Raw genomic sequence first — 72,089 nt, forward strand, 5'->3', positions numbered from 1 at the left:
GACTTTATAAGCATGGCATGGTTTGTAAAATAGCGTGTTATTTTATTGGTGCATAAGGTGGTAATTAATTATAATACTTCAATAATGAGGTGAATAACTTTTCTTCATATAGGAGAGACTGACAATTGAGCAGTGTCTAATTTAGTTGCTACCACTAAAGCTTTATATATTAATAAAACTAGATATATTATAAAATGTGATGAATAAAGATATTATTAATGCCTTCATAATTATAATATATATTACATAGTCCAAAGATTTGCTAAAAGTCATTTACTTTATATTGTGAAAGCTTTATTACCTTCCTATATTTCTTTAATTTAAAATGTCTCAAAAGACCAATCTAGAGATTTTTCAAAATGCTAGCTTGTATTTATTGAATGAGGATCAAAATGCGACTATAAAAAAAGTAACATTAAATGAGATATTATATTACTCTTGTTAGATACCAGAATTATTCCCATATCCCTTGCCATGTCTCAATTATTTACAGAAATGTGAATTTTGTTCTCAACTCTGTGGTTATTTTGTGGTCGGTATGTATCTTATTCTCAGTATTTTTAACAACTGAAAATTAAAAAAAAAAAAAAAAAAAGTTCCAGAGTTTAGAAGAAAATCTCTGGATTCGAAAGTTGACTGTCAATGGTAAATAACTGACACCAAACAATACTCACATGTCATAAGTATACATCCATAAGAAAGTTACAAGGAAAGCAGTCATTGTTTGGGTTCTGAGACTGTTTTCTAATCAGGTACATAAAAACTGAGGTGAGCATTGGAAAACATAAATTTTGCATAGACAGTAATGATTCCTAAGAATCTAGCAGAACTTGAATGAGAAGAAAGGACCCAGGACTACAGGATATCAGATCAAACAATTTTGGTAAAAAATTTTTATCGGTTGTACTTTCCTGACTTCTGTTCCTTGGAACACCATTGTAGGGAAATAATTATGCAGGAAACTAAGTTTGAGAAAACATGTGTATGTTTTTCAGGTATTCATAGTTAGCATTACCAGCAACCAAAATTTTCAGACATTCTGCAATAAAGGCAACTGAATATGCTTGTTTAAACCAATGTCGTCCAAACAACAATGGTTTATTGCTAGAGAACATGCACTGCAAACTTTTGGCGTAAAGCTCTAGTTTAACTGAATCCTGTAACATGTAACATGCCCTAATCTCCTTTTGGTCTGAATCCAGTACATAACCACCGTGTATATTTTCGTCTGGAATATATGGTTCCTTAGTTTGGATTGTGATTGTTTGCTTTCACCATCTCTTAGCAAGACCCCTAATACAAAATAGATGCTTAATAAATATCTGTTACATAATTTTTCCAAATTTCAATATTCACCGGGTTCCTCTTTTCCTATGTTCTCCATATAATTATTTAAGATAAATAATTGAAAACAACAGCAAAAGCACCCACTTCTTTTTTGACTAGATTGTTTTTTAAAAAAATACACTTGAAAGTTTCAAAGCCACTGGACTTTACAAATAATATGAAAGGATTATCACAATTATTGTTTCCATTATTGTTTCTATATAAATCCAAGTATTATGTACAACTTGTACTAGAAAGGAGGTTTATTCCAGGGAATACACCACTAGACTACAATTATGGCTTTCTCACCTAGTTGTATAAACTGAGGGAGTCCTTGGGTAAAGTTATTCAAATGAGTTTTAATTTGCCTTGCTTGAAATCAGTACATAATTCTATGTCAACATTTCAGAGGCAGTTTTTGTAAGGAAGCCTGAATTTTAAATGTTTTAAAAATATTAAATGTCACATGAAAATGTGCTAAGAACAGAGTGACATCAGCATTATGGCAAAAGTCATTCCTTTTTTTTGTCTCTTTTGATTTAAACTAACTGACATCCGTGAATGAAGAAGTGTATCAGGGCAGCTGAGAGATCCATCCATCTTTGCTCCCCAAGGTGGGTGCCTTGGACTCTGAAGGAGGTGGTGAAGGGGGGAGGGATGGTGGTGAACCAGCACAACCTTTATGGCAGAGGCAGTGGCAGGTCACAGTCTGAGTGGGGGTGTGCCTGGCTATGCCTGCTGAGGCTGGGGAGACCAGTTGTTTTCACTGAAATAAAGCCCTCAGTGAGTGGGGTTGAAGGAAAGGAAATGGGAAGTAAGGGGAGATACCACACATCTCCGGGACACCCCCTCCACCCAACTTGTAGATCCCCCTGTGGGCTGTGGGTGCATCCAAAGTTCTAAATACACTCCTCCTTCTGCCCTGTGGCCATCCTTTGCTGTTTTTTTTTTTTTCCAACGTTTATTTATTTTGGGGACAGAGAGAGACAGAGCATGAACGGGGGAGGGGCAGAGAGAGAGGGAGACACAGAATCGGAAGCAGGCTCCAGGCTCTGAGCCATCAGGCCAGAGCCCGACGCGGGGCTCGAACTCACGGACCGCGAGATCGTGACCTGGCTGAAGTCGGCCGCTTAACCGACTGCGCCACCCAGGCGCCCCTGCTGTTTTTTTTTTTTTTAATGCCCAATCCCAACCCTTGTAGTGAATTAGCTTTCCTAAGCGAAACTAGAGGCACTTCTCATCAAACACCATGAAAAATCATGGTAATACAAAGAAAATACCACAAAAAGAAAATGACAATTTTCTAGCAATTGAACCCAAAGACATGGAATATTGCAATCTAACTGAAAAAAAGAAAAGAACTTAAAATAGCTGTTATAAAGAAGTTCAAGGAGCTATAAAAACAAACACTCAGAAGTGCAATACAATAATCTCAGAAATAAAATTAATGAATAGAAGGAGTACTTTACAAAACACAAATTCCAAAACAACAACAACAACAACAACAACAACAACAACAACAACAACGAAACAAAAACCCCCAAGAAACAGACAGAAATTCTGGAGCTAAAGAACTCAATATCATATGGAAGATAAAGAAATAGATCACATGGAAGAGAGAATTAGGAAGCTCAAGGTTAGAAATACAAAAATGACTCAGGTGGAAGAGGAAAGAAAACAGATATAAGAAAAAGTAAAGAAGCCCTTTGAGAAATAATAGATTGCATTAGAAAAGCCAACATAAGAATAATGGATATCCTGGGGAACCTGGGTGACCCAGTCGGTTAAGCCTCAACTCTTGGTTTCAGCTCAAGTCATGATCTCATGATTTGTGGGGTCAAGCCCCACACTATCAGTGTAGAACTTGCTTAGGATTCTCTCTCTCTCCTTGTCTCTTTGCCCCTCCCCTGCTTTTGCACTCTCTCTCTCCTTCTCTCTCAAAAGAAATAAACAAACTTAAAAAAAAAAAAAAAAAGGAGAGAGAGAAGGGAACAGAGAGGAACAGAGAGCATATTTAAAGAAACCATAGCTGAGAACTTCCCAAACCTGGGGAAGAAACTGGATTTATAAATCCACAAAACTAACAGAATATGTTATTATCTCAATGCAGAAAGACCTTCTCCAAGACCTATTATATTAAAACTATCAAAAGTAATGCTAAAGAAAGAATTTTAAAATCAGGGGGAAAAAAAGACAGTGACCTATACAGTAACCCCATTAGGCTATCAGCAGGTACTGAACAAACCAGGAGAGAGTAGAATGACATATTCAAAGTACTGAAACAATCCTAAAATTGTGTAGAGGCAGAAAAGGCCCCAAATAGCCAAAGCAATTATGAGAAAACAAAACTAAAAGAAAAACCAGAGGTATTTGCTTCCAGATTTCATACTAAACTATGAAACCATAATGATAAAAACAGTCTGGTACTAGAATAAAATTAGACACATTAGCTAATGGAACAGAATGGAAAGCCTAGAATTAAACCCTGGTAAATACAGTCAAATACAGCCAACTAATATTTGACAAGGGAACCAAGAATACCTAATGGTGAAAGGATAGTGTCTTCAGCAAATAGGGGTGGAAAACTGGAGAAACACAGCAGAACATGTGAGCACTATCTCACACCATCACAAAAACTAATTCAAAAATGGACCACACTTAAACATAAGACCTGATGCCATAAAACTCCTAGAAGAAAACAGAAAAGAAACTCACTGATATTGGTTGTGGCAATAATTTGGGGGGTATAAAGCCAAACACAAACAAAAGAAAAAGGAAGTCAATCAACGGGATTACATCAAGCTCAAAAGCTTCTGCACAGTAGAAAAACAATTAACAAAATGGAAAGGCAACAACCTACAGAATGGGACAAAGTTTTTGTAAACCAAATATCAAATAAGGGGTTAATATCCAAAATATGTAAAGATTTCAGTCAATTCAATAACAAAAAGACAATCAACCCAATCTAAAAATGGGCAGAAGAACTAAATAGACATTTCGCCAAGAGGGTATCTAAGTGGCCAATAGACAACAGAAAAGATGTTCAACATCACTAATCATCAGAAAAATGCAAAGCAAAACCACAATGAGATTATCACCTCACATCTGTTGGGATGGCTATCATCAAGAAGACAAGAGACAACAGGTGCTGGTGAGAATGGGGTGAAAAGGGAACCCTTATACACTGTCAGCAGAAATGTAAATTGACCAAACCACTATAGAAAACAATATGGAGATTTTTCAAAAAATAAAAATGTATCTACCATAGGATCCAGAAATTCCACCTCTGTGTATGTACCTAAAGTAACTGAAACAGGATTTCAATAAGATATAGGCACTGTCACGTTTATTGTAGCATTATTTACAATAGCTAAGAGGTGGAAATTACCCACATGTCCCTCAATGGATGAACCGATAAAGAAGATGTGGTAGGTATACACAATGGAATATTGTTCAGTAATGAGAAAGGAAGGTATCCTCCCCTTCGTGACAACACAGATGGACTCTCTGAGCACATGCCAAGTGAGGTAAGTCAGACAGAGAAAGACAGACACTATGTATCATTGATATGTGGTATCTAAAATAGTTAAATCTGTAATAATAAAAAAAAGAGCAAATGATTACCAGGAGATGGGTGGGGGATAAGAGTGATGGTATTTGAGGATATAAACTTGCTGTGAGTAGTAAAACAGCTGTAGAGATTTAATGAATAGTGTGGTGAATACAGAAAATAATACTGTACTATAATTATGTAATATAACTAATATAACTATTGCTTTATTGGCAATCAGATCACGGTATATAAATGTATCAAAGTAACACTGGGCACACTTTAAACTTGCACAATGCTGTGGATCTAATTATTCAAATGTCTGATCACCTTGAACGCTATTAACTGGCAGGCTCTAGTGAATTCAGGAAAACCATAATGACTATCTAGTTCTAAAATCAGGATACTAGCCTAAATAACCTGGGTGATTATCAAAATTGTTTCCTGAATTCTTGACTGTTTTGCCTACATGGAAGTGGTAAGAAGAACACAACAATTAATAGCAATTATATCTCTAAAACCATCATTTATTAACAGCACGAGCTTTGAAAATCAGGTTCATTTGGATGGCTCAACTGGAATAGAGTTGATTTTAATTTGTTTGTGTTACCATTAAGACCCACTAGGACAACTGGATTTATTTGCGCTCACTGCTACTCCAAATTCACATAATTCCAACTCCGCCGAGAGCACTAATGAATACTGAAGCTGCTGTTTCTTACCTTCAGAAGTCAGAGAAAACATGGAGAGATAGCTTGGAAAAATGAATTTAAGTTGACTCCAAGTTTTTGATACCTAATAAACTAATGTGTACTATATATATTATTGAAAACAGTAATAACCATCCTACATTTAGAGGGCATGGACCATCAAGGTTTCCTAATCCCGTTAAAAATAAGAGTGGGATACTGCCCCACTGCACTCTTCAAATTCAACTCTTGTATATGTTTTTGTTCCTGCCTCTGATCACCTCTAATGGGAATACAATTTAAATTGTTCTATAAATTTTAAATTTCTTTTTTTCTAAATTGTTATTTATTTTGAGAGAGAAAGAGAGAGAGCAGGGGAAGGAGGGGTGGAGAGGGAGAATCCCAAGCAGGCTCTGTGCTGTCAGTGTGGAGCCTGCTACAGGGTTCAGTCTCATGAACCATGAGATCATGACCTGAGACAAAATCCGGAGTCAAATGCTTAATTGACTGACTCACCCAGGCACCCCTAAATTATAAATTTCTATGACTCTAAAAAAAAATAATAGACTTAGCGATTAACAAAGGCAGAAATTTGAACACTCTTTTTTCAGATATTTGCTACTTATTAGGCATAGGAGATTTTCAAATTTCAATTTTTTTTTAACGTTTACTTAATATTGAGAGACAGAGAGAGACAGAGTATAAGCATGGGAGGGGCAAAGAGAGAGGGAGACGCAGAATCCGAAGCTGGCTCCAGGTTCTGAGCTGTCGGCACAGAGCCCAATGCAGGGCTTGAACTCACAAACCGCGAGATTGTGACCTGAGCCGAAGTCGGATGCTTAACCGACTGAGCCACCCAGGTGCCTCGAGATTTTTTTTTTTTTTTAATTTTTTTTAACATTTATTATTTTTGGGACAGAGAGAGACAGAGCATGAACGGGGGAGGGGCAGAGAGAGAGGGAGACACAGAATCGGAAACAGGGTCCAGGCTCTGAGCCATCAGCCCAGAGCCCGACGCGGGGCTCGAACTCACGGACCGCGAGATCGTGACCTGGCTGAAGTCGGACGCTTAACCGACTGCGCCACCCAGGCGCCCCAAGATTTTTAAATTTTAAATCATTATCACACCGATAGTTGAAATATTTAAGATTGTTTTTGTGTTTATTTATTGAAAAAAGTAATCAGCTGCCATAAATATGGAAGTTATATGAGGAACATATGTCAAAAAATGAATCAAAGAGATTTCAATTATAGAAAAAACTTAAAAAAAAAAACAATTGCACAGAGGCTTTGCCTGTAGAGGACAAAATAACTGAATAGTTGCACATTAGAAGAATAAATCGAGATCATTAAGAACCTCTGCTAAGATATTGGGGAAGGCAGAGCTGAAGTTGTTCTCCCTGAGGTGGGACAGTCTAGAGCCGAAGCCTTTGACTTTTTCAGAGAAGCTAGGGCTAAATAGATATGCCTGTCTGTTCATATTAGGATGGCAGAGGTTGGACAGCAAATCGTCTTCTCGGCACCCGTGAAGTCACGTGTACACTTGCAAGTGCACGAAGTATAAAAATATCTGTTCTTGGGGCACCTGGGTGGCTCAGTTGGTTGAGCATCCAACTTTGGCTCAGGTCAAGATCTCACAGTTCATGAGTTCAAGCCCCACATCGGGCTTGCTGCTCGTAGTGCAGAGCCTGCTTCAAATCCTCTGTACCCCTCTGCCCCTCACCCGCTTGTGCTCTCTCAAAAATAAATACCCGTTAAAAAAAAGTCTCTGTTCTCAAATTCTGAAGCCATTGGTTACACCGGCACTTAGGAATGGTGGTAGGTCTTTGCAGTGATAACACTGTATCCTTTCTAATTTTCTTCTTCATTAGGGAAGTCATGATAATTGAGAAAATAAGCAGGGTGTGTTTGTTGGTTTCTTTTCAATTTACTCCAATGTAGTAGTCATACAGCTTCCCTCCTTTCAAATACATGGTAGGATTGTATTGCCCCATGGGATCCTTGAAGGTAGGTGAAGCTACAACTACCTTGGCCAATGAACTATGAGCAGACATGGCTGATAAATATTTAGATGGAGGAAATTAAGAGCCAACACTAATTCATCACATACTCTCCCTGAACCCTCATAAACATAAAAGCATATGTCAAGAAAGAACTTCTTTAGCTCAGTTCTCTGAAAATAAAAATAACAAACAATATATTTTTGTGTTACCCTAATGGGATTTTGTTACTATTTGTTTTCACAGCATAACCTAGCCTTGTCCTGATTAATACAGTAATATAATAAATAAATAAGGACACCAAAGCAACAATGAGAGAAATGTTAACATTTGGCTTTGCATTTTCTTTTTTTTTTTTTTTACATTTTCTCTTTGATCGTAACAAAACTGACATCATTTTGAAATTGCTATATGTTTCCGTTTATATAGACATATGCATATATGAATTCATATATATTTATAAATTTATGTATGTATATAAATTATAAATTAAAAGTCCATTCAACTGATCCCCTTATAAACTTGTAAATTCTAACTGGTGGCATAAGACAAGTCATAGGCACATTTTTCACCCTGCAATATGTGTTTTTGTATCCGAGGGCCTTCTCAGGGTAATACAGAAGAATAAGTGAGTTTGGCATTTTGATTTGATGTATTATACCCTACGCATCTGATATTTCTTTATAGTTTATTTGTGTGATGCTTTCTAGACACTTAAATCTGTGCATTTAAACATATTTGAAAAGTTTCATTCTAAAAGCCATCTAGGATTGAATCTCATGTGTGATACAGTTATCCATCATTCACAATCTACAATTCTGCAATTACCTCTAATTACTTTTCAGCCTCCAAATATTAGCTGAAAATTGTGTCTCAGTGTTCAAAATAGGTATGAATATTTGTTTTTAACCTATCTACTTCCCAAGGAAAGTGAGTAGATGGAAGTTCCATTACCACTCTTTCAACAAGGCATCTGTCATGATACATTGTTGTATAGTCCAAACTCAGAAACCATGGGAGGATTTTTAAGCAGCACAAATCTATCAACGAGTCCATTACCTACTCAATGAAGCATAAAATGAACAGATAGTCTTGAGTCTGCTCTCCATATCATTGTTGCTAATATAGTCGGCATAATAATGAAAAGTACACGGCTGAACTCCACCTACACTACACAATGTGAAAGAAACAAAAAACAAACCTAAGGAAACACTGCTGCCAAGGATTTACTCATTTAGACAAATGCAAAACTCTTGAGAGGATAAGTAGGAGTTTTAAATATTCTCCAAGAACACATAAAGACATAAAACAGGGCCACTAATGATCATTTTTAACTTGAAAAAGGAGAAAGAAAAGGGGCAAAAAAAGAAAACCTACTCATCAACCAGCAGGTGGCACCACTATGGGTGCGGAATTTCCATACTGATGGTTGACTTTTCCATTATGGAAGAGGCAGCATGTACACATTTACAGCAGAGACGGTGTATACACATATGGGCTCATCCACAATGAGAAGGACCACAGACCTGGGAAGGACCAGAAATCAGGCGAGACCTGGGAAAACTCAGCCACACTTAGTTATGGCACTGATGAAATTAGGCATGTGACAAATGTAGGCACCTTTAATTAATGAATTTGGAGAATGGCTTCTAGGGATCCCATCCAGTCTTGGGCAGCCTTCACACTTTCATGGGTTTTCCTTTCATGACGCCCCCAACCCTCACGCAGATTCTTATGATGAAGAACCAAGAATAATTCTCACGTGCCTCTAGCAGGGAAGGGGAATGTAAATTAAGTTTCTACCTTCGCAAACTAGAGAAAGAACAGTAATTCAAGCCTAAAGCGAGCATATGAAAGAAAATAAACATTAGAGCCAAAATCAGTGTGATTAAAAAAGTAATAGAGAAACAGCATCCAAATCAAAGGCAGGTTCCTAAAAAGATCAATGAAATTGATAAAGCTATATCCAGGCTCATCAAGAAAAAAAAAGAGAAAAGTAGAGATTACTAATATCAGAAATGAAAGAGGGGCCATTGCTATGATCTCATGGATGTTAACAGGACAATAAATAAATAAATAAATAACCCCACTCCCCCAAAAAACCCAGACCACCCCTAAAAAAATCTATGAACATAATGCTCACAATGCTCACAAATTCAAAAGTTCATGTTTAGTTTAACACAGATATAAATGCTTACATGTAAAATTATTTACAAATATATGTGTAAATAGGTTAAGTATACACACTTACTTCTTTACCTTGTCAGCTCAGGGCCTATAAGCGACAACACATGGTAGCAGTGAGCACAATAGAGCCTGTATCTTCATTTCTCATGCCATTACAAGGACCCAGGGCCTTTGGAGAAAGTGCGGATTCTAGCACTTGGGCAGGGAATATGCAAGATGATCCTGAAGCACTTTTTAGTGCCAGAGAGTGAGGAACTTCTAACGCAGACACACACACACACACACACACACACACACACACACACACACACACAGGCAGAAGTATGTCAAGGGTACAGGAGCTAATTGAAAGTGCTTCCAACAGCCATATCTGGAATAATCATTCCAGAATAAAGCAGTATTGGGTTATGTACCCAAAGCATAAGATTAATATTCGTTTCTCCATATTGATATAAATAAATAATGGAATCAATAAATGGAATAGAGAAAAGTGTCCCATGCAGAAAAATCCCAAATCACATTATTACTACTAATAATTAATAGTACATAGCATATATTCTGAATTGATACAAACATGTTTAAAAACAAAAGGATAAGAAGGTAACTCGTATACATGTAGAGGAGGAAGATGATTGGAAGAATAAGGGTATGATCAACAACTCCAATCCATTCCTCAGCTACTAAGGGCCCACATTTTTGTGGTAATAATAACATTTTCCATTAAAATTCAAAAGGAAATTTCTTGTGTCATGCTATCCTACGAATATGACTTAGAAGTCATATGTTTACCTCTAAATATATTTTTTTAATCCTTGAGTAATTCTAGAAGCAGTGAAGAAGTATGGGCTGAGGGACTGCCAAAGGCAGGTGTTCCCAAGGCAATTCCTACTGAAATCAAGGCTGGGTTAAATAACAATAATAAGAAGTAAATACTATTGTTTGGGGCATCTGGGTGGCTCAGTCAGTTAAGCGTCTGACCCTTGATCTTGGCTCAGGTCATGATCTCACGGTTTGTGAGTTCAAGCCCCACATTGGGCTCTATACTGTCAGCACAGAGCCAGCTTTGGATCCTGTGTCTCTCTCTCTCTCTGCCCTGCCCCCTCTCATGCTTTCTCTCTCTCTCTCTCTCTCTCTCTCTCTCTCTCAAATAAACATTTTTTAAAAAGAAGTAAATATTAATGTTTCAGTTCTGCATCCTTTTGACTAAAATGTGTGTGTGTGTGTGTGTGTGTGTGTGTGTGTGTGTGTATATATATATATATATATATATATAGAGAGAGAGAGAGAGAGAGAGAGAGAGATAACATACAGAAGTATAATTTTTAATACAGGTAATTTTCTCCTGTCCTATGTTTTTGGCATTGCCAGTTAAAATATCATAAATCTTGGACTATGTGCTTGCAGCAATTTTTTTTAAGTGAAAAACATCACAAAATAATGAGTTTGGGGTTATACAGAATCAGGAATCTAAATTCCATTTCAAACAGATTTTAACCAAATAGATTATACATTAATTTCAGATAAAATTTACTAAGAGATCTGTGCATTCATGAGAGATTCACATGTGTGTATTATTTAGTGACTATATTTCTAAAGCTTTTTGAGCATAAAAATAGGACACATTTATTGGCGTATTGCGAGTCAACATTTTGCCAGGAAAATATAGTGTACCAACTTGATTCTGAGTCAACAGAGCAAAGATGAATTATGTTGAAAAGTGTTGCTTCATTGCACAGAACAATTTATTTGTGGTACAAAGAACTATTTAAATGAATGCGTTTTAAAATGATATTTGAATAACTGTAATATTAATAGTTTTTAAATGACAGGAAAATCGTCCGGGGACTTTTATATCTCATAATCCTTGGTAAAACTCCCCAAGTAATACATGGGAATTGAGAACACTGAATGCACTGCACATTTTCCTGAGCTGTCACATATATTAGACTCAAAGAAGCATTTTGCTTAATTCACAAGCAGTAGACATAAATTCCGCAATAGAATATATATTAGTAATGGTCTATCCCCAAGGCACTGGCTTTTAAAAGCCTATCAAGATATTAAGAAACTTTTTGAATAAAATGTCCTTAAAATAAAATTTATTTACATGCACATTTTTTAAAGCCTGCAAATCATTTTTCAAAAGCCATATTACTATTTTCCACTGAAGAATGAGTTTGTATATAGTGATAACCTTTAGATGGAAAGACTCTGGAAGAATATGCAGTTTTATAAGCTATAAATTATCTTCGAATTCATAACATTTTAATCATTCTATTCAGTGTTTCATAACCTCCATATATACCTAAAAGGAGACCCCATTGTGAAGTAATATTTTCAGAAAGATTTCCCAATGCCGTTGGACTCATGCGGGATGTTCACAAAAGGACCCAGATGAACATAGAGTTAGACCACAGAGATTTTTATGTGTGTGTTAAAGTGTAAGTCATGTACCTGATTAAAGAGGAAAAAAATCGCAAGCAGCAATCATGTCCAAAGAAGCTCGGGAAGCAAACATGTGGTCCCTTCCCCACCATGAAGAGGATGTACTCCCAGGAGTCAACAGCACAATCAGTCAATATCACAGCCAGAAATCCTACCATCTATTCGCGAAACTAGTCATTCTTGTGCAGCCTTTCCGAGCCCCAGTAACAGAAATGTACCCATATCCACATCTGATACCAGCTGCCATATGTTATTATCATTTCTCCTGAAAGGCAACATGGATTTCTTTTCAATGTGAGGCGGTTTTTAGAAGACAAGAAATTCAGATAGGTAAAAACAAATCTTAATATTTGACTTTTTACCTACGACAGTAAGTCTGCTGTACACAAAACCAAGTTTCTCTATATTTACATGAGTCTGTGCCCTTCTATCTCAGAATCCCATGGTAAGAGACCTAACACGGCAACAGGGGAGGGGGATTGCATGCTTATCAGTTCACACTAAAATCATTCAGATGGGGTAAAAAATAGAAAACAAAAATCAAAGTCTAGGATATCTCTAACGATACACTTTAAATGACATATTAGACTATTTGAGCTAGGGAAGACATCAAGCGCACATTCAGATAATTGTATTTGAGACGAAATACAGTTTTGGCTTAATTAATAGGAACATATAAAACATCTTACCTGAAAACACGCCTGCTGGGGAACTTCACATGCAGAAGGAGTGGTAAGGTCTTTCACTTCCTCATGATCTTGCAATGACTTCAACCTTTCTCTCAAAACCATTGCCTAGATAAGGACTAAGTTCTTCTCATCGACTTTGAACTTGGTGTGACTTCCAGGGACCCCTTTGCTTTCATTTCTGCTGTGGAAATAAAGAGACCAAACCCAAATAAGAGCGGACAGAAACTATTTATTCAGAGCTTGCCATGACCAGAGAGTCGGTACGGTCACGTGCACTTGGAAGACAGCCGTAGAAACCTGTAGAGGGACAAGAGGGAAAGCCTTCCCGCGTGCCCTGGCAAAGTCAGCGTCAGTGAGGTGTGGGTATGTTCCTTGGAAGCAGACGCTGGTGTGGTTCGTCTGCTGGTGACTTTTAGGGGTTCTTGCAGAGGTGGAGTGAAAAATGATGGTGCCAAGGAGAGAAAGCTGAGCCAGGAATATGGTCCCAGTGAAGAAAAACTGTCACTTGATTCCACTGAGAAGGTCTGTAGATCAAGTGCACCCCACAGCTCGTTCCAGCTTGAAGCAAGGCTGGAGCCTTGAGGTTCTGCACCTCCTTGTCAGTCAGTCACTCGAGGAGCATTCCCCCCTGAGGGGGTGTAGTCTGTGCAGTGAAGCTGCCCCCCTTCTGCCAAGGATGTCTGGAGAAGAGAGGAGCTATGATCTGTTATCAGTCCGGGACAATCACCGCAGCTGGCGCTGGGTGCCCGAGCATGCGAAGGGACCGGGAGGGACACCAGCCCCGTCTTCCACAAGTGCCCCTTGCAGTCATCTGAACTGTAACTGATTTCTTACAGCCTCTTAGTTTGTCATTTGGATAGCCGTTATTCTCTTTGGCTCAGCTCTAGCCCGCATCTCTGTTTGGGTTTGTTTTTGATCATTTAGATGCATTTCCATTTTTTCTCCTCCGTCTTCCATTACAACAGCTGGCACCTATACATGACACAACTATCCAACACATTCTACCAAATGAATTTACTAATACAGAGAATGCAGTGTTCAAGGTGCAATTTACCTACACCGAAATCTCTAATAATAACAAGAGTAATAGAGAGATCGACGCTTACGGTTTTGAAGGTCATTAGTAGTTAAAGCATTCCTAGCAGCTACTATATTCACTCACCTTGCCTGTAATCTATGCCAAAAAACCAGAGTACTTACCATTTGTCAAATGTAGACAATGTGTTTTCTAACAATTTGTTGTTGACCTATATCTCATGGTCTTTGCATATTCTGTATGTATTAAATTAATGTGAGCATGTACTTAGTAAACTTAAACAAGATTAATTATAAGAATATCAAGTTTTGTTTGGGGTTGCAGATCAAGATAAGTTCTCTAGTATCTACCCTATCAATTTGTATGAACTTTTTTTTTTTTTTTTTTTAGCATTCATTACACATGCTGCAGGTATCTGTCCTATATTTTAACTATATTGCAATTGTTGAAGAATAAGGAAGTATCTAGGCTACATGTTTAGTCTCCAAATGCAAAAACAGCACTAACTAATCAGTTATCAGTAAACATTTCTTAACTGAGTTAAATTAAACTTTCATTAAAAGTAGTATTTTCACTGAGTTAATACAGTGAACAAATTATAGAAAGGTAGGAGACAAGGATGGTAAATTAATACATCCTATAGCTACGAAAAATACTAATAGTGGGTATAGCAAAGACAACAGTTAGGGCAATGACAAATATAACAATGTGAAATATTTTAGAGGTAGGATATGCTGGGTTAAATACTACTTGTCCCTAATTGTTTAATGTACCTATTTGAATAATTTTACCTTGATTTACCAAATGCAAAGGGTTAAAAAAAAAAGTGTCACATCATTTTATGCAAGAGTGGACTCCTACTGAGATCAGCAAAAATGGGGAAAGATTATTAGGGAGAGACCCCATTAATGGGAACAAAGTCATATTGGCACAATCCATCTACAACTCTGCCATTCTTTGCATTGAAACTTCTTTTTGCCCACCTTAGTGTTTAACTTTGTTTTACTTTTAATATATAAATGTGCATGATTCCAAACTAACTCTTTTTGTGAGCAATTCAAAGAAAACAGATCTGATGTTGACAGCCAGCCATATGCTCATCTTTGTGGAATGTAGACAACATTGCTAGCCGTGCATGAGAAAAGGAACAAAAAGATACTCCTAATATAATATTCTCAAAAACCTGCTATGGAAAATTGTTAGTAGAACAATTGATTTTGTGATGAAAAGCTGATCATAAAATAACATGATTCTCTGTTTCTCTCAGCATCCCAATAAAAATTGCATTTTCATGCATTCCCTTTGACCAAGACTAGCTTGAAACTGTATTGTTTAAGGAATCCTATAAGACTATTCGATAGTATGCTAGTTTTTACCATGGTTAACCTGAGATTTCGTGTTATTTTACCGTGAAACTGTTTAAGAGCATTCAGCATAATGAAACTAACAAAAATCAAGCCCCTGGAAATCTTCTTGTACAAAACTACTACAGAATCTATTCAGAAGGTTCACTTCATGTCAGTTGTAGAAGGAGCCTGCAGATGAAGGGATTTCATTGCATGGATGTGTGTGTGTGCGTGTGGGTGTGCGTGTGGTTTCTTTTTTACTAAAACTTCTCTCTTCAACTCTATTTCATCTATTATATCCCTAGAGTAGAACAAAAATATGATGGATGCTGTGTGAAGAAAAAAGCTTTACTAAAATACAATCTTACTATTTAAATGTCAAGGAATATCAAATTTGTTTTGAAATACTGCAGAGGAAATAAGAGGGGGATATGGTTTGGAGGCGTGGATGGAGCCAACTGATGGTTTTTCTTTTGTTTTTCTTCAGAGGCAGTACTCCCCACACGGACTGCTCAGGGCTGAGCTGCTCGCCCATCACACTTCAGCAAAGAAGAGAGGAAGCTTCACTTTCAACAGTGAAGCTACCGTGGCAAGTAAATGATACTTTCTGTCTACTCTGAGCAAAGTATTTAAAGACTGCTGACCTGAATATATTCAAGGTACACAAGGTCAAATTAACTATTTGTAGTGGAGGAGATTGGCGCTGGAAGTCAATCCTTCGAACAAATTTCGATCAGTTAGCCAAATCCCCACGCAGTGTCTGAGGCTTTCATCTGGGAAGTGGGAATTCTAGTCCTGATTTGGCCAAATTTTATATTAACAGACTTTTGTAAAAAAACAAAAAACAAAAAAAGAAAAGAAAAGAAAAGAGAAAAGAAAAGAAAAGAAAAGAAAAGAAAAGAAAAGAAAAGAAAAGAAAAAAGAAAAGAAAAGAAAAGATACTGGGGCATCTGTGTGGCTCAGTTGGTTAAGCGTCTGACTCTTGGTTTTGGCTCAGGTCATGATCTCATGGTTTGTGAGTTCGAGCCCTACGTCAGGCTCCTTGGTGACTCTGCGTTCTCTCTCTCTCTCTCTCTCTCTCTCCCTCTCTCCCTGCCCCTCCCCCATCCCCTCTCTCTCAAAATAAAATAAACTTGAAAAAAGAAACAACATACTTTTTGCACACTGACTATTAGGTAAAAATATAATCGATACCAATCAAAGTGATCCATAATGGAACTGCGGGAGCCTCGCTAGATGGTTTTCCAACTAATTTTCCAATAACATAGAACAACGTATGCCCATCTCTTTGCTAAAGCACAAACATAATAGAGATACAGTATATCAATTTTTGAAGATTTGCTAAATACCTAGTGCCCTTCTCTGCTTCTCACATCTCAGCATCATTCACCACAGGCATCTGACTAGTGTATTCCCACTTTTACTTAATTGCACAGACAAGCACAAAGTCAAAAATATGGGCAGATTCAAAAAAAAGGAAAAAAATGATAAAAGAGAGAAAATACGTGCAGATTCAATAAAAAACATGTAGAGTGCAGGTCCAGAAGATTGGTTATACACTATTTTCAAATATTTTCTGCCTGTCTTCCTGTCAGCTCTCTCTTGTTTCCCCCTTTATGACGTTCTTCTCATGCACCCTCAACTGAGTAGGAAACCCACTTCACAGGAAAGGGATGAGCTATGTGGAATAGGAAACAAGACCTCGCTCAGGTTCTGTCTTCTATACCAATTTACTCCAGAGCAAAACATATGAAAATATTATCAAGTTTTGCTCTCCGATTTCCTTAACAATTAAGGGAATGAATCATCAATTGATAGAACACAATTTACCTGTAGTATCTTGAAGAAATTACCTTCTAAAAATACCTTTTTTCATTTTCTTCATTGCCTAATTGCTCCTAGGAAAATGTATCTCATTCACATATTTGCTTGGTTGGGATTCTGTCTTCTGATCTTATTCAGGTTTTAATTGAAATTTAATTGATGTTGTTTTGTTATTGTTATGATGATGTGATGTGTGTATGGTATTTTTCTGTGCATTTTTTTTCTCCTGGAGGATCACAAAGAGGAAAATTAGAGACGAATTGTGATTTTTTTTCACCTTTTGCCAGGATAGTGATCTGTGAATGCTCAGAATATCCTGCGATATTCGTTTACAATCCTCTAGGGAGAAACATTCCACTAAGAGGCTTTTATTACAGTATTTACCATACCTGGTGGAAACAACGATCAAGACAGACATTTTGTAGTATCTTACGTAGTCCAGTCTTCTTAAAAACTTATATTTTCCCTGGCAACTGCTCTTTTATGGTGTTTATTCTTTTTCTTCGTGACCAATCTGCATATTAAAGATCGCTTGTATTCATGTCTCCCTCGAATTCCTGATTTCATGTGCCATGCAAGTTGAATGAATTCTCATTGTTAGAAAACAGCATCTACTCTCTCTGGATATTAGGACCTGATCTTGAATCAATCTTGAGTGCTTGATACTAGCTTTGCATCTCTCCAACCTCACAAAGAACTGAGGCTTATTTAATATTTCAACATAACGAGTCCGTCTTCTTTGCAGGAATTCTGCGAGTCCGTGCCCTCCTTCCTCCAGGGCAGAAAGGTCCCTTGGAGTGACAAGGCTAGACAAGACTTGTCCTAGTTGGGGACTTACATTCGGGTATCTCTGACTGGGGGATGTTGCTGAAACTTCCAAAATCTGTGTCCTCAGGAGCCTCCACGCCTAGATTTTTTTTTTTTTTTGCTCCTTCTCCTCTAAAACTTTGTTTTCCTCTACTTTTTGAATTTCCTAGGACTGTAATTGCAAAAGAAATTCCTCTCTACCATCTGTATTCCAGCAGCAGTGAGCCCCGATGCTGCTTCCTCTGATGTTCCTTTTCCATTCTGCTCTTGTTCAATGTAGACACTGCTGAATGTTGAAAACCTTGAACTGCTCACTGAATGGTTTCCTTTTCTTCTCTACCACATGGAGGGATAAAACTGTTAGCTCTGCTTTCATTTGTTTTCCTACATGCCCTTCCAAATTGAGCTCAGTGAAACTCCTTATGAATCTATGAAATTAACATTTCTGATTCTGATAAAATTAACTTTTTTTTTTTCCCCAAATGAACATTGCCATAGTTAACAGCCTTATCTCTCTAAGGTAATGTCTCCTATTGGTCTATCACTGCATCCCCATTTCTCCATGGTTTTCCAAACAAAAATCCTCCAATTCTCTGACATCCCCAAGATGCCCTAGAATTCAATTATATACTGACTCTAACTACACATAGTTGATGCAGACCCAATAAAGGCTCGATATCACTTCTCTCACTTCAGATGACTACCTAGGAGACTATACTTCTGTCTGGACAGCTCTAAATTCAGGGGCTCCCATGACTTCCCCTCAGGTTCAATCATTTGCTAGACTAATTTATAGAATATAGGAAAGTGCTAGCCATACTCTTAAAGTTTATTATAAAGAATAAAAATGAACAGGCAGGTCCAGAAGAGTCCCAAGTGCAGTGGCCTCTGTTCCCTGGGAAGTGGGATGTGCCACCTCCTGGCACATGGATGTGTTCACCAGCCCAGAAGCTCCCTTCCCCTCACTGTTTCAGAGATTTTAATCTAATTTTCATTATATAGTCATGATTAATTAGAGCTCTGGCCATTTGTGATTGAACTCAGTTTCTGGGCCCTCTCCCCTCCCCAAGGCTGGGGATAGGGCTGAAATTTCTAACCATCTAATCTCTTGGTTATCTCTGGTGACCAGCTCCCATACTGAAGCTATCTAGGGACCCACCAAGAGTCATCATATTAGCATAAACTCTGGGATGGTCAAAAAGGGTTCATTATGCACAACAAAGGAGTCGCCTATCAATGAGACATTCAAAGGCTTTAGCAGCTCTGTATCAAGACCAGGTAACAAAGACCAAAATCTACATTTTTTTTTTTTTTTTACTGTATTACAGTTCCTCAGAGAATTATTCCATGTTTCCTGGAATATATGAGTTTTATAAATTTGGAGAGATATGCATAGATTTGAACATATCTGGAGGAAACAGAGAGAAATAGGCCTTGAGCTCTCCTCATGGAAGGATTAAATAAAAATGTACTGCACGTCTAAAATGCATCTATAAAGGCAACTATCCTTTCAAGTTGGTAAATTTTTTCATGGGAAAAAAATAAAAAGATGAAATAGGGGTGCCTGGGTGGCTCAGTTGGTTAAGCATCTGACTTTGGCTCAGGTCATGATCTCACAGCTTGTGAGTTTGAGCCCCGCATCAGGCTCTGTGCTGATAGCTCAGAGCCTGGAGCCTGCTTTGGATTCTGTGTCCCTCTGGCTCAACCCCTCACCCGCTCATGCTCTGACTCTCTCTCCCTCTCTTAAGAATACTTAAAACATTAACAAAATTTTTTGAATGTAAAAAAAAAATCAAATGATACACATTTTTATCTACTTCAGTTTGAATGAAATGGCAGTCAATAATCTGGTACCCAGACATAATGTGTGTATTGTAAGAAATACTTGTTAAAAAACAATAGTATAAGAAGGCATTTCTTTATGGATTCCAAATATTAACATTTGTCTATTCTGTCTCAGTTCTCAGGTTCGAACTGGTTTACCCCTATAAGCAGGTTAGCTTGAAAAGGGAAGCTGTGAACAGCAGCATTTTTATTTCAAGTAAGTAAGGGTACTTATCCCTCAGCTTTTGAGTTTGATGTCCATATACCAGCTCTTTCTTAGGTATTGGCTTCTTGCTAGTCTACTGTACTATTCAGACCCATTTCTGGTGACCATTAAGCCTCTGTTTTTCTTGTTGGGCTGTTAGAGTTTTGTCTGTGTACATGCATTGTAATGGGACATGGTATTTTTGTCTTCGAAAACAGCTCTAGGTTTCACCTACAGCTTGAGTTTTGACAATTTCCAATAGCTCATCTGGGAAATTCCACAGTGAAAACAAAAACAAAAACAAAAACAAAACAAAAAACCCCAATAACCTAGCCAGGGCATGACTCCTTCTTCAATACTAGATCCTAGGCGTAAATCATACAAAAATGACATTTACATTATATTATGCTTATTTCTTGGTATGACTTTTCATCATCAGCTAGGAACTCCTTGGGCTTAAGGTTATATGCTGTTCATTTTAGTCCACCAATCTTAGCACAGAGCTTGGTGCATAGCCGAATAAACCAATAGGTGAGTAAATGTGCAGATTTCAAGTGTGAGACAGGACTAGTGCGATGCATTCACCATTCAGTGGAGGAATGAACTGCAAGCTTACCGGATTGGAAATAAACTACTGCTTCAAACTTATTGTGGACAAGAAGATGACGGTTAGGTAGGTCAAGAGAAATAAAATACATAAAATATATTAGCCTGTATAATATTCATATTATTTGGGTGGAGGGAAACAGTCTTGCTAATTGTATTTGAGGTTTTTGTTACCTGGGAGAATATTCTTTTAACCAATGAAAGTGTACCTCATGAATGAATAATGCATTTTTCATGACCCAAATTAAAATGTTAAAGAAGGAAGTAATAAATTCCCTCCATTCCTTCATAAATATATAAAAAATAAAATCCAATTAGCACTTGAGTGAGTGGATCACTAAAAATTATAGCACATCACAAATTACTTGGAATTGTGAAGCATGCTAATTCATATTTTGGAATAAATTCTAGGCTTGTCAGTATGAACTTAAATCAATCTTCATTTTTCCCTCTTTATATTGACTTTCAAATCATGGGGTATTATCAGAATAATTTTCATCAAAGATAAAATTCATCTTGATTTTTCAGTTTAAAGTATTGCTGGTAGATAAGTCGTATCCCTTTAGATTAACAACTAATTATTTCACAAATAAAATTCAAGTTGTTACTGTCTGTGGACATACTATATAAATTAAATTACTCATTGCTTTTGAAAAACCTAAGTTATTAATGTGCTCATCTTAGCATACTTGTTTATTTCCCTTCATTATAAGTGATTTATGCAATTCATTAGATTGTGGTAATTATCACTTAAGACTTATAAGGCTTTTATTTATGCAAGCTTTACTGGTGTTGATGAAATGTACACCGATTTAGAAGGCAGGTTTGATAAGTTGTATATATAGGATAATGAAACCACTCAAATTATCTTTAGGAGATGATCAGATGCATTGTATTTCTGGTAAAATCATAACTGGAAATGATCTCTAAAACAATTATTGTGTACTGGATATACTGGAGAGCTTGAGAAAGAGAAAAAGCCTGTGTCGATTTTGGTTTATTGCCTCCAGATTAAACATAATGCTGCAATAGGTAGTCAGGGTTTCCAAACACAAAACCCAAGTTAACTGAAATTATCTCTGAGTGCTATATATTTTCAAGTGCTACAGTTATCATAATAAAGCCTATTTCATCCGTAAGTTGAAAAAAATCAGGAAGTTACAATAGATTTTAAATTATACCCCAAATTAGTGATTTATTTCCCTTTCGACTCAACATTTGAAGTGTTGTTTCCTTTGCTTTCAAATGTACCCCTTGGATGTTTTCAGCTGTCACAAAGATGGCAAAGTAGGAGACCCCAGCCTCTCTCCCCTCCCACCAAAATCAGGCAGCTATCCATGAGCGCAAACTGCTCTGAGATAGCTCAGGGGCACACTTAAGAAACTGCAACAGAGTGGAACAGAAAAAAAAAAAACTGTGAATAACAGCACAAAAAGGGAAAGTTGAACAGCTTCATTTAGGCCGCATCAGAAATGTTGAGTGATATGTATGTATTTATTTATATCTTTTAGTTCGCATCATCACCTAATGCTGCTTGTAATTTCTCTTCTGACCCAATTTAACTTAGTTGTGTGTTCCTTGTTGTAAACGTTTGGAGATTTCTCAGGCATCCCTTTGTTACCGGTCGACAGTTTCATTTGTTTATGGAGAAAGAATACACCACATATGATTTTAAGTATGCTCTTAGTTTGTTGAGATTCATTTCATGGCCTGGCATGTGATCTATCGTGGTGATCGTTCTCTGTTCTTTGCGAAGAATGCATGTAATGCTATTAATTAGTATGTGTAGTGGTTCATAAGGTCATTTAAGTTAAATCTTTTAGTACTGGCATGCCTTCTGCAACATTGACATCTGTTTATGTCTATTTTGTGTACACATTCTTCCCACTACTGACATTCGGATGTTAAAGTCTCCAAAATGAATGGTAGCTTTGTCTACTTATCTTTAATTTTTGTCAGTTTCTGCTCTTTTATTTTAAGTCACTGTTATTAGGTGTATAGATGTTTAAGATGACTCTCTCTTCTCAATGAGTCAATCCTTTGATCAATGTGAAAAACTGTGGTAACATTATTATCACAAATCTACTTTGCCTGATATTAATCTACATATAATATATATCATATTAATATATCCACTTCAGCTTCTTTTTAAATTTTTTTTTTACATTTGTTTATTTTTGAGAGAGTGAGACAGTGCATGAGTGGGGGAGGGGCATAGAGCAAAGGAGACACAGAATCCAAAGCAAGTTCCAGGCTCTGAGCAAGCTGTCAGCACACAGCCTGATGCGGGGCTCGAACCTACAAACCACGAGATCATGACCTGAGCTGAAGTCAGACACTCAACCAACTGAGCCACCCAGGTGCCCCGACTTCAGCTTTCTTATGATTGTTATTTGATAGTGTATTTTTTTTTATCCTTTACAAAGTGTATTATTTATCTATTGCTGCTGTAACACATTATCACATATTTTTGTCTTAAAGCCACACGAATTTATTTACTCACAGTTTATGTGGATTGGGAGTTTGGGCGCAAGGTAGCTCAGCCTTCTCTACTCCAGGTTTTATGTGCATGAACAAATCACGACAGCAGGGCTGCTTCCTTTGCTGGAGGCTTGGTGGATAAATCTGATTCCAAGTGAGTCCATTTTTTGGCAAAACTTGGTGCCACAAGCCTGTGAGTCTGAGGTCCTCATTTTCTTGCTAGGTTTTGGTGTGGGGTCATTCTCAGCTTCTTCGAGTTCAGCCATACCACTCAGCCCATGGCCCCCTTCTTCCAACTTTACAGCTGGTGGTGCAGACCAAGTCTTTCTCACATTTTTATCTCTCTGCTGCCTCCCTGCCTGCCATATCTCTGTGACTCCAGCTGGATAAAATTCTCTGCATTTCAGGGCCCAGGTGATTAGATAGGGCCCACCTGAAAAACACAGAATACTCTCCTTATTATAAGGTGTAAAAATTTAATTACATCTACAAACTTCCTTCAGCAGATTATTGATTAATTTAATAACCAAGAGGTGGGAATCTTGAAGGAAGCATCCTCAGAATTCTGCCCATCATATCTGTGTGTGTCTTTTGTGGATTCTGTCTTGTGGAAATCATATAGTTGGGAATTATTTTATAACACCTATTATCTCTGTTTATCAACTAGATTCTTAGGACAATTTACTCTTTCATATAATTAACCATATACTTTCATTAAATTCTCAACATTGCATTTATTACTTCTATATTTCTTTCTTATGATTTCTTATTAGGAGAATATTTTATTTCAATTATTTCCCATGATGTATAATCAATTATTGTTTCTTTTTGTGTTTTTAGTGGGGTCTCTAGGGTTTATAAAGTATACTGTTTACCTGAATGTGGTTCACCTTTGTGAGAAGTAGGTGAGATGTTTCATTTTCAGAAATACCAAATAAAAGCAGTACCGTCTAGTTAACAGTAGGTTTAGACCTATTGGAAATATGTGCGAACCACCCCTCCCCCCCCAAACGGAGTCCCAAACCCTTAGACACTTCACTTCCGGTTCTTCTTCCCTTCTCCATCATGGGCTTATTTTCGCGGGCTTTCTAATGAGCACGCGCCAAAGAACTGAAGTCTCAGGGTCACCTCAAGGAACGTACTTTTTGTGTTAGGTGGCCATAGGCGACTTCCGGGTAAGGCTGTAACCTCCGTAGTACTCAGCCAATGGGGAAATCAGAGGAGGGGGATGCATGCCAGGAATAAATTGTCTGCTGTAGCTGCCCCAAGCATGGCTGTCTGTTGTCAGACACCTGTTCTTGCAAGAATGTTGATTAAAGCCTCGCTTCATTGTGCTCCCAGTTAATTATTTGTGGGATAAATTTAAAAAAGGAAAAATGTCTTTTATATACACTCCATATGAGTATTTTCCATGTTTCCCTGTGTTTTGTTTAGTTATAAATGCTCTCATAGAATTATTCTTTTGCCCAATGACTTCCTTCAACAATTATTGTCATTCGAACCAGCTGTTGAAAATTCTGTTTAATAATAGAGTAAATTCGTCCTAGCGAAGAAAATCAAAAGTGAATGATTCAATACCATGAAACCAGGAAAAAAAAAATTCTTCTTAACTGCTAATATTTTATGTTTCTTTTTGGCTCAAAGCTGCACGTGAATTGCATATGCCGTAACCCACCAGGGGTTCTTCTTGTGAAAATGCTGATTATTTCTAGGCTAAATAAGCACTAACATCTCAGCATACAAAGATTTTCTCCCAAGTGTCATGAATTCTACTAAGAACAAGAGACCACTGAATCTGATCACGCACACACGCACGCACGCACACACACACACACACACAATCACCCATGAATTATCTTCTTGCCCTCGAAAGCATTTTGTTGCATAGATTACGTTAAAATATTTGAATAAAAGTATTTGTGCACTAAATCTACACAGACATAGCATACATGTGTCAATAATTTCCCCTAATTCTACTAAGTTTAAAAGCTGTTATCATCCTTGATATGTATGGAAGGTATTGACAGATTACATAAAGAAAAAAAAAAGATGTGCTTTAAAGACATCTCTATGTAATGAATTCCAAATTATTATGAATAAAATAATAACATATGATGATAAAACAGTTTTTACTAGGCTAAAATAATCTGTTTCAATATATGGAAACTTTGTGTCAATTGCAAAAATAACTAGAATTACATGCTTGTATTCCAACAAATATGTTTTTATTCCCCTGGAAATGTGCCAAGGATACTGATGGAAAATGAAAACTAAATCATAATTTGGTGTTTAAAATGGTACAACTTCTGGGGCAGCTGGGTGGCTCAGTCGGTTAAGCTTCCGACTTCGGCTCAAGTCATGATCTCCCGGTTTGTGAGTTCCAGCCCCACGTTGGGCTCTGTGCTGACAGCTTGGAGCCTGGAGCCTGCTTCGGATGCTGTGTTTCCCTCTCTCTCTGCCCCTCCCCCACTTGTGCTCTGTCTCTCTCTATCAAAAATAAATAAAATGTAAAAAAAAAATTAAATAGTACAACTTCTGCCATAATAAATGTCAGAGCAAACAACAAAAGAAAAGCAGCAAAAAAGCCACATTCTAATGAATCTCTTTTAAGGGACTGAGCTTTATCAAGAAAAGGAATCAATACTTATTTTATATCTGTTTTAATCTCCTAAAGTCTTAATATCCAGTTAAAAATAGAAAACGGGTTTTTTAGGACATATATGAATTCTAAATTTTCATGCAATCAATACTGATTAGATTTACAGTTTAACCGAAAATTTGATAGATTTTACTGGAGCATTTTTTCCCTTATATTTTGTTTCTGGCAGATCTATACAACAGGAATTGTTTTAATCTCATTTTCTGACAGGCCAACTATGGCCATGCAATTTAATATTTCTCTCACATAAACACCAATATTTTTTTATATTCTTCAGTGATGACGAGTCTAAGTTTTGAAATAAATGACATTGTAATTCTTAAGCACAGGCCTTCAGTTGGGAATTTCCTCACTTTACTCCCACCTGGTGAGATAATATTTGTCATCCTTCTGAATTGCCATGCTTTCATGACTCTGTGAATAATAAGGATATGATCTAACCATTCTGTATATTTTAGAAACCATATATATATATATATATATATATATATATATATATATATATATATATGCCTTTTTGCTTTGCTAATGGACTCTGATAAAACTATGGGCCTTAAGATTATAGATGAGTCAGAAGATGTCATCAATCAGAATATTGTTTGCAGTAGTCTAGGGACAAGGTGAAAATATGGTTTAGCGCCATTCTATAACATCTGTGTCACAAGGTCACAGAAATCTGAAGAGGTGAAGTTTCCTGGCATTTATAATGCTGTAAATCTTGCTAAGGAAACCTGCTTTTATACTACTATTTCCATCTCTTTTCTAACAGGGGTTTCTGATTGAAGACTCACTACTGTAGTTCCTCAAATATCTTGTTTCAAGTGATTGTTCAAATGGCTCTGAATATTAACTATAGAACATACTCGCCTGAATACCAGTGGACAGTCTGAAAATCTAAAGCAAGCAAACAAGATTCACACATACACACACACATACACACACACACACACACAGAGCAAAACACTCCATGGCACTGAGAATAAACCACATGCAGAAATATCGATAACTAAATGAGTCTAATCCTCAGATAACTGTTTCAAATGAAATTAGAGACAAAATAAGAAATCTAAATGCTAATGTGAATGACGATGGTCAACATGTTCAAACATAATCAGCGTTTGATCTATTCACATTTTGTTTTACAAAAGCAAAAGATTTTTATTTTCTGAGACCCAGATGTAAAGTAACAAGGTACTCCGGTTATGAGTAATGGGACATATAATAACATCAGCAAGAATTTGACAACTTCAAGCTGTCCTTTTAAATGATTTATGCTAGGAACAGATAATATGCATGCCCACAGGGAACTCAACACCTATTTAGCTACACAGGGTCTGACAAGAGGAGTATCAGTACCATGGCAGGCCGTAGAACTACTCCAAGGTAAACGCTTAAGGTGGATCACAAAACTTATTCAAATATTTCTAAACATAACAATGTATAAAACAAGTAAATGTGCTTTCATTTTTGCACATTTCTATGTTAACATGTCCAAGATTGCCATGACTTTTGTCCTAAATTTTGAAAACTAGATTTTTCTTGTCAAAACATAAAAACCACACATGAACACACACCAGTGGATATCTCAAAGTAATTTATGTATACTTAATACGATGCTTAATATAATTTTGCTCTCAATACAAAGAGTAAACACCATTTCAAATGTTCACACTAGTACATTCGTCATTCTATTACAGTGATCATCAGTATTTATACATAGTGAAATATCTAAGCAGTGCAGTAATATTACGAAAGTTTAAAAAATGAGACAAGACCTCCATGATCCTCCATCAAAGTGAAGGGGAGAGCCTATGTTCATTCTATGATTATCATTATAGTGGAGATTATCAATGACTTCACTGGGATGGACTATCATTAGAGTATGTTGTATATGAAGGTAGATTTCCTTTGTTCAGATCTTGGGTTTAATTTTTGCTAGCTGAAGACTTTGGCCAAGTAACTTAATTTCCTCTTCTATAAAATGGTAAGAGGAACATGAATAACCTCATACGGTTTCGTGAGCATTAAATAAACTCATGTATGGTTTAGTACTATTTAGCATGGTACTTGGTTTGTTCTCAACAAATATAAATTGGCTAGCAGAATATTCAAGTATTCTGAGATTAGTCCATACCTCATCACTTCGGTTTCTTTATTAACCAAAAGAGCAATTATGACAGTAGTCATTGGATGAGTTTTAATCTCATGGCTGAAACGTCAACCAAAATGTTCCATCACCTATCCCTTTCAGCTCCCCACGCTGAAGGGCCATGTCTTAGTCAGTTTACTGCCGATATCAAATGTCTAAACTCTGCCTTGACAATGAAATTCAGCAACAAGTTTTAGCATGCAAATTGTGTGCTTGGCACTCTCATCCAGCAGAGGTGGACTCCTCTAGTGTGCCTGGGGAGGCGGTGAGGGGAAATGTGATGTACTCCATGGCTTCAGTGCTCACCATAAGATAATATTAATCCACCTTTTCAATTTTCCTGATCTTAGTTTTCATTTAACACATATGCATGGAGTCTTGGAAAGTTTGCACGTGAACTGGTAATAACAATTCCACCTGACATACCCACCCTCCTCCCCAAATATCACTTGGATGGACCAATTATTCTTTTTTCCTTTTTTCTCCTAGACCAGTTATTCTTAAATAATGTGTGTGTTCAAAATTGTATCTGGCGTTACAAGCAAAATGTCAAAATTCTTCATGCTTCCACTTTGGATCTGAATCGAGTAGTTAAGTAATTCATCCAACTTGAAATCAAAGATCCTTAGATTTATAAATATGTTATATATATATATAAATTATATATAATATACAATAAAATAAAATATATAATATATAAATATATATAATATACATAAATATATATAATATCATATATAATGATATTATATATTATATATAATATAAAATTATATATGACATATATAATAAAATAAAATAATATATAATTATATATATATAATATAATAATATACCTATATAATATATATATATATGTATATATATTAAATATACTAGGCCACTTTAGTCGATACTGGTAAGAAATGCAGAAAGCTAACCTAGAACCAGGAAACTGAAGCCTGACTTCTGGAATGGAAGAGTGAGGAGCAGTGGACTCTCAAATAATCATTTAATTAGATGAAATAATTTAATCAAAACAAGAATAATTTAAAGACTCTAGAAAATTGTCCTAAGGCATACAGCAACTGGAGAAACATACATTTAAAAATCGACTAGATCTCGGTGAGGGGATGCGAGTCTGGTAATGCGGCTTGCCTTCTCCTTCCCTTTTCATAGCCCAGCAAGATGGGGGCTCTCTCTCCCAAAGCTGCCAGTCAAGCAGGAGGACCAGGCCATGAGCATTCCCCATCCTCCAGCTTCATGTTGCAGAAGCTTTATTCAAGGCAAGTGGGCCCACATGTCTGAGGCTCCTTTCCCAAGGGAGCCCTCCCTCAGGGTAGCATGCTAACCAGGTGCAGGACGCTAAAACTGAGGCTCTCAGTCCATGGGACAGAGTTTTCATGCTGGGAAGGGCAAACAAGAATTCTAGAGTCACTATCCCCCTCAGCTTCTGCTCATAGAGCTGGGCTGTCATTCTGGGAGCAGCCAGCTGTTGTCCTCATCCCTAGGTCTGGTGAAGTGCCAAGGAGTTTTTGTCCAAGGGGCGAGAGGACCTTACGGAGCAGGGAGAATTCTTTGCATGGGACGTCACCAAACACTATGGAGGGCTTGCTGGAGAGCGATTAAAAGGGCACTCATAGGTCCAGGATACAAGTAGTGGCAAGAAAAAAAAAATGACGGAACAATCAGAAATTGTGAACAGAGAAAGAGATGGTTAAGAAGGACCCCTAACCATGCGCGGACCTGGATGCCAGTCAACCCTGGGGATTGGGAAGGTAATGCATATGTAGTGAGGACTTCCACTCAATGAGGAAACAGAGAAGGACATGGGAAGACCTGAAAACATTTCTCAAGCTAAAGCAGTGTGCAGAGAGAAATTTATAGATGTAAACATTTATGTTAAAATAGCTCAAATACGTAATACAGCCATTTACTCTAAAATATTGGGAGGGGCTCCTGGATGGCTCAGTTGGTTAAGCCTGTAACTCTTGGTTTTGGTTCAGGTCATGATCTCATGGTTGGTGGGTTCGAGCCCTGCCACCGGCTCTGTGCGCGTGGCACGGAGCCTGCTTGGGATTCCATCTCCCTCTCTCTCTCTGATCTTTGCTCTCTAAGAAACAAATAAATACACATGAAAAGGAGATGAAGTGAAAATTAAAGCACAGAAGGTAGAATAACTTGGTTGTATCCAATTTATGCCTTAGACACTCTAGGAATATGTGCCAGCACTCTGTTCAGCCCACAGATGCCAGAGACCCTGGTCCCAGTGACATTAGAGTCCTTCCCTCCAGCTGTCCCTTGCACCATTCCTGAGCATCTGAGTTATCCAAGTATTTCACTGTCAGAAACGAGAACCATTCCAACCTTTTCTTACAGATTTCATAAGTTTGCTGCCTAAGCCTGTAAGTGACACTGCAGTAGTTAGGTAGTAGGACACATGTACACTATAGAGTGGCATGGAATCATTTCTTCCAGTTCAGTGGATGGTTAATGTTTCTTTGGATGTTTTTTTCTTTCTGGAAATAAGAAAGATCATAAAAGTACTCTGACCCTGGGATCAACCCTCCATGTTGAATGGACAAGACATAGACCAACTGCCTAGTTAGGTAAACATGAAAAAAAAAGCAGGATCAGTTTTATGTATCCATTACAGTTATTTAAAATGTTCATAGTTCTTTCAACGTTTAGTTTAAGTAGATGCCATGGTCTATTTATGGTTTTTCTTGTCCCTGTAACAATGGATGTTATTACAAATGGAAAATCCCCATGTTCTTGCATGTGTGGCTGTAAATAGTGTAAAAAGCAGGGTTAGGCTGATGAAAGAAGCTGCAGTTTCTAATTATCAACAATAGACCTCAGTCACAAGAAGAGACTGAAGGATTATCGGGAGAGTCTCTGTAGATCAGCTTCAATGGAGGCAAAGTCTTAGACTTGACACTGTCCTATTTTATTTCAAAAAGCAAGGTTACACTGTAACCTTTTCCAAGGGTAAAGCAAACAATCATCTCAGTAAAAAAGTCTTCCCACTCAATGAAACCAAAAGTCAAGTGTATCTGCCCTGAGATGAGCATTCATAGACAGATAACTCTTCAAAATATAACAGTGGAAATCATATATTTTACCCACTTTCTGACCAGGTTTGGGTAATGGTGTTCCAATGGAGGCAGGAAGGAGCAAAGTACATTCCAGTGCCTAGAATGAGACTCTTGTGATTGGAAAACAGAGAGAGGACAGGAAGTGGAAGCTTCTCCGGAGGGAGGATTGTACTTGGAGGTTATTCAGGCCACACTCTGGAGAATGGATTAGAATGGATTGGAATTGGGGTGGAGGATAGAATGTGCGCTAATCAGACAGGAGGCTATCACTTAATCCAGGTGAAAGATGACGGCCGATTAGAAGGTGATATTTGTCGTTGAAATGGAAGGAACGTGATGCAGGAGAGAGGCATGAACTGGACAGGACTGGGGACTGCTCAGTACAGGGTAGAGGTTGATAAACGATGACTTACTGGCTTCTAACTTAGGCAACTTTTTGGATGTGGTGTCTTTGAAGAAAAAATCAATTATTTCGTGTTTTTACATTAGGATATTGAAGATCTACTTAAGAAAGAGAAACAGGTGTAATATGAGAAACATAAAATAGAACAGCAAAACATTACCGTTTTCCTGGACATTTTACTTCTACAAATGCTTCCTAAATGTGATTTTATTTTCCTGGAAACTGCATCGTATTTTGCGCTTTTGTTAACAAATCTCCTGCCAACGAAATGTATTCTTTGAAATTCATAGTATTTGCAGTTGGGCACTAAAATGTTATTAGGATTTCTTTACTTCAGGTATTGCTTTTTGAGATACAACTAGCTGAATTCATTATTTCATATCAGCTGCAGATGCATTCTTATTACTTCATAAAAATGTTAAATAACATCATTCCTAGGAATTAATTGCTTTAGATTATCTAAATTCTCTATCTCTTGGCATTAATTTTTCTAGTACCATAAAATAAATGATATACAGTTTGACTCCTTTAAGAAAAATCTAATTTTCCAGTAGCAATTTATATGAATGATCTCATATTTACTTTAGAGTATATAAATATGATATGTATAACTATTACCATATTCAAATTCTTTTTCATTCAGTGTTTTTTCTTCAATTTTAAGGCAGTCACTGTTCACTGAGGCCAGTCTGTGTTCATGATTTGCACAATTTTAATATCTACCTCTTCTCTGAAAACGTTTTTATGATGCTTGTGAATGAACATATTTCATGAACATTATAAGACCTTGAAGTATATATTATAGAACTTAGGGGGCACCTGAGTGGCTCAGTCACTTGAGCATCCGAGTTCAGCTCAGGTCCTCTGTCACCCTCTCTCTGCCCCTCCTCTGCTTGCGTTCTCTCAAAAATAAGTAAACATTTGCTATAGAACTTAGCATATTACATAAATATTAATGATTCCAGAAATTAGGGGTCCAAATTATGTCTGTTTATTTAAATGCTGGCATATAATTAGATATTTTACCCCCAAATTTTTAAGAAAGCAATTTCACCAATATTTCTAGGTTTATCTTTTCATTCACTTGGTATTTATTGACTAACTCATGGTGATTATGGTATAATAAAATCTTGTTTTCTAAATTGTAAATGGATAGAGTTGACATATGAATAATATGGTTGCTTTAAGTAGGGAAAAACCAATATATTAAAGAGTTTACTGATCTGATATACTAAGGCTATCTATGTTTTAATATCTAATTAAATTTAGATAGTCTAAAGTAAGGATGAAAACATCAGATACCCATGGTTCTGGGCAGATACAAGTTTGAAAGTCTATCGTTAATATATGTAACAGGAAATGAAGAAGAGACCATCGTAGTAAAATAGTAAGATTACATCCTTCCTAAAATCATTAAAATTCAAGGAATAAATAAGAACTTTACCACAGCCAATCAGAGGCCATTGAGGGCAACTTGAGCCTCCTGGAAGGCTGTCCTATATCATCTTCACTGAAACTTGATGTAACAGAATAATTTTTATTTGTTTTATTGCTGCCATAATTGCTCCCCAATACAGATCTATATAATTCGTTTAAGAGAGGAGAAAGAAAAGTAACAAGCTGGTAAAAGTTGATCACTTAGTAGGAAATTCTTTTGTTTTTAATCTAATTAATTTATTTATTTAGAGAGAGTGAGAGTGAGAGCAGGGGAGAGGAGCAGAGGGAGAGAAAGGGAATACCAAGATCTCACGACCCTGAGAACATAACCTGAGCCAAAATCAAGAGTCAGACGCTCAACCAACTGAGCCGCCCAGGCACCCCTGATCACTTGGTAGTAAATTCTGATCTGAAGTCACATTTAATTAATTTTGGTGTACTGCCTGTTTGGGACTTCTGTAAATAATCACGCTATACCCAAATCAACTGACATACATTCTTTTCTGTTGGTTTCACATGCCAATGTCCATAGTCACAGTTCTTAACAGACATTCTTCCCCTTCTAGATTTCATTTAAATCGCCTTGAGCTCATCAGGCTTTCCTGGGAAAGTTGCACTCACCACTCCTTTCCTCCCTCTCCAAGCCATGGAAAGAATTTCATAGGTGTCAGCTTAATAAATTAAGATGTTTGAACAAAGCTCTTCTCATAAAGGCAAGTGTTAATCAATGATTGTATCTTAAAACACTTTTCAGTATTCTCCTTCAGCTATTCAGTTGGGAAACAAATGAATCTTTTAACTCTGCTTACAAACCTGGCAATCGTTTCTCAGCTCATGTAATTTCCTGTGAAATACAAATAACAAATAACAAAGAAATACTAATAGCATTCTGCTTCCAAACCTCTTCACCTAAGACAGTAGACTCATCACCAGCATTATCTAGCTCCCGGGTTATCACATGTGTCGGTTTTACTAAATGCTTCACTGAACACCATTTTAGATTTCAATAGCATTCTCTGCCCTACCTACCACCCAGCTGGAGACGCAATGCCACTTAATTTAGCTTCTTTTTTTGGGGGGGGGCAACACCCCTGCCCCATGTACCAATTTCTCTATCAGTCTGATTTTCTTATATTCAGCTGTGGTGATATAACAACCCCAAAACTCATTGCCATGAAATAGCAATTTTTTTTTTCTTTCACTCATATCACATGGTCTTTGCAGGTCAGCTCTTATGCTCCTCTCTGTTTTATTCTTTCCAGGGCACGGGATAAGTAGGCAATTGTTAATGAGGTTTGCCATTCTCCTGGTGGGAAGAAAGAAGGGCTAGCTCGTAAAACTTCTTGGATAGGACATAAACCACTTCTCACATTTTATTTACCAATCCATGCCTCCCGATCCGATCTCTGCTAATTGGTTAGGAGGTATCCTACCTGACAGAGAGGGACAGTGAATGTTTGGATACAATGAAATGTTTTAACACAGTGGCCTTTTGTGAGTGAACGGATTAAAGAATAAGTATAGGTAGGGAGATCTGTTAGCAGGGAATTGCAGTAATATTGGTACAAGATGCTGGTGGCTTAGACCAAGGTAACAGTAAAAGCAAGAAAAGGTCAGACTGAGGATATACTTCATGCAGAGCAAACAAGGTGTTCCAAACAATTGGATAGAGGACAAGACAGATAAAGGATCAAGCTAATGTGAAATGTATAGCTTGAACTAGGGTATACTTGGTGTCCACTGAGGTTGGAGAAGAAGACAGGATTGTGGGAGGAATTGAGGAGAGAACGCAGCGTGACCTGAGCATCTGGGCCTTAGATTTTGGGGCAATGCTGTTGCGAATGGACCAACAATGTACAAGATGACTGGCGGTATTAATTTTTTTATTACCTTTTATTTTGTTTCATTTCATTTCATTTCATTTTTTGTAACCATATATTTTAAATAAAACCAAATAGTAGATTTTTCCAGTAGATTTTCCAGTCACATTCTATTGCATGGATGCAAGTATTACATATAGAGATGGATTTCACTAGAAATGCAATTTTTGCCAAACTAATAGAGCAAAAAAGAGAGGGATGCAAAAAACTCAAGCACACAAATGATGAAGTGATTGCAATGCCTGACCATGAAGTAGAAATAGGATAAGGACAGGGGTGAGTGCATCAACTGGGTAGGCACAGTAGAAAGCTAATAGAATTGAAAATTCCAATGGGCTAAAGAAAAATTCTTCAAATTTGGGTACCAGCACCACAGACCTGGATCACACGGAATTGAGCTAATTGGATAAGTAGCCCTTAGTTGTTATGAGAAGATCTATTTTTAAATTTTTTGAAGTCTATTTATTTGAGAGACAGAAAGAGCATGAGTGGGAGAGGGGCAGAGAGAGAGGGAGAGAGAGAATCCTAAGCAGGCTCTGCACTGTCAGCACAGAGCCTGACGTGGGGCTTGATCTCAGCAACCCTGAGATCATGACTTGAGCTGAAATCAAGAGTCGGATACTTGACCGACTGAGCCACCCAGGCACCCCTACCATATGATCTTGGTTGTAATTAGTAGGAGTAGGATGGAGACAAAGTCATTGAAAGAGGACAGTTCAAGAAATCAATTGGCTTTTCTGTGTTCATGGCTTTTCCCCATCATGCCCTAGTCCATTGCACTCTGACTTGTGATTATTATTTAAATCGCCTTGACGAAAGCAATATTTCCAAATTGTTTAAATACATCTAAAACGTGCATGTGTTACCCTTTCGGCTTACATTTTCTTGCCTCTGTTCTGTGGCCACAAGAACATCTCTGGTTTAGCTGGAAAACTTGTGTAGGCTCCACTGCTTATAGGAATGTGAAAGTGCATGGAAAACAGAAGGGTCATTCCCGTCCTACACTAGCTGACCACAAACCCATCCCAAAGCCACTGAATCACGTGAAAGAATTCAGTCATATCAGTACAGCTGTCTGGCCAATGGGCAGCTAGCTGCAGGTCACATGAATGATCCCAGATGAGATTAGAAGAATCACACAGTAAAAAACATAAATTAATAAGAAATAATAGCTTTGTGGTAAAATGCTGAACTCAAGATATGTTTAATTATACTGCAATAGCTAACTAAAATATACGTGCATATTGAAATGTCTGAAAATTAAGACAAGTGTAGTAGTGGAGAACAGATAGTTGCCATATGAGCGCATGATAGTAAAATGGGAGGGAAGTGGGGGAAAAATCTGGGTGATCATAGGCCATTTGTGTTTTCTAACTGGCTTTACCAGAAAGGAAAGTAAATTTCCTCATGACAGGAGGTAGTTTTGAAGCTTGGAGCAAGGCTTGTCAAGGAGGTGAGGCTTCAACCTACCTACCTACCTACAGAAATTGGGAGATGAGGACACTATCTTCCTTGATGATCTGTTTCAAAGGGAAGGTTCCCAGGTCCTTGAGAACAACATCTCTGGGGTGTGAAGCTAGCAAGAGGCTTTTAAAAAGCTTTACATCACAAAAAAGAGGGGATTCACAATTACAAGAGTTCTAAAGCATCATGTCTATACTATAGAAATAAAGACAATGAAAGAAAAACATTTCTATCAAGATGATGGAGACGCACTTCTGATCAGGTCATCTGGATTCTGTAAGGGCCAGTGTGAGAGGGAGGTCAAGGGGTTTGTGGGTAAGACGCCTGTGTAAAGTCAGTCAAACCTTCAGGAGACATTAAGCCCCTTTTGGTCAGTGGGTATTTGTTCTGAGTTGCCTATGTTGGCCCAAATGTTCAAATTAAATCTTTATGTGCTTTGAGGTGAGCTAATGTTTCTGTCTTAAGTGAGATAAAATATTTATCACAGGAAGAAGGTATTATGGATGGAGGGTACTCTCTTGGGAACACACGCTACAAAATCCTTGAAAATTGAAAAACAAAATGGATAGATGTTTTCTCTACACACAAAATTAAAGGCTGACAACCAAAATCGGGGAGAGAGAAAGAGACAGAGACAGAGAGAAAAAGAAAATGTTTCCCGAAGCAAATTGACATGGTGGGGTGTGTGTTTGTCCATCATCTCAGTTCAGTCTATTAATGAATAGTCAATCCCTTTGAATTACTTGTGGTATCACATTCCTGTAATGATATTTAATGATAATTTCACCCAAATGTACCTGTTTATTCAATAATTATTTTATTCCTTCCTATTTTTATATTCCTTTTCTCCTCTTCCTCCCTCGTTTCATTTGTTTACAGTTCTACTTTTCTCCCTGAAAAAGTATGTTATCTTTGAATGAAAAATACCTGGTGTTGATTGATTGATATTTTCCCATAAGCCTTCAGATATTGTGCTATAGTCTCTGAACCCAAGGGTAAATTATTTTCAACTGTTTTTCTAGGACACCAGTAAAAGTACACCGAGTAACACCCCTCTCTGCACACACCCATGTTGTTACGTTTGCTCTTATGTCTTAAACCTTAGAACTCTTAATTACACTCAGAATATGTCTCTATACCTACAAAATCATACACTTCACCATTTCTAACGTGAGTCAGAAATCTGACTTGAGTGTGGAAATAGGAGTCACTGCCAGACATTGGCTGGGCTTCCAAGTGGTAAATGGGGTATAAACACCATAAAACTTATAACCGTGTCTTGGTGAAAAGTGGGGTCAGGGATCCTAAAAGGAGGAGGCATTCTTAACCAGACATTTAGCACAAAGGGAGCTGAGTACAGGCAATAAACATAGATGCCAAACATGCATAAGGTGTTGGAGATTGTGTGAGCCTGAAGATGTGAGGTCCACGTAGTAGAGATTTATCTGAACTTCAGATTTGTAAAAGTATCTCCTACCTGCTTAGGAATGAAGAGGCCAGCAAATAGGATGAGCTAGTTCAGAGACAAGTACTTCAACACCGAAAGAGGCCTCGGGAAAAAAAAACTGATGTCTTATAAAGACACACCAATCAATAATTTCTGGCAGAGAACATCCCAAGCTGAAAGGCTAAGTATCACAATAAGCGTCCCTTTCCAAGAAAAAGTAAGCATAGATTTCACGAGCTATGATCAATGTCACAGAACTCAGAAGCTTATTATTAGAACTTATTTTACTGAGAACTGTTGAGGAAGAAAGATGATTCCATATTTCCATATACACATTAATTTATTTCAACAAGAAAGCTTTTATATAAATTAACACATTTCTTGGGGAACAAACAATGTAACTATTTTATGTTTCAGAAAACTCCCTGCCCTCACAAAAAGAAAGATTAAAGTATTTAGTTTCACTTTACAATGCATTGTATTTTAACAGTTATTTGTTTATAGCCAAATATGTGCCATTGTATGAGTTTGTTAATCTGGGACCAAGAACCACTTATTACAAAACATACCTTTTCTACAGAATCCTTAACACAGAGATTTTCCTGTCAGTGAAGATAGATGCTTTTATGGGATAGATTCCACAAAAGTGCAGTGATGGGAAAAGAGCTAAGGGAAAGGTAGGGTCAAGACAGTGACACTTTGCAGACCACAGATGATGATTCCTATGCATGTTCACTGGTTTTCAACCGAAGGGTGTGAATTAAGATCCTAGACTCTCACTTCCTTATAGCCAGGGATTCTGGTAAGTCACACGAGTTTATATCATGGTCTCTATTTAAATTGAATCGAATGAGGGGTGTCTGGGTGGCTCATTCAGTTAAGTTCTGGCTCCTGATTTCAGCTCAGGTCATGATCTCATGGTTCGTGAGTTCGAGCCCCTCGTCGGGCTCTGCGCTGACAATGTGGAGTCTGCTGGGGATTCTCTCTCTCCCCCTCTCTCTGTTCCCTCCGCTGCTCATGCTCTCTCTCCCAAAATAAATTAAAAAAAATTTTTTTCAACGTTTATTTATTTTTGGGACAGAGAGAGACAGAGCATGAACGGGGGAGGGTCAGAGAGAGAGGGAGACACAGAATCAGAAACAGGCTCCAGGCTCTGAGCCATCAGCCCAGAGCCTGACGCGGGGCTCGAACTCATGGACGGCGAGATGGTGACCTGGCTGAAGTCGGACGCTTAACCGACTGCGCCACCCAGGCGCCCCTCTCCCAAAATAAATTTAAAAAAAATTAACAAGAAAATAAATTGAATTGAATGAAACTGGAAAAATCATACATCTTCATTACAAATGGATTTGAAGTTTGAGTATCACATAGACCAGTGTAAAGGAAGCTGGAAAATTATCCAGTTGCAGTCCTCAAAAGGTAAAGAATAAACTGAGGGCATAAGGCTGAAAATAAGTAGTTTTAGGAAAATAATATGTTCTGTTGTAAAAGAAAAACATTGTATAGGGTCCAACAGATATTTAAATAAACAAAAATACTTCCTATAATTTAGAGTATTTGATATTTACAAGAAAATAGAAATTCAACAGCATGTTGATGAGAATGGAAATACACTTGAGGGAGAAAGTATAGACTACCCAGTAAGTCAGAGACATTGTTCTGTGTAAAATGTCTTAAAATCCTATCCCATAATACAATGATTGTTTCTTTTAATAGTTAATCTGGAACTATATATTAAATCAAAATGTATTAATGTTGTTCTGTCTCATCACCAACTGTTATTTCTTCTGATAAAAGATTGACTTGTAGATCTACCCTATGTGAGTAAATTATCAAGCAAAGTAGAGTTTAAGCAAAGAGCATTACTAGAGGTAAATGGAATCATCACTTCATGATGAAAAGTTAAATTCATAGAAAAGACACAGCAAGTTTAAACTTATATGTCCCTTCTATGTTATACGTTATATTAACATAACCTTTTTGGTAATAGTATGCTCAAACACAAAATGGGAGTAAAGCTATAGAAATATAAAATGTGAAAATAAAACATTTGATATACTATATATACATATAGTATTATTGTAGCCATCCATAAACATTTACGCAATAAATCATAAAAGAAATCACCATAGGGTATTTATTTTTAATTTTTTGATGATTACTATTTTCAGAGAGAGACAGAGGCAGAGCATGAGTTGAGGAGGGGCAGAGAGAGAGGGTGACACAGAATCCAAAGCAGGCTCCAGGCTCTGAGCTATCAGCACAGAGCCTGACAGGGGGCTTGAACCCACGAACCACGAGATCATGACCTGAGCTGAAGGCAGCCGCTTAACCAACTGAGCCACCCAGGCACCCCTGAAATCATTATAGGTTTCAAAGGATTAGTTTTATGCAGACCAAAGAAACTAGGAATCAATATATATTAAATATATTTATATTTTGTATATAAACATATTTATAAATATATAATATATATTTATATATTATATATTTATAATAATATAAATATATTATATTATATATATTATATATAAATATATAAATATATTTATAAATATATTAAATATATTAAATAAAATATATATTAAAAAATACAAGGCAGTAAGTTAAGCAATGAAACCAAAAAAAAATGAAAAGAGGAGCTATAAACATTACACATCAACATATTTAGAATTGAGAAAAATAAATATAAATATGAAGGATTAAGGATACAGCTAAAACAGTTTGATTTATACTATAACATTTATAATTGCATTGAAAAACATGGCTGAAAATTGGTGAACCAAGAAGTTACAGAATTTAGATAAAAAACAAAACAAAACAAAACAAAACAAAACAAATGAATCCAATGACCACATAAGGTAGAATATACCAGGAAAGACAGTAAATTCAAAATATATAAACGATGCCAATGCCAATCCTGCTTAACACACTGATGAGAATGACAAAACTATCATGAGATTTATGAGGGAAAAAAGGGCAGATATAAACAAGAGCATGAATGAAAATGGGGCATTATATCAGAAGCTGTCAACGATGAAAAATAATGAGATGCTATAATACTTTATGCCAATAAGTCGAAACTCTTAGAAGAAATGTGAAAAAGATAAGAAATAGAACTCTCTGCATTTGTTAACAACAAAAACAAAAACCCAAAAAACAAACCCCCCAAAAAGTGATCCTCTCCCCATTCAAGATATAGGATCAGTAAATACTCCCTTTAAAGAAAGCTCATTAAGGTGATTTTCAAATCAGTTTTATAGCAAGTTTACAAGAAATTCTTCTAGTCATATAGAAATACTCTCTAAAAAGAGAAAAAGAAGACTTGCATAAATGAGGCTACCATATTTTGATGTCAATATGCTGGGAGAGTAGTAGAAGAAGAAAGACAAATTGTAGGCCGGTCTTCCTCACGGACACCTGCACGGATACGTGCAGCACACATCTAGGCAGCACGCGTTATTCGCATTGGGTAGGTCTCAGCGACATGCTGGCTTAAGAGTTGAAAACAATTTATTTATTTATTTATTTATTTATTTATTTATTTATTTATTTTCAACGTTTATTTATTTTGGGGACAGAGAGAGACAGAGCATGAACGGGGGAGGGGCAGAGAGAGAGGGAGACACAGAATCGGAAACAGGCTCCAGGCTCTGAGCCATCAGCCCAGAGCCCGACGCGGGGCTTGAACTCACGGACCGCGAGATTGTGACCTGGCTGAAGTCGGACGCTTAATGGACTGCGCCACCCAGGCGCCCCAAGAGTTGAAAACAATTTAATATATAATTTAGTACATTAAGAGATGAAAGAGAAGGCAATCTGATTATGCGTAAATGCAAAAATAATACAGAATAAGATACATTTAATTTTTATTTAAAAACATTCTTAGCAATTACAAATAAAAGGAAATTACTGGAATCTACAGATTTTATTTACATCTTTTACCCTGTAAACAAGTTGATAAAACATTTTTAAAGTTAGTCAGTTAGTATTGCATGTAGTTATAAATCAGTGTCACAAAACATGGGTAAGTTCTGGTTGAGACAATTACAAAATTATATTGAAATATGTTAAAAAGTATAAATCGATGGGCGCATATGCCAGCTTCATAAATAAGGAGATAAGGAGACACAACACATAGAGATTATCAATATTCCTTAACTGATCTATAAATTCAACATAAATTCAAAAATTTTGTGGTAAAATTTGACAAAAATGTATCCAACGGAAAAAAGAACAGAAATAACCAACATATAACTGAAAAAGAAAAAGGAAGATCTTCCCTGATAGATATCAATAATAATTCTGAAGTTACATCTATTAAGACTGAGATAGAGAAAAACTGAAAGAGAATAAGGAGCTTATAAAGACATCAAGAATATATGGGGATTAGATTTCTTATAAAACATGCATAGCGGATTCCATCCAACTTAATAAAGTATCAAAATAGAAAGCAATTTAATACGTCTGAAATTCTATTTCTTCTGTCAAGCTAAAAATACAGAAATTAATACAACTTTTGCCAATAATAGCAAGCAGTACGATGCCAATTCTTGATGACATTCCTGTCTATTTACCACCTATGTTTTTCTAGATCGATAGATACATGGATAAGTTCATCAAATATAAGTGATGATTATTTTAAGAAGATAAATTCTATATATTTTTAATTGTTTCTTCTGCAATCCTTAAGTTTCATAAGTGAGCATGTGTTCTGTTTTTCCAAGTTTGATGTTAAGAATCTTTCAAACCATTATAAAAATTAATACTATTAAGAAGCCTTGCATTTAACACCAAAATAAGGCTCAGTTGTTTTAATTTTCTAATAACAATACACAATTTGCCTTTGAGTAATATAATAATTGAGTGGATAAATATTAAAGTTATTTTTGTTGATAGTTGGTTGATATTAGTTGGTATCTTTCTAACTCATTCCTCCTCTGTTGCATTTTAACAGACGCTCTCTAATATATCGCTGTTGAAAAATTATCTACATTTAGATATTGGATGATAAACGTACTCCTTTCCAGGGCACACCAGAAAATGATAAAAATCCTTTAAGAATTTAAAAAAGGTAACCTTTATACCGGAAATAGGGCAATGATATTTAAACAATGTGGCAAAACGTCAAGGAGATATTTTAGGTGCTGGATGTTCACACTATATTTTAGTATATATTTTTTAATCGAATCTAGGTTTGTAAATACATTTTAAAATTGATGTCCTTGCATAATAGGTCCTATATATTAATTGAAGTGCTTTTATTATGAGCCAAAAAGGAAAAACAATAAAGGAATTCATTTAGCTGGATCTAACTAGTTATTAAAGGCATTCAGAGTATGTTCCCAATAATATGATAATTAAATAGTTATCTTAGACCTTTAAATGCTATTGTGATATATGCATATACATACACATACACATAAACAGATATATGTATATATGTATCTATATGGGAAAATTAGTATTTTATTAAATATTGATGAACTTTATAAATGTTAGGTTGTCACAAACCCTCAGATCTTAATACTACAACTAACATGCTGGAGATATCTATATCTATATTGATATTGATATAGATATATCAAATATATATAGAGATACATATCTGATTGGATACATATACTATATAGATCTATACAGTAGCAGATATAGTAGTAGCATAGATCTTGTATATTTTATGTATATAGACATATCAGATATATGTAGATATACATCCAACTATAGAATCATATATATCAGACATATACAGATATATAAATAGATATGCATATGTCTCTAGAATCAGTAATCAAACAAATGCTTGTAATAAGTGATCTTTATTAATCAACTTTATTTTCAGAACAATTTTAGATTACAGAAAAGATATGAGATAATACAGAGAGTCTTCAAATACCCCATGCAACATTCCACAGTACTAACATCTTACATTAGCATGGTGCAGTTGTTATAGTAAATGAACTTATATTGATACAGTGATAGTAAGTCAAGCCCACATTTATTTTTTCATATTACCCTAGTTTGTATCTATTGTGTTTTTCTGTTACAGGATCTTAGAGTAGGACATTACACTTAGCCATCATGTCTCTTGAGGTTCCTCTTGGCTGTGATGGTTAGGTATTTCATTCATTCGTATGTTTGCTTGTTTATTTGTTTATGTTTTCGAGAGAGAGTGTGTGAACAGGGGAAGGTCAGAGAGAGAGAGAGAGAGAGAGAGAGAGAGAGAGAGAGAGAAACTTAAGCAGGCTCCATGATCAGTGCAGAGCACATGGAGGAGCTTGATATCATGACCTGAGCAGAAATCAAGAGTTGATCACTCAACTGACTGAGCCACCCAGGTGCGTTAAGATTTTATTTTATTTTTTTTTAATTTTTTTTTCCAACGTTTATTTATTTTGGGGACAGAGAGAGACAGAGCATGAACGGGGGAGGGGCAGAGAGAGAGGGAGACACAGAATCGGAAACAGGCTCCAGGCTCTGAGCCATCAGCCCAGAGCCCGACGCGGGGCTCGAACTCACGGACCGCGAGATCGTGACCTGGCTGAAGTCGGACGCTCAACCGACTGCGCCACCCAGGCGCCCCTAAGATTTTATTTTTTAAGTAATCTCTACATCCAACATAGGGCTCAAGCTCACATCCCCAAGATCAAGAGTTGCATGCTTCACCTACTGAGCCAACAGGCACCCCAGGTCTTTCTTATTTTTAATGATATTGACAGTTTTTAGGATGCTGGTTAGGTACTTCTCTATTGAAATTAATCTATGTTTTTCTTATTATTAGACTAGAATTACGTGCTTGAGGAGGAAGTCCATATCGATAAAGTGCCCTTTTCATCACATGATATCAAGGGTACATATTATCAACATGGCTTACCGCTGTTGACATTGACCATGACTACTTGGTTGAAGTAGATTTTGTCAAGTTTCCCTTCCTAAAGTTAGTTTTATCCTATTGCATACGGTACCCTTTGTAAGGAAGTCCTCATGCACACCCCACATTTAAGGTGTTAGGAATTATGCTCCACATCCTTAAGAGTGGAGTATCTACATCAATTATGTAGAATTTTTCTGCATGGGAGATTTGTCTGTTATCACTCATTTATACATTTATTTAACCATTATTGACAACTGTGAACTCAGATATTTATTTTATACTGAGGATAATAATCCTATGCTATGTTATTTGTCTTTGCTTATATTTCCCCAGTTTTGTCATTTGGGGCTCTTTCAATTGGCTCCAATGTCACTTTTATATAACCCATCATTTTTTGTCTGGGGGGAGCGTCTTCTTACTTTCTGATATTTACAGGATGCTCCAGGTTCATCTTGTATATTTCCTGCCATACTTCTAGAATCAGCCATTTCTAAAAGGAGCTCTGGTACTCTTATTGAAAATGGTATTAGAAGCCAAGACCTGGGATCTAGGTCTCAAGTTAAAATGCAGGCACACAGGACTAAGGGGATCCCTAATCCAATTTGATTGATGTCCTTATAAGCAGAAGCAATATGTATATACCGAGAGAAGAAAGCGATGTCACAACAGAGGCAGAGATTGGAACGATGCAGTCTAGAAGCTAAGGAGCGCCAAGGATTTTTGACAAATGCTAGAAAAAGGCAAGAGTGGAGTCTTCTTTTTGGTTTCAGAGGCAGCATAGCCCTGCCCACATTTTAGATTAGGACTTCTATTTTCAAGTATGTGAGCAATAAATATCTTTTAAAAAAATAATATATTTTCTTTAGTGACCCAGGTTGTGATATTTTGTTTTGATATTTCTAGTTTGTGAATCTTAGAAAGCCAATCCATGTAATACCACTGCTTCTCACTAATAGAACCAAAAGATATATGTGTGCATACTATCTATGCCACATACACACACATGCATTTCTACAGGTTCCCATATTTCTATATGAAACTAAGCATGGGTTCATACTGTTGTTTCCAACTCCTGTCAATCATTACATGGATCATTCTAGTCTCCTCCTCTTGTTCATCGATAACCTTCTGCACCAACAGTGAGACACCTCATTCCCACCATCTGCCATCTATTTCCTTTATCATTCAATCCATTATACATGTAGAGCAGAATCAGATTTGTTAACCAATTCTCCCACGGAAATTGTTACCAACTAGAAGACAGTGCTTATTCACCATTCATTTTCTCTTCAGCTTTAACAGATACCACTTGTTCAAAGTTATTTAGGTCAACAGTTTACTCCATCCCCTTCAAGTGAGGTTTTATTTTTTACAGTTATACATTTGTTATACAGTTAGATTTTTTATTACCTTCCTCATTCCCAGATTTTTCTGACCATCTAAATATATTTTTTAATTGCATATACTAAGGTTCACTATTTGTGCTGTGAAATTCAAATTTTGGCAAATGTGGCAATTAAATGCTTGGTCAACACAAAGTATCATGTATTCACAAATAGAGTATCTCACAGGGTAGTTTCACCACCTTTAGTGTCTCTTTTTTGAATCTTTGCCCCAAGCTATATGTAAATATAAATACTTCATTTTACTTTTAGATTCAGGATATGCCATCAGAGTAATTGGTTTTTAATCTTGTATTTACACCAGTATTTCCTTTATTCTTCATGCAGTGATAAATTTAATAAAATGTACTAAAAGTGAAAAAAAGAGGCGTTTTGAACATCTTTTGTTGGAGAAATAAAGACGCAATATTAAATTGCAATTTACTATGATTTGATCTAGGCACAAAGTATAAAAGATTTACTTCTGATAAAAATAATTATTTTGCTCAAAAAGTTAATGAGATTTATTAACATGTAGATTAAGTAGGTGAGCAGAATATTTCCATGATAAAAGTTATAAGAGTTATTCTGCATAACATTTACAAATGCCGAAAAAAATTTACAATGGCTGGATAACATAATAGAGGTAGTATTTTTTTCTTCACTCATGAAAATTCAGTACACCTCTTGAATGCTTGCTTTGCTCCACGTATGCTTTCCGATGTAAAAGATCAAGTATAAATACAATACTCCTAATATAGTAAGAGGAAACAGACAATTTCCCATAAGGAAACTTCCTTTAGTGATAAGAACCATAAAGGTGATATAGAATGATATAGAATGGAAGGTAGGAGAGGATATTATTGGCTTAGACGAGCAGGGTAGATCTCTCTAAAGGTTGTCACTCTTGACATAAGACTTAAAAATCAGTGTCAAAGTAGCAAGGCAAAATCTGGGAGGAAGCAAATCTAGGTTAAAACACAAATCTGGAAATGTGTGAAACAACGTTTGTGTGTTTGTGTTCTAGAAATGAAAGGATACCAGTGTCACTGGCAAGCTCTAAATGAGTAGAGTCCATCTTTGCAGGGACACGGCACACGGATGTAGAACCAGATCATGGAGCCCTCTTGTATTTCTTCTACATCATTTTGTTTGTTTGTTTGTTAGACAGAGACCGTACACAAAAGGAGAGAGGGGCAGAGAGAAAGATAGAGAGAGAGAGAGAATCCCAAGCAGTCTTCTCACTCACACAAAGCCCTATGGAGTGGAGTTCGATTGCATGACTTGGGCCAAAATCAAGAGTCAGATGCTTAACCAACTAAGCCACCCAGGTTCCCTCTCCTACATCATTATTAATCTCATTAATATTTATCCATTCATATTTGACTTCATACCTTACACATTTTGATGACTAATTCTGTGCTTACGCTTTACTATTGACCATTAACAAAACAAGCCACTGTCTCCTTAGTCATGATTCTAAACGTGCCATATCATGTTTTATTTAAAGCAATAAAACCTCAAATTGATTATATCTGAGCATGCATGAATAACATTTCTTGAAATTTAGAGTAACATTTTTTTGAAAAAAAAAAAGTTTTGTGCGTAGTGCATAATCTTTTTTTTTTTTTTTAATTTTTTTTTTCAACGTTTATTTATTTTGGGGACAGAGAGAGACAGAGCATGAACGGGGGAGGGGCAGAGAGAGAGAGGGAGACACAGAATCGGAAACAGGCTCCAGGCTCTGAGCCATCAGCCCCAGAGCCCGACGTGGGGCTCGAACTCACGGACCGTGAGATCGTGACCTGGCTGAAGTCGGACGCTTAACCGACTGCGCCACCCAGGCGCCCCGCGTAGTGCATAATCTTAAAGAAATGAATATACGTTTTATGGACTTGCCTCCTACTATGTTCAGGTTAGAGCCTCTGAGGGATACTGGCCACCCTCTAAAGCAGGATGCCCTCCCTGGCTGTGTTACTGTTGCTGGGGTTCACAGAAAATTCCATGCATAAAGTACACAGAGGGCTTTCCATGTATCTATTCTACACAAAAAGGCAAAAAGGAAGAAAGTCCATGGATAAAAGTAGTATCCCAACATGAGCAGGCAGGATCTAGTTGCTATGTGCCAAGGGGAAATTGTCTAGCTTGCTGTTGACTGTCCTAAGCTGTGTTTATACAAGAGTAGCAAACTGGCAAGGCTATTTAAAAACAAATTTAATTTTTGTATAGTAATATTTTGGTAACAACAATCATTATTCTCCAAACTACCTTATGTAGCTCTTCAAGAGAAAAAGAAAAGAATTGAATATAGATTTATATGTTGATCTTTTTTTAAGAAAGCTCACCTTAATATATAGTTAATTATATTTTGTTTTTAAGTAAAAACACATCGAGATAATAATTATAATAGCTCTTCATATTGATGTACATAAGTAATTAAAACAATTTTTTAACATTTATTTATTTTTGAGAGACATAGAGAGGCAGAGTATGAGCAGGGAGGGGCAGAGAGAGAGGGAGGAGAGAGAGGGAGACACAGAATTCGAAGCAGGCTGCAAGCTCTTTGCTGTCAGCACAGAGCCCAATGGGGGGGCCCGAACTTATAAACCGAGAGATCGTGACCTGAGCCAAAGTCGGACGCTCAACGGACTGAGCCACCCAGGCGCCCCAGTAATTTTTTTTAAATATAGATCTCTGGAAATGCCCCACATCTAATGAAACAATCTTCAGAAGTGGTTCTTCACAAAAACTGACTTTTTAATACGTTTCATAAGTGATTCTGGTGTACAGAGATGCCTTTAATCCATAGGTTTTATGCCCTTTCAGGGAAAAAGTCTATATGATCTACTAACATCTCCTCAATTAGATGACAAAATTATAATTCATCAAGACTTAAAAATGTAAAGTGTTTAAATATAGGAACCGTACTAATATTTTATCCCACTCAAGAGTCAGGTTCTTGGTGGGTCTCAGTGCTGACATATGTTCACTGTGGAAATGTGAAAAAGTTGATATTGCAAAGAAATAGTTCAAATGAATTGGTTCGTGACTTTTTATTAATGTTGTTCCCAAAAGTACACAACTAAGGGAAGCTTTCTTAGCCAATGGGAACCGAAAAAGAGATGTGTGATTCTTTCCTTATTTCATCAATCATCAACTTATAAGATCACTGTAATTCAGAGCATTTTATTGTAACTTGGAGAAGGGTTATTTTTCTTTACAACTTTACTAAATATCCTACCAGGAGAGACACGTCGGAGCAGTTCAAATTATGGAGCTGTTCCTGTAAAGTGTTTATTCTGCCACACACTAGGCATAGGATGTAAGACACATTCCTTGATCTACAAGGCATCATCTTTTCCCCATGTAAATTTTTGATAATAAAAATAAATCACGTCGTAGAGAAAAATCAAGCACATTTGTTGATGCTTAGGTCTCTAATTAGCAAGAAGTCACTAAATATTAGCCTCTGACATAATAATTAGTCCTTGGGGGTGCCTGGGTGGCTTAGTCAGTTAAGCATCCGACTTCAGCTCAGGTCATGATTTCACAGTTTGTGAGTTTGAGCCCCACATCGGGTTCTCTGCTGTCAGCACAGAGCCCACTTTAGATCATCTGTCCCCCTCTTCCCCTGTCCCTACTCTGCTTGTGTGCTCTTTCTCTCAAAAATAAACATTAAAAAAATAATTAGTGTTTGTAAATTGATTGGAAAATGTGATCACATGTGCCATCAAGAGACTTGAGTGTGATCTTGGATTTAACAGAAAGATATAAGAAGTTATTAATCAAACCAAAAGGAAATCTGCTGTGGTAAAGAGTACATGATGGAAAATGTGCAGAGAATTTCAGTAAGCATTGAACAAAATGGGATTCAGAAACAGAAGGTAAAGGAGTTTAAGACCTTAGAATATTAGGTAAAAAAATTAAAACAGTGTATTTCTAATTCCATGGATGGAAAATGTTTATATTCCATGAAGTTTACAATACTAGAATGAAGAAATAAGGTAATAAAAAGGAAGGAAGAGCGTGGTTAAAATAAGATGTTTTAGGACAATCCCTCAAAGGAAATAGTAATAGACACAGGGGAAAAAATACTCTTTACATAAGAAAATTATTAATAAACGTTGATATTTTTGATACAATAATTGCAGACATCCAGAACAATCATTGCATGGCTTATACTAAATCTTTGTCTTCCTATAGCATATGTAGTTATTACGAAAAACTACACTGTAAATTTATGGCAACAATGACATATAGGGAGAGGATGAATAGATAGGAAAAAGGTGAACAAGTAACAATAGACACTCAAAAGCTTCAATGAATTTCAAATGACTGAAGTATTATTTCTTAATCTGAATACCGTGGAAATCTTCAGACATTTGTCTCAATCAGTCTAATGAAATTAACAATTATATTGTTTAAAAAAATGACAACTCACTTGGCGAATATCTATGTGCACTTTTAAAGAGTGTATACTATTTCATTTGGTGTAATTTTCCATGTCAATCAGGAAAATTTTGTCATTGATGTTTGCGTCTTCTCTAGACTTGCAAAATTTCTCTATCCTTTATCTATCATTTCCTGAGACAATACTATTAAAATATCTGACAGTGATTATAGATTTATCTTGTAGATTTATCTATTTCTGTGTTAATTCTGGTGGGCTTTTGCTTGATGGTTTTTGGTGCTCTGTTATCTGTTGCATATATGTTTAAGATTGTTACATATTCATAGGTAATTGCCAATTTCATTGTTATACCATACCTTTCTCTGTGAAAATGGCCTTTGGCTTTTTTTAAAAATTATTTTCATGTTTATTTATTTTTGAGAGACAGACAGAGGGTGAGCAGGGGAGGGTCAGAGAGAGAGAAGGAGACACAGAACCTGAAGCAGGCTCAAGGCTCTGGGCTGTCAGCACACAGCCCGATGTGTGGCTCAAACTCACTAACAGTGAGATCAGGACCTGAGCCAAAGTCGAATACTTAACCAACTGAGCCACCCAGGTGCTCCCAAAATTGTCTTCCTCTTCAAGTCTAATTTATCTAATGTTATAACCACATAAGTTTTCTTATGATTACTGGGTGCATAGTACTCATTCCCCAACCCCCGGTTCTTTCAAAGCATATATTTTCTTGTTTCATAATACTCTAATAAACAGAGTGTAGTATGGTTTTTCTCCTTCATACAGGCTGAAATACTTTGTCATTTAATTTAAATGCTCATTCAATTTATGCTCAACTAAATGTTTGGTTATTAAATTACCATGTTGCTATTTGTTTTCTACTTTCCTGGATTGTTCTCTTGTTCTTCCTGTATCTTGTCTTTTTGGTTAGCTAAATATGATTAGCGTCCAATTTGTTTCCGCTATGCGTTTCTTATCTACATCTTATCGGTTCAGTAGTGGTTGTTCTAGGCTAACAATATGGGTTGTTTGCTTATCATGGTTTATTTTGAATCTTTGTTGTGTCTTGTCAAATTTCACATTAAACATTATAAAATTCTTGACTTCAACCTTCCCCTGCATTCTTTATAATTGATACTTTTTATTTCCTACCTGAAAGTTCCTAATTTTAACATTCCCACTTTCTAAGCATACTAATCTTAGGATGACATAAATCTATTTACTTGTCCATCCTTTTTTGGTGATTTTTAATATAGTATGTATATATATATTATATATATAGTATATATATATATATAGTATAGTATAATATATAACATATGTTATAAATGTCATCTTACAGTTTCATCATTTTTCATTGAAGTCTTTTGCCTTTTTCACAAATTTTAAAAATAACAGTTTTTTATATATGCCAATTTATTTTTGTTTGTATATATACTTGTATATACAAACATATGTGTGTGTGTGTGTATATATATATATATGTGCAAATTCGTGTGTGTGTGTGTGTGTGTGTGTGTGTGTGTGTGTGTGTGTGTATTTGCTCTAAACTATTTTTCCTTGATTCATCTCATATGTAAATCTTATACACAGGTCTGTAAGTCACTATTTTTATTCTGGGATTTGTGCCCCTCCTACTCCTCCACCCCTCACCCCTGTTACTCAGATTGCATAATTTCTACTCATCTGCCTTTAAATTTACAGGCTTTCTTTTATGCTGTCTCCACTCAGGTAAATTTTAATTTAAATTATTTTACTTCTTAGTCTAGAATTTCCATTTGGTTTATTGTTTTATTTTATTTTGTTTTGTTTTGTTTTGTTTTATTTTATATTTATCTGGTTTCTTTTTTTTTTTTAATTTTTTTTTTCAATGTTTATTTTTGGGACAGAGAGAGACAGAGCATGAACGGGGGAGGGGCAGAGAGAGAGGGAGATACAGAATCGGAAACAGGCTCCAGGCTCTGAGCCATCAGCCCAGAGCGCGACGCGGGGCTCGAACTCACGGACCGCGAGATTGTGACCTGGCTGAAGTCGGACGCTTAACCGACTGCGCCACCCAGGCGCCCCTTTATCTGGTTTCTTTATCTGTTCATTTGTTAAAATAATTTTATTTCCTTGATTTTTTAAATTTTTTAATGTTTATTTTTGAGAGAGAGATACAGAGTGAGAGTGGGAGAGGGGCAAAGAGAGAGGGAGACACAGAATCTGAAGCAGGTTCCAGGCTCTGAGCTGTCAGCACAGAGCCAGCTGCAGGGCTCAAACTCGCAGACCATGAGATGGTGACCTGAGCCAAAGTCAGACGCCTAACCAACTGAACCACCAGGGGCCCCTCCTTGATTTTTAAAATAAATCTATTTAAAACTTGTAGTCCAAGTTCAACATCTGAAGCATAGTGGGCATGATTTCTACTTATCACTGGTTTAACATAAATTGCATGTTTTAAATTTGCATGTCTAATGATGTTAGATGAAATACTGAACATTTTAAGTTACATTTTATAGATATCTCACATTGTGTTTCATCCTCAAAGAGAGAATCTTCACTTTTGAGGAATTCAGTTACCGTTCGAATTATTTGAAATTTGTAAATGGTTAGGGTAAATCAAAGAAAACCCAGAGAGATCTTTCCTGAGCAGGTCTAACTTAGGAAGACAAAAATCATATGGTGTCACCCTCCAGGTCCTAACAGAATTCTCTAATCTAAGATAGGATGGTTCTAGAATAATTACATCATAGTGTGGCAATTCTCAAAATGTAGTCTCCTGCACTCCAATACGCTTTCAGGATATCTGTTAGTTTAAGCCATTTTCATGAATATAATATGTGGGATTTTTCTTTTTTAGCCTTTTACCATGTTGACATTTATAAAGATGGCCCTTAAGCATTGGCTGATAAATCTGCTGATGTCTTCTCAGAAATCAAAACAGTGGCACTAAACTGTGCTAGTAAGTATATATTCTTCAGCTTTACATATCTACATTAACTTTTACTTGTGAGTACACTGGATCAGTCAGTAAAGTTACTGATTTATTAAATCCTGTAACTTTGAGCATATTTTTGAATATCCAGCATGAGAAAATACACAGGATAGTGCTGAATACTGAAGAATGATAGGTTTTTGGAGAAAACCTTTTGGATGCTGAGTTTGAAACTTAACCAGGCACTTTTTAAATTTTTTAATGGAACATCATTATGACTTAAAGTGGCTGAAAGACAAATTATATTTAGTCAGACAAGTAGTTTGTAGAGTTTCCCAAAAATTAACAAAGTGAGCCCGTGCTGTCACTCCAAAGAAAATAATAGGCAATATTTGTTTTTCCTTATATCATTTGAGATATTTGAAGAAAAGAGAGAAAGAATTTTTGAAAACTTTCATCTTCAACTAGAGGATTGACAAAACTAAGTGTTCTCATGAGATCCATACAGCTTTTAGAATTGTGAGTTTCTACAGTGTATAATGAAATATATCAACATTTGAAAGAGCTCCATCATTCATTGAACCCAAGTGGACAATGCCTACTTAATGTTACAAAACCATATGTATGGAAAGGATCCATTCACTGATATGATCCCAGCTTCCCCTTCACAACTAGTCATAAGAACAACCAATATTTTATTTGAAATGTAGAAAGGATATCCAAAATTATCAGAAAAATAGATTAATATTTCTCCTTTTAAAACCACATGTGTGTGAAGCCATATTTTCCTTCAGATAAGTCTATCAAACTTATCAAACATATCAGACCAAATAAAGAAGGCAGACGTAAGAATACAACTAACTTCTTTTAGGCTACTTATTTAAGTCATTTGCAAAAATGTGAAATACCACTTTTCTCAATACACTTTGGTTTGTTTTGGAAAATATCATTATTTTCATAAAATTATATTGTTTACATTCTTTTTAGTGTATTATTATTGCTATTTTAAATGGATTAATAAGTAAACATCCCTGAAATTTTTCAGTTTTAATTTTGAATATGGCAACCCTTTACACCTCAGGTGTATGCTGAGGTGTTAATGAAATGTTAATGAGCATCCCTTCACTGAAAACCAACATCCACTGACAAGGTGCTTCACCAATCCTGCTCAATTTGAAATGTCTCCACTCTGTTCTGATCCTTGTATCAGGTGCTATGTGAGGAGTTTTAGGAGGTTGTACCAGCTTATTTAAAACCCAGCCTGCAGCCAAGAACTGATGGGTAATCCCCCTCTACGTGGCTTCCTTTTCTGCACAGCTAACTCCTCTCCAGTGCCCACCATACATACTCCCACCGCTTCAGTTGACCCAAACTTTGATCTCTGCCTCCTCAGCTCAGCAAGATTCCTATGCTCTGTTCATATTCCACTTTTCTGTTCTCTCTTCACCCTGGGTCGGAAGTGGTTCTGAGGCAGAGAACTGAGTGAAATTCTTCCAAGTGGTGCTGACATGAGCTAATATTAGCCACTGGCTAAAACCCAGTACACCATCTATCTTGCCTAGTTTTACAGTTTTTTTTGGTGAGAGGAATTGCCTGACGCCTTTAGCAGAAATCAAAACTTTTTCATTTAAAAGTTTATGCCTGGTGCATAGCCTCATTCTTGGCACATTATATTCTGAGAATCCATTATCAAATAATACATGTATATATGTATGAATAAACACATAGATAAACAAACAAAAGAGATGGCCAAGTGCCCATATTTAGTAATGAAATCATTTCTCTTGGTCTTAAATTATGACTATCTCTCTCAAACTACAAAGGAGCAATGAGGTGGGGGATTGACGAGACCAAAGGGTTCAAGTTGCTTTTTCGTAATTGATTTTTCTTAATTAAGATAATAACTTTCATACATTAAAATTCATTTTTAAAATCTAGGTCTCTGGATTGTAACTAACTCATACAGTATTGTAACCACCAATACAGTCAATACATAGATATTTTCATAATCAAGTTTCCTCATGACCTTTTATAGTCATCACCTCTCTGTGCCCAGATCCTAAAAAACATTGATCTATTTTCTGTCCTTCCTTTTTTGTCTTTTCAAAACCTAATGTAAATGAATCAAACAGTCTCTGATCATTTTATTCTAGTGCTTTTTCTCAGCATATTGCATGTAATATTTATGTTGTATCAGTGGCTTGATCGTTTTATTAGTAAGTATTATTCCACTGTACAGATGGATCCCAGTTAGTTAATAATACAAATGGAAGGATATTTGACTTGTTTCTTTTTGTGGGAGACTATGTATGGAGAGCTAAAACATAAAGCTATGATTTTTGTGTGTGTGAACATATGCTTTAATCTCCCACGGTTAAATATCTGGAAGTGGAATTGCTGGGTCACATGGCTAGTATATACTTAGAGTTCTAAGAAATTTCCAAACTGCTTTTCAAATTGGCTAGATCCTTTTGTGTTCCTAACAGCTTCTTTTAAGAGTTCAGTTACCCTTCATACTTTATAGCATTTTTATCATCAGATTTTTAATTTACATATTTATTGTGTGTAAAGTAGTGTCTAGTTCTGGTTTTAATTAGCATTTTACTTCCTCTTCCCCTTCCCAAGTTGTTTAAGCCCTCCCACAGGAAGAAGATCCGGAAAGGGGCTTTATGCTCTTCTTTGAGCAGTGGCTGATACCCTCCTGCAGGCTTCTAACCCTTCAGTCTCCTGCCCTTTTTCCAACCTTTCCTGGAAATGAATCCCCGCTACTGTAGAAAAGAACCCATGATTGTGTACAAGCTCCCTTTGTGTCTACAGATTCAAGAAGATCTATCCACTCAAACTATATCACACTTAATCTTTAGTGATTTGTCTTAAAAATTAGCTAAATAAATTTTTAAAAAGCAAGTGACACATGGGCGCCTGGGTGGCTCGGTTGGTTGTGTCTGACTTTGGCTCAGGTCATGATTTCACAGTTTGTGGGTTTGAGCCCCACGTTGGACTCAGTGCAAACAGCTCAGAGCCTGGAACCTACTTCAGATTCTGTGTTTCCCTCTCTCTCTGCTCTACCCCACTCGTGATCTCTCTCTCAAAAATAAGTAAACATTAAAAATTATGTAAAAAGGCAAGTGAAACTTTGTTAATAGGAATTAAGGACCTAAAAATGAAGAGATCTACTATGTTCATGGATTGGTTGTCTTGAGAGCATTAGGATGCCCCTTATCAATTTGTACTATAGGTTCCATACTATTCTTATAAAATACCAGTAGATTTATACATAAAATTTGACAAAATTATTCTAAAATGAATTTGGGAATGTAATATACATACAATACATACAATAGTAGAAGCATTTTTGAAATGGATGAATAAGGTTGAAAGAAGTATAATATAAAATGTCAAAACATACAGAAATAGACCTAAACATATACTGTTACTTGATTTTCAGAAAAAGGGTCCATGCATTACAATTGGAAATTGAATATCACTTTAAGATATAGAAAAACAAAATTATATCTTATGGAAAAAAAAAGAACCTTTATTTATAGCATAAAGGAAAAAAATCAACTGGAGAAGGAGCACAGACCAAAATATAAAAACTAAAACTCTATAACTTGTAGAGAAAAATACAGTAGAATATTTTTAAACACCTTAAAGTAGTCAAATATTTCTTAAACAATACACAGAAGTCACAGATAACAAAGAGAAGGTGGAATTTTATAAAAATTTATGCTGTTCAACTAAGGCACTGTGAATTAGGACCTGTGTCCAGAACATATAAAGAGCATTAACAAATCAGTACATAGGATGCAAACTAACCTAATGTGGGGGGTGGGGGCAAGGAGCCAGAGACTTGAATGGTCACTTCAGAAATGAGACTATCTAAGGGGTATGTACATGAAAATACATTCAAGACTATTACTCATCAAGGAAATATAAACGACAACAGTAAGGAGATCATTGTGCTCCCATCACATGGTTAAGGTTATAAGTGCTGGAGACAAAAAAGCAACTGGAATTCTCAGACATTGATTGTAGGAGTTAAAATGGTATGCCATGTTTAGAAAACTGTGTAGCAGTTGTTAATAATGTTATATATAATATATATATATTACATATATATAATACAGTGTATATATATATATATATATATATACACACATATATGTCTCTCTAACATTTCACTCCTTCTACTCCTATGTACTACAAACATGAAAAAATTATTTCCAAAATGATTGCACACAAATATTGCATACAAATATCCATGGCATCTGTGTTAATAGCTAAAAGCCAGAAAAAAAAAATTGTTCATAGATAAACATTTTACACGTTCATAAAATGATCTAAAATGTTTTATGGTTAAACTTTAGGAAAGTCCAGATTAATGCACATTTTTGCGGTAAAACTGTTGTAAAATAGTGGCTTTGATACAAAGCATGAACAGTAGGGTCACCCACACACCCCTGAACTGCAAGAATGGCAAGGCTGAGAATGTGGAAAAGTAAAGCTTAGGGATCACGACATTTGTCATGATTGGTGAAGCAAAAGCAGTATCATTTTGGGTTAGTTGAGGAGACAGAATTTGATATTCACTGGAACAATGCAAAGGATATGGCAAAAAAAAAAAAAAAAAAGACTTGACCAGTTGAAAACAAATCTGAGTTAATTATGTCAGAAGCTAGTATAAGCAATATGCAGAGCAAAACTAAATAGGGCCATGTGTTTGTGGGAGTCTCGAATTACTTTATATATATACATGGATTCTTTGGAAGTAGCCCTAAGATTCTATGGGTAATAAGTAAAGAGAGGTGTTTCTTTTAAATAATTCTGAGCCATAGCAGTACTATGAGCTCCACAGACACAGTGCCAGGGCAAGTGAGAGCCAGTCAAAGACTGGGCGACCTGTGCCTTGCAGGGGAAAGTCATTCAACACGGACTAAGGCGATCCTAAGAAGCTGGGAAGCAAAATGTCATCATATGCATTCTTTGTGCAAACTTGCAGAGCGGAGCACAAGAGGAAGCAGCCAGGTGCTTCAGTCACCTTCTCTGAGTCGGTTAAGAAGTGTTCAGAGAGCTAGAAGACCATGTCTGCTAAAGAGAAAGGAATATTTGAAGATGTGGCAAAGGTGGACAAGGCCCACTATGAAAGAGAATACTGAGAATCCCCCTAAAGGGGAAACAAAAAAGAAGTTCAAGGACCCCGGGGCACCCAAGAGGCCTCCATTGGCCTTTCTCTCATTTTGTTCTGAGCATTGCCCAAAATTCAAAGGAGAACATGCCTACCAATCTAAAGGAAAGCCTGACGTGGCAAAAAATTACAAAAAAAAAAAAAAAAAAAAAGAGGTCATCAAGTCTGAAAGAAACAAGAAGAAGGAAGAAATGAAGAAGAGGAAGATGAAGAGGAGGAGGAGGAGGAGGAGGAGGAAGATGAAGAAAGTGATGATGAACAATCTGGCTTTAGCACAGTTTTTGATCCATAAAACATTTAACCGCCCTGTACACAACTCACTCCTTTAAAAGAAAAGTTATAACGTAAGGCTGTGTAAGATTTGCTTTTAAAATCTCCGGTAGCTTCTTTTGTTAACACTCTACCCTGTGTGTCTTTGGGTAGCCCTGGTCTGGTGGTATTTTCCATAGCTGCTCCCTCTGCCCGGTACAGTATGGGGGTTATATATTGGCCTGGGAACTTAAAGCAGGTTCTGGTTGGTGCACAGTGCACATGGGTTCTATACGGGGATGGTAATTTGTCACCTTCAGTCACCTCTGATGCAGCTTATACAAAATCATTGTTGTTCTTTTAACTGAACACCATTCTGTAATTGCAAAAAAAAAAAAAGTTGCAGCTGTTTTGTTGACATTCTGAACGCTTCTAAGTAAATGCAATTTTTATTAAGATTGTTTTTCAAAAACGATCCTACCTTTTTAAGTCTATTATTATTTTGAATTCTCTTTCACTGACGTATAAGTGATAGAAAACTGTGGGAATGCATTTGAAAGTCTGAGGCAATTTATATGGTAATTTATGATTTCCAAATACACCCCTAAATATTTTTGTACGTGTTCTATTATGAGAGAGCAACTACTACTTTACAACTGCTTCTGGAAGAATGTCAGTAGCACGCCCTCTTTGGAAACAGGCTGAACGAGACGCATGGCAGGACTTTAGGAACACTATACAGAAAATTTGCCCCTCCTATGCCTCACAAGCCTACCATGTACTCTTGCCAAAACCCTGCCGGAAATGAGTCACGACTTTACATCGATTCGCCAGGTTTTTCATGCCATTCTGTAGCATCATCTCTTGGTTTCTCTTCCTTAGCCTTCTGTCGTTTGTCTTGTATTTCTTCTGCTTCTCTATCTTAATCTCGCTTTTTTACATTCCTGTGCCTCATCTAATTTTTCATCTTTTCTCCATTCATGTTGGAAGTGATGCATTGCTATCCACATGCAAGTGCTACTTTGAGAAGGGAAAAAGTGAGTTGACTACAGTTCTGAATAATATACATATACAAGAAAGGCAACTATTATTCATGGAGGACAATGTCCTTTTAAGTCCTCACCACTGCCCCCAAACAGCATTATATGATGGCAATAAAGGGTGACTGCCAGCGAAGAGAGAGAGAGAAAGATATAGAACAGCTGGCAGTATGTCTTTCAATTTTCTTCCATGAAAATGACTGTGGGTTTTCATTCACTTTCTTCATTAACTGTAACCCTTTTCACTCCGTGGAAAAACATGTACTTCAAGAGTCAGTAACTATGGAAAAAAGATTAAAAGTAATAATAATAAAAAACAGACAGACTAGGTTTCCTGTTCAGATAATTTTGAAAGCTTTACTCAAATACTACATTAACAAAAATAATGAGGGGTGCCTGGGTGGCTCAGCTGGTTGAGCGCCCAACTTCAGCTCAGGTCATGATCTCATGGTTTGTGAGTTTGAGCCCGACATTGTGCTTGCTGCTGTCAGCGTGGAGCCTGCTTCTGATCTTCTGTCCCCCTCTCTCTGCCCCTCCCTTGCTCATGCTCTTTCTCTCTCTTTGTCTCAAAAATAAGTAAACATGTTTAAAAAATAATGATGTGAAACCTGCAATATATTCATTAGTGTCTATCCATTGAATGTCTTACCTTAATATACATTCCTGGATGGATTATTTGGGTTTGGCCAACATACACAGGGAAACATGTGACAGGCACTTATGGTTCATGATGTCTCCAACATGTATTTTAATATTTGTATATGAGATACAATACCTGACAAATATGTCATTATATGTTCACTGGAATGTGTTTTGTATCCATAATATGTACATCAGTCTTTGTGGTCGATATGGATATTTTTTATCCTAGAACTCAGTCATGCTCTATGAACAATGATGTCTTCTGAAAAAAAATATTATGTGTCTATAATTGACGCTGTGTGTTTCTAGTTCATTCATTTTCAATAGTGAATGCTACTCTGTCCTTTGAGTGTAGGAGAACATATTCATTGACTCTCATTCTAATGGACTTTTGGGATATTTTAAGTTCACAAAGGCTGCATGGAGTGTTCTTTTGCCTCCTCACACTGCTGTTGCACAAGTGGAAGCTCCAGAATGTTGACCCTTCCTCTTGTGAAATGGGAAGAGTTTAGAGAGTTTTAAATAGAGGAGCTACATGGTATGCCATATTGTTTAAAAGACTCATTCTATCTACTAAATTGAGAATAGACTGTAAGAAGAAAAGAGGCGAAAATAGTTTGGGGGTGATTCTAGTACATGGGGAAGGACATGCAATGGACAAATATCAAAGAGGTAAAATGAATAAAAATTACCAGGGCTATAAGAGAAGGAGGTACGTAATGTAGTTGCAAAATGGTAAAATCTCTGTCATTCTGGGTCCGTGAATTAGTATGAGGAGCAGGGCACATATAGGGGGTAAATTAGTCTGTTTTGTTCATCCACTGGACTTTGAGATTTCTTTCTTTCTTTTTTTTTTTTTTTTTTTCCTTTCTTAATGTGGCATAACCTGGCCTATTCTGACGGACGTAGTCATGGTTAGTATTGCCAGGATTATTTGGTAGCCAAAGGGGTAGAATTCCTTTAGTATTTAAAATACCGGGTATCTTGGGGCTCCTGGGTGGCTCAGTCGGTTAAGCGTCCGACTCTTGATTTCAGCTCAGGTCATGATCTCAAGGTCGAGAGACTGAGCCCCACGTTGGCCTCCGCGCTGAGCATGGAGCCTGCTTCAGATTCTTTCCCTCACCCTCTGCCCCATCCCTGCTTGCAAGTGCATATACACGTGCTCTCTCTCACAAAAAAAAAATCAAATAAATAAAATCTCAGGTGTGTTATTGTAAGGAGTTGTGGTAGGTAGAGTTCTAAGACGACCCTCAAGAGTTGCACCGCTTGCTGTATACTCTTACACAGGTGAAACTCTGCTGTAATCAGGGTTAGCTCTGTGGCACAGGTAAAGGGGTTCGTTTTGATGTAGTAAGTGCTCCAGATCAGTTGGAGCCAATTCATCTGTTGGTCTTGAGTTCAACAAAGGGAAAATAACATGAGTTGGCCTGACTTAATCAAGTGACACCTTTAGAGAGGAACCAGACCCTAAAAGAGACATTCTCCTTCCCACCTGATGGAAAGAAAGGTTCAAGCTGTGACGCAGATGGTCTGAGGTCTTTAGGAGCCAAGGGCCCCAGTCCTACAACCACAAAGACCTGAATTCTGCCACAGGCAAAGGGTCTCAGAATTTACGTTAAATGGCAGCTACTTCACTATAAGATCTAAATGGATTAGTGCCATAGGTGTATGGTGGCACTGAAAAACAAGATGTGACACCAAACACGGAATGTCAAGAGACAAAAATGTAGCCTATTAATGGCCATACTAATTTTGTGTTTGGCCAGTTGTTTGCTTCCTCATTTTCTATTAATGATCTAGTTTATGGCCACTTATTTAGACTAATTAGACTTTAAATCATATATACTTAGATACTGTTTTTTTTTGTATCTACCCAGGCTTGGATTTATATAATTTATTTGGTATTGGAAATGAATCTAATTGTACATTATTGTAATTTCTTAAGGACTAAAACGCACTACTGATCCTTAAATTGCAAAGCATGTGGTCTTAGTTAACAGCCCGTTGGGGATGATTTGAATATTAAGTTCAATGAATTATATAATATGTTAAGTAAGGGAGAAGCAAAACAAACAGTTGAGCAAATTGCAATTTTAGCATGTCACACCCTCTACAAAATTGCAATTTCTCACTTGGGGATACTCTGTGGGACACAATACAATATCTTCAAAGATAACCCCCCCCATAATGTTTTAATCCACATGATATAATTAATTTACAGTATCTGAGTTAATAAACTATTTTTGAAATATAAGCATAGTGCTTCAAACTTTAAAAAACTCTTGCAGGTTGGTAATATCATCTTAAGTCAAAAGATGGTTAAGGTAAGATGGTTCGTGAGTTCGAGCCCCAAATCACACAGCCAGTGCGAAGCCGGCTTGGAACTCTCATTCTCTCCCCTCTCTCTGCTCCTCCCCTGCTTGCGCTTTCTTTCTCTCTCTTTCTCAAAATAAATAAATAACCTTAAAAAAAATAAAACAGGGGCACCTGGGTGGCTCAGTCGGTTGAGCGTCTGAGTTCCGCTCAGGTCATGATCTCACAGTTTGCGGGTTCGAGCCTCGCATCGGGCTCTGTGCTGACAGCTCAGAGCCTGGAGCCTGCTTCGGAGTCTGTGTCTCCCTCTCTCTCTGCCCCTCCCCTGCTCACACACTCTGTCAACCTCTCTCTGGGAAAACAAATAAACATTAAAAAATTTAGAACAAATAAAATAAAAACAGTAAAAATTTTAGTAGTGTACGTGTTTATAAAATTGTTAATATTGGCTTTTTGTCACTTCAGCAAGCTGGTAAGAAATTTACCCTCGATGAGCTTCAATTTTCTCACACCAGTAAGACAAATGAGCCCAATCTCAGCATAATTGTTAGGTAAATGTGTGTAAAGTTGAACATAATTTTACACACTGAACATAAGAGGCTGTTCAACCCCCTGACATGATTTCTCTAGCTTTGTTTTCCCTCCTTCCTTTCTCTGTTCTTGTCCAAGTCAGGGCACAGGATCATCTGACATGGACAATCCAAACACATGCAGCAAGCCAAATCCTCTGTCCGTGGAGTTTCACTGTGTGTCAAAATAGCAGCCATTTCTACAAAGTCTGGAAAAAAAGTCTCCCTACATTTCTAAAGGTCAATATGAAGACATCATAGTTGCAAAGTTAATTTTATAATAAAAATAGTTATTATCACATCTGACTAATAACTGAGAAACAGATTATTTGAAAATTGTGACAAAACAGTATGTGTCTCCTCGTTGACAGTTTATCAACCTAAATTAGCCCAGGCAGAATAAGATCACAACGGTTTTATATATCAGGAGAGAGTTTAGTAATACCCGTACATTAATTTGGCAAAGTCTGTACACTAATTCCTGCAGGCAGAGAACATAGCTACATGTTAATATTTTTCATGAATTTAAGTATTTGGACTATAACAAATAATAGGTTGTTTAAAGGATTTAGATCAGCTCAACCAGCATCTCAAAAATATCCGGACTGCACATTTTCACCTGAGAATTCACTTTGTGAGTGCTCTGATGCAGACCTTATCAAAATCTGGCTGTGAAAAAGCAATGGAATAAGTATTAAGAATACATAACGTGTTTCTCAGTGATGTTCTATTCTTTTGTTAATATGAAAAGAAAACCAAAATGTTTTGTATTCTGGATATGTTACTGACTTCTCGGTAAAATAAATAAATAAACAATAAACAAACAAACAAACAAACAAATAAATAAAATATTTTTTTAACTGCACCCATATCAAAATTAGTTGTGTGTCATTCATTTCCAACAGCTTCAGGGAACTGGGACATATTAAGGACTAATGCCTGCAGAAAAACATGTAGGCAGAACCCTACTGACAGTTCCAAATGGGAACCAAAGCCTGGCTCCCACTGTCGAGGAAGTGTTGAAATAGGGGCTATTAAAGCTATTAGAGCAACTAAAGGAAAGCAATGTCTGTCTGGATTTGAGTAGTGACTTTGGGAAAGGGGGTATGTTCCGAGGATGAATTGATCTCTGGATAGCCTAAGAAAGAAAGGGTAGGAAAATCTGTGAACTCAGTTTATTGTTAAAACAAGGTTAAATCACATTTTATATATTAAAAACAGGAAGAAAGATAAATACAGCAAATGGCACCAGGGAGATGAGTTGTGAAGTCGAAGCTAAACACACAATATTACCCTGCTACTACTTTCTTCTCTATAACTTTATTTTCTTCTGGCTCTTTGGAGAGACTCAGTGGGCCCTAATCAGCCACTGGCCACTGGAGAGCTCATGTCAATCCACCGCTGTGGTTTCAAACAAGCAAAATTTCAAAACCTATGAACATGTCCCTTATGTAATTTAGTAGAACTTTAAAGTTCTAGGATGTGGTTAAGATGTTGAATCCTATTTTACTAGAATGGAATTTTCCTGGCCTAACAAGGACTGATCCCCAATTTTCAAAAAGCGGGCAAAACATTTAAGAGACACATCATCAAAACCATGTATGAGTGTGATAAGCCCATGAAATGCATCTTACTTCTTTAGTCATAAGGCAAATGCACATTAAATCACAATGTGACATAAATATTCACATAGTCGAGAATAGTCAACATTGAAGACTGGCAAATCAAGTGTTTGTGTGGATACTGGATGACTAAGAGTCTCAAAAGTTGCTCATGGGAATGCAAAATAGTATCATTACTTTAAAAATCTTTGTGCCCATTTTTATAAAGATACGATTCCCATAAGACCCAGCAGTTTTACTCCTAGATAATTACTGGGGAATAATAAAAAACGTATATGTTCACATAAAGTCACATACTCAAATATTTTTTGCAGCATTACTTAAGGTAGCCAAAAATAAAAAGAGAATTAAAAAGGCAACTAATACCGTCAATAAGTCAATAGCTTCACAACAAAAATAAATTCTAGAAAAAGTAGAATTCTCGAAAATATGAAATGATGGTGACAGAAAGCATCAGAGATGGTGCTAGGGTGGGACAGGTGACTGGCTGCCCAGGTGCGCAGGGGACTTCATAAGTGACCGAAATATTGTCTTATGATGGCAGCCTCGTCTGATTGTATATTTCAAACGGTTGACTTCTATTTTATGTCAAATCTAAAACTAATAATAGGGCAAAATTGTACAGGCTAAAATCAACATGCAGTAACACCTAACAGAGAAAATTAAACTGTTCTCTTATGTACTTATTATTTCTAATCAGTAGGTTAATAGAAAAGCCCACTTCTAGTTTATTCATGCTCATTTCCCTATTATCATCACTTTAAGGATTATGATCAGTAATAAATTCCTATCCAAAGTGTATTCCGATCAAGACCCTAGGCTAACTTCCATTAATCAGAGGCCCTTTGAAATGCAGAAAAAGAAACTAGTTTAAAAGCCACTCACCAAACACCTGAAACATGGATCAGTTTCAGGTGAACGTGCTGGGTGTAGCTTTAACAAAACGTTATAAGCATGGAAATTGTTACAAGTGACTCTCAAGTCTTCTTTCCCCAATTACACCTACCCTACTGCAACACCATACAAATTATGTAACTGTGATTATAACTCTATACAAATGTGCACACACACAGATGCGTAAATGTGCAATGTAAATGTACATTATCTGTATGAGGCGGTGATGGTGATGGTAAACTCACTTCTTACACCTCCATGTGACCCTCTGTAGACAAAAACAATTCTCCAATGTGACCACAGGGACACAGTGTCCCTCAAAAGACAGAGAGAAGGTTGTACAGCGAGTCCAGGAACAAAAGACAACGGACACACTGAGCAGGGACCTAAATTCCATCTTTGAAGTCACATCTTAATGCAGACACCACACTTGGGTTTTGGTTCCCCAAGAAAAGCAGCAGAGTGACAAGATCACTAGCTATCAAGAATGAAAGAGAACTATTAGTGATCATGCAGGAGGGAGCCTTGGACCCACAGGTGGCCCTTCTTTTGACAGAGCTATTAATAAGTCAGTGCACAGAAAGAGGCAATCTTGAACTTGAGTTTAGAGGTAAATCATGGAAAGAGATGAACTGCGACGCAAAACTAAGTGGCAGGGATATTTTTGCTGTGGCTCCAAGAAAGTAATTATACTTTGGAGAGCCTCCAGGGTGTCAAGGGGTGGTGAGATCTAATATTCAGTTTTAGCTGACACTGTCGTTTGCTCATTGTTGTTAACCACCTGTGGGAGATCATGAGAAGACATTTACGTTCAAATTCAAGTTGATATAAGAAAGAGACGGTGAGCGCCTTCCATGACAGATGCGATAAAAGTGACACTGAGAATCAAGGTGAAGACAAAATTCCTATCCGGAATCATCTTTAAGAACATGAACCTCCTTAACTATGGAGATATAATGAGCAGGATGTGATTTAGAAGGCTTGCATTAGGATATGTTTTTGAAGTACTGTAGTAATCATGGACAGAGATACAGTTTTCATTGAACTCTTGGTAACACTAAGCATCTTTTCAGTAGCAAGTAATCATTAAAGTCCGCAAAGCACTTACTGATGTGGCTCTTATGACAAACAAAATCATTTACATTTAATATTTAATCAAAAACTTGCTTGGCATAATTCCTGAAGGGTACTTTCAGGCAGATGAGTAAAGAATGATTTTTAACTGCATAATATGGTAGAAAGAATGTTGAGAGCCTTGCTTGTAGAAATTTTGGAGAGAAAATGAAAGCTTAGTCAAAAAATTTTTTTGATATAGTTTACATCAGAATAAAATATCTTGAATTTTTATAAAATATGTTTTATATTCTAGGATTGCTTTAAATATTTTTCTAGTTATTCTGAAATTTATCCCTAAAGTTATATACTGTAATTCCAACTGTAGTATTTTATACCATATTTCCAAACCTAAAACAAATTTCAATCCATAGAAAGGTAATGTATTTATAATCTGATAATTTGATTTTGCGATCATTCATATCATTATCATCATAAGAGCATTTTTCCTTTTAAATTATTTTGAAAATTTTTTTCAGATTCTGTTATTTAACAAAGTGAATAACTTTATTTCTACAAATCAGCTGATGGAAGTTCAAGGATTCTTCTAATTGCATAGTAAATAAAATACATTGATTCTTTTCTGATTTACATCTGAGAATACTTTGTGCTGAATCATTCATGGTGAGCTTTCTTACCATGTAGCAATGAAATTGCTTGCTGATAGATCTATTCATTTAATAATTAGATGACAATTTCACATGTATTGTCTGATATTTTTAATGTGAATTATAAGTCACCCTCTTGTTGACTTGTGAATAATCTCCCATAATTGGGTGTGCTGTTGCTGTTCTTCAATGACAGCACCCGTCCAATTTGCACTAGGATGTATGGAATATAGAAGAGACACATTTTTAGAAATGTTAAATGAATACAAGAGTGTTTAACAAGCAAATTCAGATGACATTTTGTGGATTTCCTTATAAGAAAGTTTACAGAGTCTGACCGTGGGGACAAATAAATTTTAAATGAAAAGAAGAAAAACTCTTTTTCAAGAACGACTGAACAATTAGTATCCCAAAAAATTGTTAGGATATTTTAATAGTTCCTATGAAAGGTCAAATGCTAACCTGTGCTGTTATTTTAAGGAAATAAAAGGTGTTTCATAGAGGAAAATCAACTAAGGGAGAAATATATCATATTAACAGGGAATTTTATTTTAGAAATAAGCATAACGCAGTAATGTGAAATATTCTTTCATTGTTCATAATCAACTACGTTAATTTAGTGAATAGCTAATAAATCAACCTTTTAATATATGAATATATAAATTATTGAATATTGGATTTTCTACCATAAAAAGATTTCACCTTTTATGAAAATAATTGGTTTCCTTATTATATATAACTAAATTAAAAGAAGCTACTGCAGTGTTTGATACTTTTATAGTTGTGATTGGTCTACTCTATCTCAACTTGTAATTGTAGGAGTAACATCATGATCAAATAACAATTAGACCCGTAAATTAATATCTCACAGTGCTTACTACATGGAAGATATTTGTTAAATGATACACTCCTTTATTTCCAGTTTCTCCATTAATAAACAGGTCTCTTTTAGCTGCAGTTTATATTCTCCTCTTTGTTGGGTAAGGTAAGGGGTATGATTTCCAAATGAAAAGAAAGCATTTCAAAACACTGCTCAATATAAGAAAATATTACTTAAACTACATAGCGATGCACAGCACTTAGTTTCGTATGGAATAAGGGAAATCTCATTCAAATTTATAAGCCATTTGTAACCTCTGATTTAATGTGTTTCATGTTAGTAGCCTGTAAACATTATAAAATTTGAATGATTCCTATTATTTCAAAAGTCGATTTCAATTTTATAGGCTGAAAAATGAGATTTAAAGCTAGGGCTAATAGAGTATTGGAAAAAATTCAACTACTTGTGATACGCAAATTTATATAAAAAAAGAGACATTTTTTCTTATCAAAAAATGGATAAGAAATAAAAGGTAAATTAGCAGTTTAATACCAATGGGTTTCTCTAAAACTATAAAATATCAAATTATCTGAGTATCTGCATGAACTTAGTGATAGAAGTATAATATGCTTTGTGAAATCCAAAGAAGATCAATGCCCCAAAAACAGTTTGTAAAGGACCATGTTACCGCGGGTGTGACCAAACCTGCTTTGGATTCTGTATCTCCCTCTCTCTCTGTTCCTCCCCCACTCGTGCTCTGTCTCTGTCTCTCTCTCTGTCTCACACAAATAAACACTTACAAATTAAAAAAAAAAATAACTTGAAATAAAAAGAAAACTATATGTAATTGGTAAATCTGAAAAAAAAACGAGAAAATTTTAAAATAGAAATTAATCTGTTTTAAAGTTTCAAAAGAAGTTTTAATGCTTATACGATTTTAGAATGGCCAATTTTCTCAGTCTGAATAACATGCATTTCATATGAAACTTTTCTATCAGTTTCTAATGTATAGCAAAGGAAAATACTATCCAGGGAGCCAAAATATAAACCCATTGTATATAAATAAATGAAAGTATAGCAATTTTTGGTGATAGAAAAGTCAAATTACCTGTAAATAATTTGCGTATTACTGCAAGATATAAAAACAAGTTGATAAATATAGGAAATGTAACATCTTGGTAAAATAATTCAAATTATCTTCCTATGGACGAGTAGCTAATCCCACAATTTACAGGTAAAAGGATTAATTTCTTTTGATTTTTTCAGATCAGTGTTCAGATAGATTCTGGCCGCCATTTAAGATTCCCACCACATGAGTGTTTTCTGTGGTATGAATACTGGATCTTGGGGAAATAAATTAGGCACTCAGAGCTTTATCACATATTTTCACATAAAAGATGCATACTAACTGTTTTCAATTATTGTGACTTGCATTTGTCAACAATATAGTTTTCTTGCCTTATTTAATATTTGTTATTAAACAACTTACCTTGATAAAGACTGTGAATTTTGCCTTTTGTTACATGTATCAATAAATTAATTAAAAAGTTCAGAATTTCACATGCCTATACCTCCCAAAGAGGTGAGGAGGTAATTCAGAGATGTTTTAAACTAGAAGACAGGAGTGATGACACATATATATGAACTCCCCCAGAATGTAATTAATGCATGCGTCTTATAAACAAGTTGAGAATTAAAGTCCCCTAAGTGTTAGTGAGACACTTTATTTTTAATTTATTTATTGTTTATTTTTCAGAGAGACAGAGAAAGCCCATGAGTAGGCGAGAGGGGCAGAGAGAGGAGAGAGAGAGGGAGAGGGAGAGGGAGGGTGGGAGGGGGAGAGGGAAGGACAGAGAGACAGAGACAGAGACAGAGACACAGAGAGAGAATCTTAGGCAGTTCTACTCTCAGCACAGAGCCCAGTGCTGGGTTTGTTACCACGAACTATGAGATCATGACCTGAGCCCAAATCAAGAGTCGGACGCTTAATCACCTAGATGCCCCATTAGTGAGACATTTTATAATAAATCCACAATAATTAATAAAGCAACACAGATTGCAAATGGACAAAGGTTTTTATGCTATGATGTTTCAATAAAAGATTCAGAACAATTTAACATGTTAGTTCAAAAACAGACTTTCTAAATCACTGTAAAATGACTTAGTTCATAAACTTCAAAAAGAAATGTATTTTCTACTGTTTTCCCCTGAAACAACTGTTGTGGAAAGGAGAATGTGCAACAGAATTACGTAACGGAAATGGGCAATATCAAAATAGATCTGCAAAAAGCTTTTCTGCCGGATCACCTTGGCAATATTCTACATAAATTAGGTGTCCTTTATTTTCTAGTATTCCAATGCAAATAAAACATGGACCTTTTGTCTGCCAAAAATAATTTTAGAATTAATTCACAAAAGTAAGCAGATTTTAAATAAACAAGAATTGTCATTGACTATCTCTGTAACATGGAAAAAAGTTCTTCCCGTCTCCCCTTCTTTCATCTCTAACCTTCAGGAGAGTCACCTCTTTACAAACTGTATGGTTTGAGGGGCGCCTGGGTGGCTCAGTCATTAGGCATCCTACTTCAGCTCAGGTCTGTGGGTCCAAGCCCCACATCTGGCTCTGTGCTGACAAATCAGAGCCTGGAGCCTGCTTCCGATTCTGCGTCTCCCTCTCTCTCTGCCCCTCCCACTCATGCTCTGTCTCTCTCCAAGTGTCAAAAATGAATGTTTAAAAAACTTTAAAAAGTTGTATATGAGAAATAAGTGATTACTGTTTGTGAATGCGCTTTACAAACTTGAAATTGGCGAATATGTGTTTTATTTATTACATAGTTATTACTTACTATTGCATATGTATGTAGCAGAATTTGGTTGTTTTGCACCTGTTCAGTAAATTTATGTTAACCTAATCCCAAGAAAGGGGACGCAGACATCTGTGCCATCCAAAGTAAATAGTAAGGTCTCATGCAAAATAAACCAGAGATTGCTTACTTAGCCTTGGACAGTGCAACTTCCTGCTGGATCCTTCAAAAAAAACTTGAGCAAAAAAAAAAAAGTTTACAGTGTAATGCTTTAGAGTCGTATAGTTTGTAAGGCAGTTTAAAGTCACCGGGATCTAAAACTACTTCCAATCTTCAGAATGGTCGATCATCAATAATTGCTCTTGATTGAGTCAAGGTTGCTCAGACTGGCCGGCCATTCTACTCACGCCACAGCTAGTTGAAACTTACATGTCTGTCACTTTCACGTGCATGTCTGTAATCGTAATGTTGGCACCTGTGTCTTTCCGTGGGGTTGGAAAGAGAAAGTGCGGCGCAGGAAGCACATCCAAAAGGCATTAACTAACAGGGGGGCCAGAGGAAGTAAGTCGGGACAAAACACTGCCCCCTGGAGGTTCCAAAATGTATGTGACAGTATTTTCCTCTGACAATTTTAGTTTTTCAGGGTCCTTGACAAAGTTTGTGGAAGTCTGTATGTAGCTCGTTGAGCTTAGCGTGTAAGCAATTTTCATTCATAGAATCGAAGGTTGTGAAAGGTCAAAAACAATAACACATAATCTAATATTCTTTATGGTAGTCTCCACGCACTATCAAACACAAATATAATTGAATACGGTTTGCGAACTACGCGGACAGCTCATGAGCTCTTATGTGCCGGGTGGACTGGGGAAACCACGTAGGCAATGTTTCAGGTAAGCGCTTGGTCTCACAACGTCCGTAGAGCTCCCCAAACTGACAGGTATGGAATCTGAGGTGGAGGCAATCCATTTTGGAGAGGGGATCAAGTGGATAGCAAATTCAGTCATGCGGCTTTGCTTAAGGTGTTAAAATGAGAGAACAGTCAAGTGAGCGTTTTCCATGTAATTTTAATCAATTCGGTAAACAAGCAAATATGTAGCAGGTACTTTTCAGTAAGGGCT

General features: G+C 36.5%; 1 long non-coding RNA gene and 1 pseudogene across 1 annotated transcript in view; one reads left to right on the forward strand and one right to left on the reverse strand.

Moving 5' to 3' along the window:
* Positions 1-23,457, reverse strand: part of LOC121032806 (uncharacterized) — a 181,210-nt gene extending 157,753 nt beyond the window's left edge. The window contains exons 1-2 of the long non-coding RNA XR_005791491.1: positions 23,038-23,457; positions 12,887-13,067 (exon numbers count right to left, since the gene is read on the reverse strand). This is a non-coding gene — a long non-coding RNA (uncharacterized LOC121032806). The remainder of the gene's footprint in view (positions 1-12,886; positions 13,068-23,037) is intronic.
* A 4,517-nt stretch (positions 23,458-27,974) lies between these two features.
* On the forward strand, positions 27,975-58,589 carry LOC121033241 (putative high mobility group protein B1-like 1; annotated as a pseudogene).
* The last annotated feature ends 13,500 nt before the right edge of the window (positions 58,590-72,089 follow it).

This window comes from Herpailurus yagouaroundi, unplaced genomic scaffold (genome assembly GCF_014898765.1).
Source record: "Herpailurus yagouaroundi ecotype Mexico unplaced genomic scaffold, PumYag 142, whole genome shotgun sequence".
In the NCBI taxonomy this organism is placed as follows: Eukaryota; Metazoa; Chordata; class Mammalia; order Carnivora; family Felidae; genus Herpailurus; species Herpailurus yagouaroundi.